At 42.5% G+C, this 71,522-nt stretch overlaps 3 protein-coding genes and 1 pseudogene across 6 annotated transcripts; 1 reads left to right on the forward strand and 3 right to left on the reverse strand.

Moving 5' to 3' along the window:
- Positions 1–5,897: 5,897 nt before the first annotated feature.
- Positions 5,898–24,133, forward strand: LOC147422324 (AT-hook motif nuclear-localized protein 7-like). 4 transcript variants are annotated; one of them, XM_086503573.1, is made up of 6 exons: positions 5,898–6,910; positions 7,220–7,272; positions 7,388–7,519; positions 23,179–23,340; positions 23,479–23,785; positions 23,883–24,133. In XM_086503573.1, the coding sequence occupies exons 1-6, from the start codon at positions 6,427–6,429 to the stop codon at positions 23,939–23,941; spliced, it is 1,197 nt and encodes a 398-aa protein (XP_086359699.1). In that variant the 5' UTR covers positions 5,898–6,426; the 3' UTR covers positions 23,942–24,133. The 4 variants fall into 4 exon arrangements, with proteins under 4 accessions (XP_086359699.1, XP_086359697.1, XP_086359698.1 ...); XM_086503571.1 differs by having other exon boundaries at positions 5,899–6,910; positions 7,205–7,272; positions 7,424–7,519; positions 23,479–24,133; XM_086503572.1 differs by having other exon boundaries at positions 5,900–6,910; positions 7,424–7,519; positions 23,479–24,133.
- Positions 24,134–26,057: 1,924 nt separating this feature from the next.
- On the reverse strand, positions 26,058–29,286 carry LOC147422325 (ras-related protein Rab7). Its single transcript, XM_086502833.1, has 8 exons — positions 29,145–29,286; positions 28,916–29,007; positions 28,809–28,835; positions 28,615–28,714; positions 27,166–27,312; positions 26,565–26,645; positions 26,338–26,483; positions 26,058–26,257 (listed from the first exon to the last, which is right to left on the reverse strand). Exons 2-8 carry the CDS (start codon positions 28,966–28,968, stop codon positions 26,191–26,193), a joined length of 621 nt encoding a protein of 206 aa, XP_086358959.1. The 5' UTR covers positions 28,969–29,007; positions 29,145–29,286; the 3' UTR covers positions 26,058–26,190.
- A 353-nt stretch (positions 29,287–29,639) lies between these two features.
- Positions 29,640–30,258, reverse strand: LOC147422326 (uncharacterized; annotated as a pseudogene).
- Positions 30,259–31,514: 1,256 nt separating this feature from the next.
- LOC147422327 (uncharacterized) lies at positions 31,515–32,339 on the reverse strand. Its single transcript, XM_086503047.1, has 2 exons — positions 32,072–32,339; positions 31,515–31,975 (listed from the first exon to the last, which is right to left on the reverse strand). The coding sequence occupies exons 1-2, from the start codon at positions 32,337–32,339 to the stop codon at positions 31,515–31,517; spliced, it is 729 nt and encodes a 242-aa protein (XP_086359173.1).
- Positions 32,340–71,522: the final 39,183 nt, after the last annotated feature.

Raw genomic sequence — 71,522 nt, forward strand, 5'->3', positions numbered from 1 at the left:
GAAAGCCATGATTGCATGATCAAATTCCAATGAGCGTAGTTATTGCGGTTTAATTTGTTGATGGTGCTCGAGCAAGGGGAGGGGGGGGGGTATTAAAGCTGTAAGATCTAAAAATCTGGTAATCCTTCTCGCACTCCAAGGGGTGGGCACACCAACCAAGTCACAAAATCTCCAAGCTGATCCACTCCTCTACACAAAGAGCTCCACACAAAGTGGGATCCACAAACTCTGCTATCCCTCTCTTGAGATCCAATTTGCTCGCTTTAAATCTCCGCTCAAAGTGCGTGAACCCCTATCACTTCAGCCCAAAAAAAGATTTATCCAATGCCCTTAGCTTGGGCGAACTACACCCTCGACACAACCTGTGAGATCGTTGAAACCACAGCACGAAGGGGGGGGGGGGGGGGGGGTGCGATCTAAAACGCAAGGGGTAGCAGTGGGGGGTTGCCTTGCAAGGGGAGACTATATCATTGATGGCCACTAACACACAAGCTAGTGTTTTAAAACGCAAGCTTTTGATAGGTCACGAACTAGCCAACATGGGGGTGGTGGCGCCATTCTCCACATCGATAAAGGCAATGCAATGTTTTAAGATGCTCGATGATGAGGGGGCATTCGGTGCCACCGACATTGGTGTTTCAAAAGCGCATAGGGACATTGGGGGCGTCGCCTAGGGGCTGACGGACATCGTGTTGGAACAATGTATGGGGAAGGAGCGGTGCTGGCCAAGGGACACAACAACGTTTTAAAATGCACGTACCAGAGGGTGGGGAAGTAGGATGTCGACGACGAGAGATCTTCTTCTTCTCCTATGATAAGCTCCACCTCCAAAGCTCTTCAAACACAGGGTTTAATACCATGTCAAAGTCGATGATGGGAAGCGTAGAGACCAAGGAGAGTGAGCATGAGAGAGAGAGAGAGAGAGAGAGAGAGAGAGTCTCCTGAACCAATCAACCTTGGCAACGAATAATTGAATATATGTAATGGAGGCAAGGGGTTGCATATATACCAACCTCAGTTAATTGTCGTATCCAAGCTTTGACAAATAAGAAAAATAAATAGTTAAAAGCCAAAATAAATAATGGGATCACAGTGGACAGTTCACTTGAGATGCCAAAACTTTAACATGATTCAATCCGACATTACTTTTTTAAAAGGTGTGTGGGTGTGTGTTGCAGTATTAAATTAAATACATATACACAAAAGAACATGACGTTCAAAAGATGACTGGCTTTAGATGACTAGACAAGGATTTGTACAGAAATGACTAAGTCTTTGATTCATTAATGTACAACATAATAAGAATGAGGTACCATTCTAGTGATTTTATACAAAAGTAACAGAATTATTGAGGTCATCTTGTTTGAGTCATCAAGGGTCTTTAGAGTCGGTTTGTAGCACGCTAAACCTTTTTAAGTTAAGATATAACAAATTTGTTAGGCTTGGCTACATATGACACACTTCAAAGAACCTAATAAGTTGTTATCCATGTCAAACTTAAAAATTATTAGACTTACTAGTGTCCTAAATATAAAAGTTTTTTTAAAATCTCAAGAATTTCCCACACATTTTTTTGTTAAGATATATGATCTTAAAAAACATTTTATTGTAAAAAATGTCAAACCTTCCATAAGTTAACATAAAACTTATATGCGAGAAGTGACTTGAGAAGTTTTGTTTTTGGAATTATAACCATCATGTTTTGGCCAAAGTCGAGGCCTTCAAATAGTAAATCCAGCTAACCATAGTAGGATTCAATGGCCAATACAAAATCTAAAGCATTCTTTTAAAGTAGCCTTTTACTTTATCGAAAGAGTTCAATCCCGTCTAATCACCCTTAAGCCATCAACAATTTTGCATACAAAATTTCAAAGTGATGGGAGACATCTTGTTTGACAACTACCACACTAATATATGGACTAGAGTTAAGTCCTTCAAAAAACCATATATGGCAGTAAGAACCATAGTTTAACTCAAACACCAGAATATGTATGCATGTATAAGGTTACCAACAATTTACCAAACACCAGAATATGTATGCATGTATAAAGTTACCAACAAGTTATGGTAGCACCACAACCAAGAACCAAATAGGTAGATTATGTATGTATGAATATGGTTACCAATAGTTAAAAAGACCATATTTAAGCCAGACATCCAAGAACCAGAAGCCAATCAGTAATCTAGTAATCAGCAATAGGCTGAAGGTAAGACATTTTGCAAGTCAAAGCAAACAAGCACCCCATTGATATGAAGTAATCAAAAGTTAATAAAAACTATTGTCCAACTCAAAATGTTATCCCCCAGTTAATGACTAGTAGGTATGTAACGATTCAATGAAGCTAGTCATAACACCAGAGTCTAGTATAACCAAGTGTCCAAAGTACATCAAGCTAGCAGACATAACCACAAGCTCATGACTACAAAGTTCAAATGTTAAAGTTTTTTTTAATATCCAGTCCTTTCCAAACTACCCAAAGTTATCAACTACGCAAGAGAAGATCAAACTACAGAGTTACGTGTTTTAAAATCTGAAAAAGCTACTCCAAAGCACTTCCAACCACTTATTCCAGTTATCAATAAACAGAATCGATGAAAACCAGTTAGCATAGAAGCCAGCCAATACCCATTCAACAAATCAAGGTAATTATGAGTAACAGGGGCATTTATCAAAACCTCAAAGTAGAAAAAGCCAGGTGATTTTGATCATAAATAGCCATTGAAAAACTTGGGATGAAGAGGCCTTGTCTACTACTCCATATCAACAGATTTTAATGCTTCAAAAATCAATGCAGTATCGTCACAAGAAGGTTAATCACCATAGTTAATTACCTTCACTCTTAATCCTCTCTAATCACAACCCATGCCAAAACACCAAGTTTATGGCAATGATACCCAACCAAAAAAGTGAACATTGGAAGCAGTATACAAAACACTCCATCTATCCTTTTTAAATAGAAAGAAAAGAAAGGCAATACATTCCCAAGTTTGAGTGAGGGTAAAGGACCCTCACCTTGGTAATGGCAAAGATTTGAAAAGCATGGCATCCGGGGATTTGTCGGTGTAGAATAGCCATCATAAGGAACGACATGTGTACCAGAAGTGTGTGTGTGAGTGAGGGAATCGGTCATTACAATTGAGATGCGCTCGTAGTGCAAAAGATCAAGGCGACAGAGCGATTGCAGAGTCTCACGACGAGGCGGGTGAAATGAAGAAAAACTTAGTGAGGGTCTTCATGAAAGGGGGAATACCCCATCATGTATGCACCCTTTATGGGTTAAATTGTTAAGGGATTGTTCCAAGTGAGCCTCCCTCACTAGTAAAGTGGCAAAAGTAGTAGTAGGTATTTAGAACACAATCCAAATCACCTTAAAAGGTAGTTACAATGTAAAAGCTCAAGGTGTAACCCCATAAGTTAAAATAAATTAGTAGGATTTAGTCTGAGCATAAAGGCTTATGAGTAGGGTAAAGGTTTATGGTGAGCACCAGAACACAATCTTCGATAGCTCCAATATATATATCATGCGCCAAAATCCTCCATTGAGGAAAAGTACTTATCCCAAGTATTTATCCAATAGACAATAAAGCCATCAGCTTCATCAATAGTTCAAGTAGCAACCTTAGTAAATCGAGTATAAATGTGAGTGTAGCTAGATGTAGCCATCATAGTCAGATGAAGTGACCAAGTTTGTGTGTGTGTGTGTGTGTGTGTGTGTGAGAGAGAGAGAGAGAGAGAGAGAGAGAGAGAGAGAGAGTTTTAATGTTGTAGAAGAATCCTACGAAACCTTATAGGTCTATTCGACAAGGCTTGAACTCATGACTCAATGATTGTTAATCAAGAGGGAACTGATACCCAACAAAGATCTTCATCATGTTATCTTTCTTTGGCTTTCATAGTGGAGTACAACTAAATTCCTCCCACCTCTCTTACAGTTTTGGTGCATAGGAGATTTGCACCCTATCTTGGGGTACCACATAAAGAGATGATTGAGTGAAGATGTTTCTGGATGCACAACATAGCGGTTTTCGGTCCCATGGCTTTTATGAGCTGCTACATGAGAGATCTCTAATGATACATTATATCATTTTGGTTACTAGAGAGGTGAACTGGATGGTTATGCTACATTGCCAAAGGTGGACAGAGCTTTTGGCAGATTTGGGTAGGCTTCTCGAGACTGGTGTGAGCTTTTATACCATCCTCATGCTTGATTGTTGCTATCATTAATGTATCTTGTAGTTGTATGGGCATTTCCCCCATGATGCCATTGTATATCTTTCATGGTATTTACCATATTTTTTGTATATTGAACAATGGTCTAACGCAAGGGTAAAAGCCCCACTTTTGTTGTTGTTGTTGTTGTTGTTGTTGTTGTTGTTGTGTGTGTGTGTGTGTGTGTGTGTGTGTGTGTGTGTGAGAGAGAGAGAGAGAGAGAGAGAGAGAGAGAGAGAGAGGTTATTTTGGCCTCACTTCTGTAATGTGGATGTAGTATGGCTCGAATCCTCTACTGTAGTCTCCGTCGATGCTATAAAGCTCCTCTCCTTAGTCGGGGGTGTCTCGACCTCCCTAACTCCAATGCTCGATCAATGAGAGTACCGCGGGTGTGAGTCTAGGCTGAGCTTTGCAGTGGTGGCTGCTCCTCTATTCGTCTAGTGTATGGCATGAAGAAATCAATAATCTGTCTTTGGGATTGTCTTTCTCCAGATCTCTTCAGTAAGCTATCTCTATGTCTGTGTAACTGTAGCAAATACAATCAAAGACATCTCTGGTCCTGATAGCTCATGATTCTTGAAAAATGTCCAAAAACTTCTCTAAATCGACAATGAAAGCAACAATAATTTGTGTTGATAGTTTCTCAAGTAGGTTACTCTACAAGAGAGGCATCTCGTGAATGTCTGACACATGGGACTCTTCAAAAGGAATCGATGGGTCTATGAGGCATTGGAAATTATGCAACAACCTTGGTCGTTGGATGAATAGGTGAACTATGAGTGAATTGGGGTTACTAGGAGTGGCTTAGCTCATTGTGGTTCACCTAGTTTATTAAAAGAGGCTGGGATTGCTCCATAATCTACGATACTTAAGCTCAAGGTTGAGGGTAAACTTGGGCTCATGCATCCATGGGTGTAGACGAAGATAGAGGCAAAAGCTTTGCTTTCCTACGGCCCCATGAACTCATAGAGAGCGTAGGCAATCTCAACCTTAAAGCCCTTGGATGAGAGCCATTGTGGCCAAAATGAAGGCAATTGCCCACGTTTCACATGTGAAAGGGAACGTCAATGCTTTGTTTACGAGGGGGGAGTCACTAAATATGGGTCCGAAAACCTTTCCTCTAGAGGTTAACCAATCCGTTTTTGCTCTTAGAAGCAGCTCAAAAGCATGCTTGAGTTCTCAAATCGGTGGTTGTGCAAACTTCTCCGAGGGTAGACCTTCTGTGAGAAGAATTACAAGGCTAACATGTATGTGAATCTTGAAAAGCTCGATGTGCTCGTCCTCTTGAAAGAAGGGAGAGTAATGCCATTGGCTCCTATGGAACTCAGCCTCAAAAGGGGAAGGCGAGGCATGAAGATGCATGAGCATTACCATCATCTTATTGGGGATGCGTGTAATCCATGCCACATGATGCATATCCTGAATCATGACGTGGCCCACCCTCCTTTTGAGTGGAATACTTTCTCTTTTTCAAATTTTAGTTTGAATTTGCCATCCAAAAGGAATTTAAATAGAACACTGGTGCCGTGCGAGCTGGCGAGGAAAATTGTGCCGGAAAAAGGGAGAAAATAAGCATAAATTAAGGGCGTCTCATTTTGAATTTTTCTTATCTGGAATTTGGAGGCAATGACCGCTAAATCTAGAGGTGGTGCTAAATTTGGTAGTGCTTGAGGAAGGCTGAAGAGCCGGCGCCGCTAAATTCAGATCTGGTCATCCAACTCCATCGAAGCTGCTGCGTTGCTCGAAGGCGTTTCAAATGATAACTGTTGAGCGGACGAGGACAGTTTGCTTACAAAGTTGGCAGCGTCTCTCCGACTCCACCGCCGCTTCGCACGCGTGCATACTCACACACACGCACATACCCACAATCGTCTTCTACTTGCCGTCCTGCTTCCTACCCCCACGTCGCGCTGATTCGGAGCCGCGCAGTCTCCTCGCCCAATTGAGGTGTTTCGATAACCTCCAGCTGCCTGACACAGAAACTGCTCATCACAAGCTGCAATTCGGCCAATACGGCACCGTTAACTAAGCTCAAACCACGTAGATTTACGTTCTGAGCTGAGGCCCACTTTGTACGCTTCTGAACTCTTTACTTTACGATGACAATTGGCTGGAGATGGAGAGTTTTCCACATAGGCTTCTGGCCATGGGGTCTTTGAGCAGGCACTCTCAAGTTACTTGCTCGAGTGCAGCAATTCTATTCAAACAGCTTATGCATGGAAGGAAGAGACTCCATGTCCCTATCACAGGGTGGCATGGTGCCAGGATTGAACTCGTTCGGCGCAATTTTACAAAGAGGGATTGTGGTTCCACCAGGAAGTAGCTCCTCTGCCATGCCAGCATCACCAATGCCACCTCCTGGTTTGCATGCTCCCTCTCCCATGAGGCCCACATCAGGATTAGCAGCAGGTTCTATCAACAACCCTAGTACAAATCAAATTCTGTACGCATCTGACATGGGCTCTGGTGGAATGGGCCCCCATCCTGTGCCTATAAGCATGCATATGAGTGCAGCACCGGGGCGCACAGAACCTGTCTTCAAAAGGAAAAGAGGAAGGCCACGCAAATATGGACCTGATGGCAGCATGGCTTTGGCTCTGGTTTCCCACTCTGCCATGACTAGCTCTACTTCTCCCATTCCAAAGAGGGGCCGAGGAAGGCCACCAGGTTCTGGAAGGAAGCAGCAGCTAGAGGCTCTAGGTGAACGACGCAATTCTCACCTATACATGTAGAAAATTAGAATTTCAGTAAGGGGGATGGGGTTTTCTGTGTGGGTACGGTGATGAGCAGGTTGTCAGAGATTGGGAAGATTTGACATGACGGGGTAGTTCAGTGCTGTCATGCACATAAGCATTCTTTTGAGGTGATGATGGACTGTGTGCGATTGTGTGGGTTTCAATGTGGTTGTGTCTACATACGGCTTACTACCTATAAGGACACTAAGCAGTTTATGTGCATTACTTATTACTCGTATGTCAAACCGTTCCTTACCAGGGCGATGGCTGGCAGGCACAGCAGGGGTCGGATTTACTCCTCACATCATCACAATTGCGGCAGGAGAGGTGAATTACGTGCAGTGTTAGTGTTATTTTCCTTGGTCCTTCTGAGTGTAATGGAACTTGCAAGTTACGGTGTTCAGAACTCTGCATATAATTCTGCTTTCTTTTTGTTGTACAGGATGTTGCAATGAAAATCATGTCTTTTTCACAGCAGGGACCCAGGGCCATATGCATTTTGTCAGCCAATGGTGCAGTTTCAAATGCTACCCTTCGGCAACCTGCAACCTCGGGAGGGACGGTAACTTATGAAGTGAGTCTTGTTGAACAGTTTCTCAGGTACTGTGCTTAAGTTGGTTTGTCAGAATAAGGGGAAACACAAAACTGTACTATGTTTGCTATGCAGTAGGAGGATATTTGACTAGGAATTTACACAGCCTCAGATTGGCAATCTTGTAGCCAAATGCTGATCAGGCAACTATCACCCATCATTAGCGATGTTGGTATAAATTGAGTTTAATCAACATCCGCTTGGTTCTGAAACCAGGTTCTTCTTGTGTCATCAGTTTGCATGAAAACGAGTCATACAATGCAAGAAACCGTGAGCTTCTTAACAAGATTGTGTGCGAGGAAGTTTGCCCATTTTGAACCCTAACAAGAGTCTATACAATTTTCCTTGTGCAAGGAAGTTTTTTCCAAAGAACCAAAGAAGCCTTTATCTTAGCGTTTGGAGTTGACTATCTAGGAGGCACTTGCGCAACAGTTAGTTGCGCGTGGGGGACCCGAATTTATAGCCTTCTTTTTTTGCCGGTTTTGCATCTAACAGGCGATACAGTCAGCAGCCAGTTTCTGCAAGATTTATTTTTACAATTAATAATTTGTCACTGGTTCATTTGTGTTTATTAGAGCTCTAAATCGATGCGCGCATTTTTTGTTTTTTTTCTACATGTGTGAGTTAAATAGTGTCCTAGCTAGTAGCCATTGTAGTCTGTAGAGAGCCATGAGTTTGTCTTGAGATATATTTTTTTGCAAGGAGGTGCTTGAGCCTTGTCTGGTATTGAGGCTTGTGCTTCATGTCTGGAAGGCTGTGGATTCAAGTCCCCTTCGGAATCTCTTGTGAAAAAAGTGACACCTCCTTTCACTTGTTGTGTTTCTATAGCAAGGCTTTAGCTCTCAAGTGATTTCTTCTCCTTGGGTCATTCTCATAAGAACAGTTGTAACCGTCACAGTTCATCAATGATAGTTCATCAATATTGTACCTGGTGAGTCACTTGGCAAGGCGATAAAAACACTGCAACAATACTAGACTAAACAGATACAACAAACATTTGAACTTGAAAGAGAACTAAACTCAGTAGACAAGAGACATGGAGTAACAGAATTTCAACCAGAAGCATTGGCCCCTCAACTAGGTGCCCCTTGTTACAGGCTTGGACACTCCAAGCGTGAAATCAATAGCAACACACGAACAAAAACTTCAAAATCATTGAACTTTAATAGAGAGAGAGAGATGACATTGCCCTCTGTAGTTCCGTGCCTAGAGGTATTGGCCCCAAAGTCTAGCGCCCTTTTCGGTATTTACTTTTATATTAATGCTTGAGCAAAGTACAAAGTCTGTGGGTCCTCTCTATCAATGCTCGAGGCAAATTTGAGGGGGTAGAGAGGACCTAGTTACAATTTATAGGCCCATGGCCTTCTAAAAGCAGTACATGAAAAGCTTGAGGTTCTAAAAGCATCTCACGCCTAAAAGCTAGCGCTCTAGGCAGCCAGTGTAAATCACGGAAATCCGCACATAGTGCCACGTCAACCAGCCAGTGTGTTTTGCAGGCGTTTGTACAGCCTGCCACGTCAGCACTCTTTACGCATTTAAAATTAATGCCTTGTGTCCCTCGGTCTCCTATCGGAAGGGAGTCCCATAAGGTGCTTTGTTGGAACAACTTGTATCTGTAAGTTTCCATTTAATCTTGTCTAGGTGGACATGCCACGTCATCATTTTGTGACACCCCTTACTTTCTCCATAAGATTGGAGTTGAAGTTTCCAACTTCGAGAGCCACGCTTTCCCACGGAGTCATCCATAGAGTTGCAGTCCATTCAGCCAATTGGCTCTAATGGCACCGTTGGCCTCTCTTTTACAAGCACGGATTAAAAGCAACCCCCCATAACCAACAAAAATCACAGTATTTTACAAGTTCTCAAAGAACCAAAGTCAACCCTTATCTTAACAAATGCTCAAAATTGATAGTCGATGCTTTTCATAACTCGCGTCCATAATCTCTCTAGCATCCTAACTGTGATGTCAACATCCGTACGGTATGGATTGTATCTTTGTGGCATTTCATGGGCTTCTCAATGCAAATCTAGGTTCAACCTTGGCTCGGCTCTACTCTTTCGGTTCGGTGTCAACATGCCAACCCATTACTTTGTGACATACCCACCCCCCTTAAGAGAAGAGTGATTGCCTTCGACTATGCCTTCAAAAAATACATAGACCAAATCTTCGATAGACACTGACTCCATGCAGACATGCCATTGCCCATTTCCAACAAGAGAGTTAATTCAAAGAGCATATATCCGCACATATCCTAATCCACTATGGATTTTAAATAAGAGTCTACCTCCACATATTTCACACTAGACGTTCAAACGCAAACAAATGCAGATATGGCATTGACCATTCCCAACAAGAGAGTTGATTCAAATAGCATACATCCACACATATCCTAATCCACTATGGATTCCAAATAAGAGTCTACCTCCACAAATTTCAGACTAGACGTTCAAACGCAAACAATCCATCTAGTTATCTCTTTCAATCGAGAACCCTTGATGCACTAGAATCACTAGTCATCTCATCCTTTCAAAATTGTTGTTGCACTAGGATTAGCATCTAGCCATCTTATCTAGGCAAGACTCTTGATGCACTAAGGTCACCTAGGCAAGTCTCTTGATGCACTAAGATCACTATCTAGCCATTTAATTGAAAGAAAACGCTTGATAGACTAAACGAATATGCAAATTTTGAAAGAGTAAACATTTTTTGTTGCAGCCATGCATAGAAGGTTCGTGGAAAAATATCGTCGGCCACATAATCTATGATTACTCTAAAAAGACCAGAACTATAAAACTTCCCTTTCCAATCTGGTTGATATGTTTTAGCGAGTGAAGTTGCTTGCCTTTTGTAGCAGATATTGCACCAGACTCATAACCGCTAAATTCCTAATGAGCTCTACACAAAGAAGCTCCTCACTTTGAGTGTAACAGGCTTGCACCCAAGCGACAAATCAATCACAACACATAAACAGAAACTGCAACAACAAAACTTGGAGAGAGAGAGAGAGAGAGAGAGAGAGAGAGAGAGAGAGAGAGACGGTGAAACCGGCCTGTACTTTCAAAAAGGGCGGTAGACTTTACTTCAAACCTTGATTTAGCTTTCACCCATTATTAGTCGTCTATTCTACCTGTACTTTCAAGACACAACACGGGGGAAAGGGATAGAGGCTGCTAGAATGCACCTGTATGAGAAGACCGGCACCAGATTGGCCCCTAACTTAGGCGCCCCTTTCGGTATTTCTTTATTGTTCAAAAGAGGGAATAAACGTTGTGGTTCCCTACAAGATGCCCCGCACAAACTTGGCTGAATTTCAACTGTTCCGGCCCGATTTTGGCAGCATAACTGTACTAGGACCCTTCACAGTCAGTATTCCCACGCATGGAATGACTTTCTTGACGCATACGGGCACTTTGCAAAACCTGGCGAGAATCTGCAGCACGCTGAATTCTCTGTTTTCAGCCCCGAAAATGCGCCAGATCACCTGTACAGCGGTCCCCTCGCGTCCCCGAACCTCCTAGGGGTATTAGGGACCGTTTAGGGCCAAAACCCTAAACGTGCAAAAATACACAGCAGGCTGTAATTTACTGTTTCGGGCTCCGTTTCGTGTGCCGGTCGCATCCGTAGCAAGTCCTCGAGCTCCTGCACCTGTAGGGCTACTTGCCAAAAATCTCCAAACCGGTCGCCCAGTTGACTTCACGGCAGAGTAAGAAAATGTTCTCCTTGTCATTCCGGAGGTAATGACGCAAACACATTTTCAGGTCCCAAAATAACAGTTCCCTAAATTTTAGGAGATGCTGCCGTTGTATCTTTCTAGGTAATCTGACCCTCTTTGTACACTGCAGCCACACCCAGAACTGAAATGTAGCCTCTATAACAAAGGATTCCAGTTTGGCTAGTCAATGACCCCACTTGGCTAACCATAGTCCTTGTCCAACCTTAGTGCTCTCTTGCCCTCAGGCCTGGACTCCCTTTGGACAGTTCCACACTAGCTATGCAATGCAGGGCAGTTAGATTTCCCGAGGGGTGTTTCCAAAAAGTGAAAGTAAATAAATAATAAGAAAGAAATCAACAAAAAGGATAGATAGTAGTCACACGCTGGTGACTTACCCCCCTCTTGAAATCTCAAACGTCCTCGTTTGCATCTATGTCGTACATGCTCACAGTCAACACTGATGTATTCCACACCTGTCAACACATGTACGACACATACATGCTCATTGTCAACCCTGGTGTATTCAACACCTCGTCGACACATGTATTGCCTGCGTGTGAACCCTGTCCCAATGACATAGTGGTAGCTTCGCACTCTACCATTGCTTTGAGTCACTAACTTTCCAATGACAAAATGGTAGCCATACATTTTGCCACTATCTTATAGTACACGTTGGGCCGAGTAACACTTTCGAGCATACCCAAACCGACAGTTTAAGAATGCAGTTACACATGTACCCTTTGATAGAAGCAATTACTGTATCCTTGACAAACTGACAAGAAATACTCACTTCGATAGCACTAACCATACTTTTGGACATTCCATAAGAGCAATTGCCAAACTGACAATCTGTACAGCTCTAACATTCATGTAACAGGTATTTCATTTGAGCTCACTTTAAATACCATGTACATCATTTGTTTCAGAAGCCATTGTCACACTGACAATCCATGTAGCTTTGAAACTCAAGGGGTCAAGGTAGGTTGCAAATCGAAGGCTTCAAGGTAAAGTGATAACACAGTTGGTGACTCTGCAAGTTCACCTTCATTGGTGGATAGTTTCTGAACTTTACCAAGTAACGCCTGGCAACCTTGCCTTTCACTTTTCTTTCTTTATGTGCCAAAATCTGTTCCGGGACCAAGATCTCGTCAAGTTCCTCGACTTTCGGCTGATCTTCATCTTGCATATCTTCTGGCACATCACCCACATAGGGTCTGAGAAGACTCACATGAAACGCATTGTGAATCTTCCAACTGTCAGGCAATTTCAGCCTATATGCAACATCACTGATTATGTCGCACACTTGAAAAGGCCCGTAGTAACGCATGCTTAGCTTTGGAAACAGTCTTTCCTTGCCCTTCATCTTCTTTAACCTTGCCTTTTCAAAGTGTAAAAGCACCCAATCACCAAGTGAAAATACCACGTCACGACGGTGACGATCAGCTGCTTTCTTTTGCTTTGCCCGAGTCTTTTCCAGGCCACTTTGACCTTCTTGTACATTTCATCCATGTTCTGAACACACTTATCTGCTTCAAATATCTTGTCCTTGTATGCAGTATTGGAGGAACTTTCTTGCCACCTTCAACTATCTCAAAAGGTGCCTTGCCAGTTGATGAATGCACTGTATTATTGTATGCATATTCCACCAATGGCAAATACTACTCCCACTTTCTTTTATGCTCTGACACATAGGACTTTAACAGATCTAGGACAGTAGAATTTGCCTCTTGTGACTGCCCATCTGTTTGAGGATGAAATGACGAAGAGAATTTGAGCGTTTTGCCCATATTCTCAAACAAGCCTCTCTAGAACAAACTTGTCATGCGTGGATCACGGTCGCTAACAATCGACTGTGGCATGCCATGATACTTGAAAATATTGCTCATAAACAAGCGTGCCATCTGATCTGGCTTTATCTTCTTCCTGACAGGAATAAAATGAGCCTTTTTGCTGAATCTTCAAATAATGGTCCAAATACCATCAGTTCCTGTCTGCGTTCTCGGAAGATCAAAGATAAAATCCATAGCAATACTTTCCCATGGTTTATCTAGAATAGGTAGTGGTTGCAATAACCCTGGTGCCTTTTGCCTGTCAAACTTGACCTTCTGGCAAATTAGGCATTCTCGCACAAAGGCATCCACATCCCTTCTCAATGTAGGCCAATTGAAGAATGATGCGTTGCTCAATATTGTCAATATACAAGTAAACAATTACCACAAGAATACTCCAAACATCATTTGATATAACATGAACTGAAAATGAAAGTAACAATAAGCGGGTGACAGACTAAACACAAAGCAATAAGCATACAAATATCTGGTAATGTTTGATAGCAAGACTCGAAAACAGAAACTAACGGCATTGAGCAATAAGCATCTAGCTCAATAACAAATTCTACTATCATGAAAAAAAAACCCACGATCTATCCTCAAAAATTACCATTAGATGCCTTGGACGACTCTATGGAAGAGGGCAAGTCCCATCTGTAAGGATGTTGCCCTTGTAGTCGTACTCTGGCTCTGCCACCACCGGCACCTATCCTAGATCGTCCTCCTGTGGAGCAAGAATAAGAGGGACAGCCTCTTTTGCCCGTTTTTGAGGACTAGGAGCAGGAAGCTTCTCTCTACCAATGCACTCTCGCCATGCCGTCTCCGGATCTACATCTCATTCACGATGAGGAATGCTTGCGACCTCATAACACGACTTAGTTTAATATAGTCCCTTACCGGGCGATAGGTTTGATGGAAACAAGTTTCTTGGAGAAAGAATATAGAATGCCTTACATATTGACAACTCCGATGTCCATACTCTCTAGCTCTCTATGCAACAATCGAATAATCTCCTCGTGCTCGTCTCTCACAAGCTGCTCGGTCTGCTCTGTAGTCGAATCGGATGCCATTTTCACTTTAGTTGGATGCCTATTCAAAAGCAAAACGTAAAATGCATGATAAACCATAAACCATTCATCAAGACACAAATGGAGACTTAGAAAACTCTTTAAAGTTTGAAGATTGTTCTAGGGCAAACTTGCTTAGGTATCCCCAATGAGTGGTAAGCTCACACAAGCTTCATGTTCGCTCGTCAATACGTTAGCTTCTTGAGCCTGGCAGTGTTGAGACGATTGTGGATCTTCATATGATGGAGCAAATAAGCACTCCAATTAGGCTCGCATGCACTAGCAGAGCAAGCCTGCGTGTCACATGAGCACAATTGCCATTAGGTAACTTCATAGCAATGTTATTTGATTACTAATTATTGATATGAAATTTGAATAACATCACAATAGATTATGGCACTAGCAATTTACCTGCTAGAGTAGGCATAGTGCAATGTATTAGGTAACTTCATAGCAATGTTATTTGATTACTAATTATTGATATGAAATTTGAATAACATCACAATAGATTATGGCACTAGCAATTTACCTGCTAGAGTAGGCATAGTGCAATGTATTTGAGCTCGAAAAGACCTTGTCTTCCATAACTTTGTCACCATGTGAGAGGAAGCTTCTTTGCCTGAGGCCTCAGAGCCACTGCTCTTGCAAAGGATGGCTCAAGAGAGCTCTTGAAGCTCGTCATCTCTGATTGTTGTACTCGTCCTTTAGGTTTAATAGAGGCCTCTCATTGAAGAGAGCCGGCGTGTTGTCGAAAGGATAAGAGTAATGTGGCCATCCCATGAATGGGTCGACTCATGAACTTCCATTGCCTTTCTACAATAGCCAAGACATCCTCTCAACTGCGGTTTACAAAATTGAAGTTAGATCATACTTCATAAAAAACAAATTGCAACACAATGCCAAACAGTACGTACTGGTTCTGAGTCAATGAAGTAGAGATTGCAACATGGGCCTTCATCTCTTGAAAGAGATGGTGGAGCAAGCCAAGTGTAGGGCCCTCCATGTCTATGACTCGTAGAAGCACATAAAGTGGCTACAGTGCTGGCTCAAGCTCTCCATCTCTCCCAAAAAAGTCTTGTCCAGAACTCGCCGTTGTATATACTTGGTGGCCTCCTCCTGTGCATGTTGTAGATCTCTCTACTTTGGGTCCACGACCATGTGGGTTAGTGAATCCCTCAGCGCGAGGAGTCACTCTAAGACCAAATACATGTATGCAAACCTGGTCTTCAATGACTGCACTATGTCAAGTAAGTTGTGACTCCTAAATATAGCTAGTGCTTAGTGTTTCTTGTGAAAGAATGTGGCGATCTTGGTGACATCTAATACAGTAGGCGCTATCCATGGCAACTTGCCAACATCCTCCATCAACAAGCTAAGGCAATGTTAAGCACATGGAGTCCAAACAATCGTGGAAAACTTTGCCTCCACCATGTCACCAATAGTGCTATAGTTTGAGGCATTGTCGGTCACATCTTGCACGACATTCTGCACACTAACCTCTAGAATAGCCTCTCGAATGTGCCTGTAGATGAAGTCACTTGTAGTATGATCTCGTGCCTTTCTTGCATCCACTGCACGCAAAAAGTATGTCCCAAGGCAAGACAACACAAGGATGTTATTGATGGTCATCTTCGAATGTCACTCCAACCATCTGGAATAATAGCCATCCAAATTGCTACCACCCTGCCTTGAGTGACATGGGTGCTTTATCGATCACTGTCTTCTACTCATCAAGAGCCGCATTCCACATCTTTGTTATATTCCAATTCAAACCAAGAATATGTTTTCCCAACCTGCGCTATTGTTCATTCAATCCTCTTCCACTGCCTAGTCCTCAAAACATTGAAAGAGATGTTGCACTCGATCAAAGTGCAAGCAATTTCCAGCATAGGCATCTTCTGGTGCTCCTTTTCCCAAGATAAAGGTGTTACTCGAGAAGGCAAGGTTGACTGCTTGGGCACTTACGTGTCACTCAAATCATCCTCCTGGACATCACTTACACCGGCCCTCTACCTAGTAGAAGAGGGCTTCCCTCTAACTTGTGTGGATTAACCACCCAAATCTCCCACAAGAGCATCGTGAAACGCATCCTATGTTTGTTGTGTACGTGGCACCTTATCAGTATCACCCATGGCCGGGAAGTGATCAACACTTCTCCTTGATGTCCTTTGGAATCTTCTTGCACCCCCCACAATTGTTGGTTGTGCCAATGCTTGTCAAGTGCTTTATGACTCGAGAAATTGTGCTAGTTAACTTGAAGTTGCAGTACTTGAGTCTTGCACTGCCATCGCCTCCTCCAAGAACCACTTTGCCCTAGAGTGTTGACGATGTGGATAACATTGGTGTGTAGTGCCCAGAGGGGGTTGGTTCGCAAAACCAAGAAAATTTAGGTGAGAATTGACACCCAATATTGCGCATGAGGGAAAAAGAGAGAGAGAGAGAGAGAGAGAGAGAGAGAGAGAGAGAGAGAGAGAGAGAGAGAGAGAGAGAGAGAAGGGGGGGGGGGGGGGGGGGGTGGGATGTACCTCGATGGAATCTATGCACCGGAGCGGTGGAGTGTGCTCTCTGCACGTCAGTTTGTAGGTTCTCTGTGATTGTTCTGCACTCTTCAAAGTTTCAACATTTAGCAGAGCGTTGAAAAGACCACTACCACTTAATGCGAGAAGCCCTAAAGCCCCCAAATTCACATGTGTAAAAGCTAGCTGTGGCGCAACCCAAGCGATTTTATTTTATTTTATTTTAAAAACAACCTATACTAAACGTTCTGTACACGTATGGATTTGTGCAGTATGTTGCGTACGGTATAAAACATTCCAAGGTGGACTCCTATGTATGTACATAATTTTTTTTCATTTTTAAAAAACCTCCCTCACGTGACTTTACTTCTGGGCGTCCAGCCAAGCGCTTGGCCTCGGGTTTTTATGAGCCGCTTACTCTATTGTGTGGCTTTGTAAACATTAGCAGAGAGTCTCTGCTGCTACAGAGCGTGGGTGCTGACTTTGCGCAAACTTCAAAGACTTCACAGAGCTAGTTTAGCGTAAAGAAAACACTGTGCCTCGCGAAGCCAACCCCCTCTATCATTTTCACACCATTGTCCTTGAGATTGTGAAGACTGGAGGGCAATACGGATCAGGTACGCGACGTTGGCAACGTAAATACTGTAGGATGGAGAAGACAAGCACCATGACTCGTGTCGTCAAATACTCTACAGAAATAGGTTGTACTGCCAATTGTAGAGCGTGCAAGGAGGTGCCTACCAAGATAAAGTTTTAACTGATTGCAGATAAATTCCCGGCAACGGCAGGAGGAAAACAGGCTACATAGGATACTCTTTATGATGCCCTTCTTGGAGACCTCGGGGGACACGGACACACAGGATCAAATAGAGGATCAAATGAGAGCAAGTAGTTAGCCTAGTTCACATGCTCATACTAGTAGGAGGAGGGCTCATGTCATGCAGGAGGATGAGAATGTATTTTCTAAGGATGTTAATGATACTGAAGATGTCACAGGGCCTCGGCAGACCACCTTGCCTTCACATGTGTATACTTAGTCTTGGATCCAGGAGCGACAAAAGGTGGCAAAGATGGAGACTCTTATTGAGTGCAACATCTGTATTGAGGATTGACGAGTGGAAAAGGATGGTGAAGACTATTGCTCAAGTCGGTTCCATAGATACGTGGACTAGCTTCGATTACAAGAAAATGCGCACGACACGATGCTTGATGAGCAAAAGACTTTGATTGACAGGGTTTTGGTTCCGGTGAAAGGAGGATAGAAACAATTTGGGCACGATCATTTCAGATTATTTCCATAGCTTAATAGAATTCGCTTTGTAAGTTCTTTTAGTGATAAAAGAATAAGTGTTTGGTAAAGGCCGTGTGCCTTAGCGTGATTTGCCCGTGTCCGTCGACTAGTGTCCGACCGTCCACATTTATCTCCTTATTCTTTATACATACAAAGAATAAGCAGCTCTCACTTATTCTCACACTGTGCTCATACAGTGAGATTTGGGAGCTCCACCCCACATCTCTGTGTCGTGCTCTCTCTCCCTCTCTCGCACTCTCTCCATCTTCGCTGCACACACGCACGTCTACGATCTATTCCTTCACAATTGGTATTAGAGCTACGGCGGTAAACGGCGTGCGCAACGGCTTCCCAGCTAGACGGAAGCGATGGAGCTCGGCTATGGCGGCTTGAGTTTGGCGGCTGTGGAGAGATCAAGAAAGCTTAGAAGCTTTGTGAGTATGCAATGGGAGCTTGTGAGCTCAGTTGAGAGTGATGTATGCTCTTGTGGAAGCTCAGAAAGGGGTTTGGAAGATTGTGTGTAAGTGAAGGTGCTGCCCTAAAAACTCTGTGCACAGTAGCACTGTTTTTAGATTTGTTTTTCCCCTTATAGAATGCAAATCTAAGAATTCTGCTCTATGTGCCCATTTGTTTCGACGTGGTCTACAACTTTGTAGAAGAAACTTTTTGCAAATTCCTCACCGTTTTGCTGATATTCAGCTGAGACTGACTATATACAAAAATTGCAGGTTTCCTGTTTTCTCATAGTGTGCGAGTTTGATGCCCTTTTGGAAGCACGGTAGGTACTCGAAGATAGGTGCATAAATTCTGAGCTGAAGATGCAATTTCAGCCTGTGAAGAGCTTGTGGTTTGAGGGTTTTTTGGTAGATTTGGGCAACGAAGTACGGAGGCGTTTGTACACCATCGAAACGGTCTCTTGAGAGACACGGTTTTTGGAGCACACAGGTAGAGCTTGTTTCACAGGTTTTCACAGGATACTTTGGCAGTGATTTTTGTGCTTGGATTCACGGTCTTTGCGGATAGATTTGCATATGGTGATGGCACATAGTTGATGCTCATTATACATGCACTTTGGCGAGCACTTTTGAGTGCCGGTGAGCTCGTTTGAGAGTACTGTTTTCGCATTGATCAAGTTTTCGAATTGCAACTCTTTTGGTGCTTCCTTATGCGCGGTCACTTTGTCGATGTAAGTTGAGTACGGATTGCCATTGTATGTGAAAATGTGGAGCCATTCTGGCATTTCTACTCATTGGCATTGAGTAATTTAGAGTCCTCTTTCAGAGACTTTAGTGGTCGAGTTGGACTCCCACTTTGACAGGTTTTGTCAGCTTGGACACAAATAAGTATTCTTGTACCTACTCTCACAAGAGTGAGGATTGTATATGCTACAGTTTTCTGGCACATTGTTCATTTATTGACACATTTTAACAATAGTTTTTCACTCACATATGTATGTCATTTGTGGCGCCGTTGAGTGATACGTCCCGACGTGTACATTCTCGGATTGGCAATTTAGGCATTTGTTGTTGTCTCCATTGCGATTTACTTCTAAGTTTTTTGCTCCAGTTACTGAGGAGACTTTGCCGAAATTGTGCCAGATATGTATGCTTATTGCAGAGGCTATTGAGCTTGACCGTTTGCTCACCTTTTTGCTTTAGATAGTGGTTTACTCTCGAGTGGGAGAGTCTTGTGATCTCGAGCATTGTTTGCCATAGTTTTGGCATGGATATGGAGACGCTTCAGATTAGAGGCGGTTCTCGTTCACGGTCGCGACTAACATGTTGGCATTGTGGCCAGGATGGGCATATTAGATGTCATTGCTTCAGGCGTATGAGGCAGCGGAAGAGGCAGATGCATGGTGCTACTATGAGAAGAGATGCTAGAGAGTATTCATGTGACGGGTATGTCACTTTTGAGTTTAGCTTGCCTTAAACTACTTTGTGTCTTGGGATAGCACATTCTCTACGTGTTTTCTACTAGACGAGTATGTAGTTTTTCACGTGACGCCACGTCGATATTTGTTTTGCTCTTTCTCTAGTGGGAGACTTGGTTGTGTGCAGTTTGTTGATGGTTCAACATATGACATAGAAGGGTGTTGGAGATGTATGCATGTCTTTACCTAGCGGTGGATTGCTTACATTACGAGATGTACGTTATGTACCAGAACTCAGCGAGAGTTTCATTTCAGTGCGTCAGTTGTAGAGTAGTGGACATTGAGTACTGCTTGGAGAGCGGTCATTTTAGATGCATAGGGGATCACTGGTGATAGACAGAAGTGCTAGGAGTCGTCTAGTATACCCTTTGCATATTTCTGACACACGAGGCGGTGTCGTCTCTGATATTTGCAGCCATGTTTGGAGCGAGAGACAAGACGTGTCTCTCTTACGGCGATGTGTTGCATGGAGTACATGTTGTGCATTTGTCTTGTGTTGACGTTCAAGCAGACAATGGTATCTTTGGGGATGCACAACTTGGTGAGTCATCATTTGAGGTGACATCAGTTGAGCCAGAGACCGATGCATTGTTCTATGATGCGTCTGATACGTTTGAGGGCAAGTGTCCTTCAGATAGCTGTGTGTGATTTCAGTGGTGCTGATTTTTCGATTTTGCAGTCATTCTCAGTAGATATGTCTCTGCCAGACGATGCTGACATGGTGATGCATAGTCAGGTGGTTCCTGATGAGGATGCATATGGCACTGAGGTTGCTGACAGGGATAGGTCGGCACATAGTGCATCTTTCGTCGGCTTTCGGGTCTCTCATGTCTGACCTTTTGATCTTGAGACCTTAACTTGCTCGGTTGGTGCATTTGCAGTGGGAGGAGTTAGTTGTGCGATGACCGACTCTGGCGTTGTGCATTGTGGAGCCATGCAGGTCGTCACTCGATACCTGCATCAATAGTGTCATCGTGGCTCTAGCCCTAGTGGTATGCATGTTGCATTTACTCTAGAGCAGTTACAGATGCACTTATGTGTTTGGAGTGAGCCAGTGGACATAGGTTGAGAGCCGTCTTCTCTCACCTTTTGTATATACTAGTTGTAGGCTAGTCTTCTCGCCACTTATCGGAACACGGGAGAATGTTAGGTAAAGGTGGTGTGCCTCACCATGCTTTGCCCGTGTCCACCGCCGCCTACATTTATCTCCTTATTCTTTATACATACAAAGAATAAGGAGCTCTCACTTATTCTCACACTGTGCTTATACAGTGAGATTTGGGAGTCTCTCCCTCTCGCACTCTCTGCATCTTGGTTGCACACACGCACGCCTACGATCCATTCCTTCACAACAAGTACAAGTCAAAAGTGGATAAAGACTAAGAACATCTGTTGGTGAAAGTCATGAAAGAAAGATTGAGTAACGTGCTACTTGGTTTGACAAGAGAACAATCTTTTAGACTACTGGATGTGTACTAAGTGGTGAGCCTCTTAGTTTGGATGGAGGGGGATGACTTGGCATGTTAAGAGCTTTTCTTAGTACAGCTTGTTGAGTATGGTGCAGTGTCTGCTACACAAAAGGGAGCCACTCCGTGTCTCTTGACCACAGATCAACAGAATTATGAATAGAAGTTGATGGTTATTGTTTTTTTAGCATAGTAATATGGTAATGATATGAGAAGAACTGCTGCAATATTCAGTCTCGAGAATCATCATTGAATATAGTGCATCAAAGACATTCGTACAAAGGTTAGTGTGGCCTGGATGTGATGCCTAGAAGGTCCAGGGTGGCTAGTGACACATTTGAAGTGCAGCGTGGACCAAGATGCTAATGTGATTGATGTTCGTCATCCAAAATCCAATGTGAATTAGGATGTATGCTTTGTGAGTGCATTGTCTTGTGTGGATGGTCATTGGCAGGTCTGCATGGAGTTAGTGTCCATTGTCTATGGAGCTTTTGTGCTATGTCAGTTTTGCAGGCATAATTGAGGGCTCTTACTCTTTTGTTTTGTTTTTGTTTTTGTTTTTTTTTTTGTTTGGGGGGGGGGGGGATGCCACAAAATGATGATGTGGCAAGTGCCGTGAGACTCGAGAGCAGAATATTGGACCAAAATATCTGCCATAGAGCCCAAAAAATCCTGTGAAAATCAAAGCAAAAATTGCGGTGGAGATCGCAGGGCCAGCACCTCTAGGAGTGGAACTCTGCCACACTCTGTCTTGACTTAGTGTTCTTTTAATTTCATTTTGCTGTTTTCATCAGGTATGGTCTTGTTGCTTTATTTTACCACTTGCAGGTTTCAAGGGGAACATCTAAAGGAGAAGCAAAACCCTCTTGTAATCAAAGCCTTCCTCTCTCAGGGAAGACTCTAATATCTCCTGTTGTCTCCTTGCTGGGAGATCTGTAGTGATTGAGACCATTTACTGTGCCTCGGAAACCTCTATCGGGTGCTGAACTCACTATCTGTAGAAACCTCTGGCTGCAAGGTTGCTGAGACTGGTGACCCAACTGATTTCGTAGCGGTCTTGTAGGTGGCTGTCTCTGTCAAGGTGGCTGTCTTTGTTGCAGCTGCCTCTGTCAAGGTGGCTGTCTTTGTTGCAGCTGCCTCTGTCAAGGTGGCTGTCTGTGTCTATGTCTCTACTGATTGACAGCTCTGACTAGAATACTGCTTGCTGTGACCCTTGTCATCTGTGACATGATGCTGCACTCAACTCTGGTGGGGCCGTAAGGATCGGGTTCTCATCTAACCAACTGCCCTTGTGGCTGAACCTTGGGACAAGTCTTCACAAGGTGTCCCACCATATGACACCTCAACCTTAGGTTTGGTCTACACCTCAACCATAAGTAGGAATGTCTCCTTTCCCACCCAAAAAAAAGTCTCACTTCATGGAAGGAGCTACAGCAACCTTCATAGATGAAACTAGCATGGAATAGGTGTCTGGAGCTTCAACGAATACAATGGTGATTTTGCATACTACGAGTCTTGCCCTCATCTAGTCTTGAGCTGCCTTTTGTAGCCCTCATCTAGTCTTGAGCTTCCTTATGTAGCCCTATTCTGACTAGGGTTTTGTTTATGAGTGAGTTGCTATTTTGTTAAGGAATTGCAGGCACCGCGTATTGTAAGAGAAACAGCGGGTCTTTTTTGGGTAAGAAAATAAAAGAGTTCCTTGTGGAGTCTATACTGTCGCACAAGTGTGCATGACATGGCCCGTGGGTAAATTGTATATAGAGGTCTATAATATAGCAGCTCATCTACAAGTGGCCGCTGAGGAATATTGATTTACTGCTGTGCAGGGGCGGTTTGAGATTCTCTCTCTCTCTGGGTCCTTTCTTCCACAAGAGAACAATGGTATTTGTAGCAGAACAGGTGGGCTTAGTGTCTCTTTAGCTGGTCCAGATGGGCGGGTTGTTGGAGGAGGAGTGGCCGGGCTCTTGATGGCAGCTGGTCCAGTTCAGGTATGACTACATGTACCTCCACATGTAACCATCGGTAGATAATGCATATACGTGTGTATGTTCCGTATGTAATACATCTGTATGTATGTATATGATGCATGTATGTATGTCACTGGCTATTGATGGAAAAACTTTCAGGTAGTTGTGGGCAGCTTCATATCTAACGGCAAAAAGTCGAAGCAAGCAGGTTCCGATGCACGTGTGCCTTGCACATCTCCCGATGCAAACACAGCTCCTCAAAACATAACACTACAGGCTACACGCCCATCGGCCAATGAGTCTGTTTCTAAGTTTGACATTCCTTCAACCACTGCGAGTGCTGCCCAACATCCGCCACCAAGCCATAACATGATGACTGCATTTCACTCCATCGGCTGGTCGGGTTCTCACCAACCCATGTCTGTGAATGCCAGGAGAAATACAGATATCAATATGTCACTCCCAGGTAGTTGACGGCCGTGTTTTCGGGAAACTCAAAATGTTAAAGCTTTAACCCCCGATATCTATCTTAACAACGTTGTATACCTGCTGGAACCCCACAGTTGAAAGATCCGGACCAACTCCATTCAGGATTGTGCATCACTGGACGATGCTATACTGAGGGATCTCAATGATGTTTGTACTTTTACAGAGTTTCTGATGGTCTTCCTTCATTCATCAAACTATCTAATCAAGGCATGTACTAACAATTGTCTTCTTGTAACATGTCCTTTCCTAGCATGTACAGTTCAAAGTCATGGTTGCTCTCCATTTTAAGAAAGAGCAAGTTCAATTTGTACTGAATTGTTTTGTACTTGCAATTGCACACCTTGCCGTCTTAAGTTTTACCAGATTTCTGGGAGACCTTTTAAGGAGTGCTGCTGAGAGGTCTGTTTGCGCATGTCGTGTGCTTTGTTTTGAGAGAGGTAGGATTGATGCGGAGGTTTTTTTAGAAATAGTAAGATCCCTCTCCCCCTCCCCCCCCTAATTAGGCAATGCACAGTGGGAGCCTTTTATTATCCTTGACTCTACGGAGAAGCAAGTACCGATGTGGGACATGGGTGTGACAGAAGATGCATAAAAAAATGTAATTATGAAGTCCAAACAAAAAAATGCATCAAAAGTAAATGATTGCGATTATTTACAGATGAGTAATTTTTTCAACTTTTTGCAAATTTGACATTATAGAGTGAGTGATAAATGTGGTCAATCATGTAGATGATGAAGTTCAAGGTGTTCTTGTGGACAAGTACGATAGATCTTGCCTTGAAAGCATTCTTTTGTGCAAGTTACATTACATGCAGCCTTAACCCGGGAAGTCTGCATAGTGCTCTTTGAATGCTCTTCTGCGATACAATCTGGCCTAGCATTATTGACCAAAGCACCCCTAAATTTTATGGAATATGCCATGTGATAATGTTCCGCACACCTCTTATTTGCCACATACTTCATCCCAAAACCTCAAAGATACCCTTCATCTCGAGGCATTTGTCTTTGAAACTCTTCATAGGAAAAGATTGGTTCACTCAATAGAAGATGATAAGACATGGGAATTTTTGTGGACTCTCAAGGTGAGATTCATTATTGTGCACAAGCCTCTATTTTTGAGCTCAATGCTGAAAATTTATCTCGGACAATATATATTGTCAGAAAGAGTAAACTACGACAAAAACTGGAGCAAATCAATGCAAAATTGATAATAGAAAATTTTAGGATTTTGGAAATTTGAGGGATTTCTTAATAATTTCCAAGGTATTTTCGTAATCATCCACATGTTATCATGACTCACATAGCACCAAGGTAGTTGTTTAGTAAATGGCGGTGCACCAGTCCAACAAGATGAGCAATTTTAAACAAAAAGTCGAAAAGGAAGTTATTCTAAGGGACCATTCACCAAGTAAAAAATGTCTTTAAAACCAAAGTATTTGAAAGAAGCTCTTCATTGAAGAGACCCATTTGTAAACTTAAAAGTAAATTTGTACACCTTTCTCCTTGTTATCTAAGGCATGTACTTTTTATTGAAGAAAACATGCCAAAGAGTAGAACGAACAATCAATAGAGGCTTTTGGTGCAAGTCAAATATGCGCTGCCAATAAGAATCCACCCATATAAAATTCAGTAAATATGTGGACACAAGCTCTCTAGGGTCTCAATTACCACCCCTTTTAAGGTGCCACAAATAACACCCACAACATTAAAAAATTGTTAAAACAACCCACAAATTTAAAAATTGTACTCGAGAACAAAAAAGAGCCAAAACATGGCCAATAATAGTAATAATTCCCCCGAAAAAAATTTAAATAATCATTAACCATCTCGTTCAACCTCAATGCACATGCACTTGCATACAAAAAAAAAACATTTTGCAAGGCGTGCAACTTTATAGAAAATCCAGCAATCAAGACTGGAGTCTAAGAAGACAAAAACCGAAAAGACCTTGTTCCAAACCACTTCACATCTTTGCCCAGGACTGGCAACACCATACCAAAAATGTTCACATTTCTGATGATTGAAGACAGATGTGCCAAAAAGCTGCCCTAGCTTTATTAGAAAATACACATCAACTACCTGCACAATTTTTTCTGACACATCATACAAAACCAATCAATCATCAAGGAGTATCGCAAATATCTTCCAAGAATACCAAACAATTGGCCCAGATGCATGTGCACATCTTAATGCGCAGAGAGAGAGAGAGAGAGAGAGAGAGAGAGAGAGAGAGAGAGAGAATCATCATAGACTTGGAAAACCTTTATACCTACAAAGAATAGGGTTCATACAAACTAGTGGAACCATTGATCCTATCCAACCGCTGCTGGGTAGAATCTGCCCAACGAACATGTCGTCCAAAACAACTTAGAAGCTAAGATTTCAACACGAGCATGATCCAGACCTCTGCGTCCCGCCTGAGGAAATATCGATAGTATCGGGAAGGTAACTGCGGAACAAAGCATGTGAGACTTACAAAGAAATCCTTTACTGCTTGGCAGTTGCATAGAGACGAGCCAGATAACTCACATTTCCTCGTCGGTCTCATTTTTTAAGGCATTCTTCGCAATACATTGAAATGCAGCATCCACATTAAGATCTTCCTTAGCTGATGTCTCAAAGTAAGGAATGTTTCCTTTGCTTGCACACCAGGCTTTGGCTTTCTTTTCAGATACCTGCACAACGAGAAAACTTATTAGTCTAAGCTCCCAAGGTTAGCAGTAAGGTAAGGACGTGAAAACCAAGTTGGAAATTACCACTCGGCTGTTCCCACCATCGATGTCTACTTTATTTCCAAGAACCATAAAGGGAAAATTTTCTTGATCAGAAGGGTTTGCCTGCAAAACAACCAGACAATGAGAAACAAAGTAAAACAAGGCGAAACGTCACAATGACCTACTCTGTGAAAAGAGGGTGAGAAAAGTGTGCGTGTGACCCACTACTCAGTGTTCCTCTTGTAACCCACTACTCAGTGTCCCTCTTTGTACAAATAGGAAGGCAAATGTCAACTATCTCTTACATAAGACAATGCTTAGATAATGCCCCTCTTTCAAAAGGAAAAGGAAGAAAAAAGGTTAGCCATCATTAGCTTGCCATGTAGCACTAATCGACAAGCTTTATCAAGGGCCCACAATTGCTCCCAAGGGTTTCATGCTTTTAAAAGGCCTTATGTAGGCCAAAAAGACACCAAAGAGGCTACGCAAGCAAACAAAACAATATTCTGAAAACCTTAACCTCCTTGTTCAATTTACTAAGGCATACCATAAGTTAAAAGAATTTTTAAAAAAAGAAGTCTCAAGCCTTGAACAGGGATCTTGGCTGATCCAACATGCAAAAATATATAAAGAAAATGAATACCTGGATAAGAAATTCCTCCCGCCAGTTGGACAAGCTGTCAAAAGATTTCATGACATTCACGTCATAAACAAGTACACAGCAGTCTGCACCTCTGTAAAAGGCTACACCAAGACTTTGGAACCTCTCCTGTCCAGCTGTGTCCCAAATCTGCAAAAATAATGAGCTGAGATAAGTACCTAGATCAGATCAGGAACTTTTCCGAATTCACCTGGACATGACATATGTATGTATGTACGTGCGTACGTGCATACGTACGTATATGTAGATGAATCCAGGATAAGCCCAGAATCAATTTTAGATGAAAGTGCAAGGTATAGTCATGGTAGTCATCCACAAGATAATAAGTATGTATGTACGTGCGTACATACGTGTGTATGTATGTATGTATGTAGATGAACCAGGATAAGCCCAGAATCAACTTTCGATGAAATTGCAAGGTATAGTCATGGTAGTCATCCATCAGCTCCATCATGCATAGTATTCACTAGTGACTACATACTACGACATCCCCACTAACATCGTCACGCTAATAAGAACTCAAAAGGTTACCAACAAATTAGACAACATCAGCATCAGTCCCATCATGCATACTGCCAACTAAGCCCCCAAGAACCATTACATCCAGTCAACACCCTGGCAAGTGGCAAACTTTGGTGGCTGTCGGCAAGGGATTATGGTACAAAGTCAACTAGATATACTGCTTGGCCTAAGCGGTAATCAAGCTTTTATCGAGGGGCTTTCCAATTTTGGAAGGCAGATAAAGAGAGAGAGATGTTTATCTATCTTAAGGATGATCAAACCGCCTTCCACCTATATGCAGTTGAAGAAGGCGAATATGGAAGTTGCTTCAACTTCCCTATGGAGGCTGCATACCTACTTGAAGGGGCCCCAACATATGCTTCAAGATAGCTTCACCCTTGTAGAGGCACCGCTAGCTAAAGAGGCTCACTGCTATCTATTTTACACCTTCACTAATTCCCCGACTCCCAGGGTGTAGAGCTCGGCATCAACACATGCTCCCTTGCATATGCATGCACCACATTCAAAAACAGCCAGGCAAACATACTGAATTACAGGCATAGGCACCAAAATTTCAAAGCAGAGCCACCCACATTGTTGAAAACTAGGCCTTCCGAAGATCATCCCTAAAGGCTCATCTAGTGGCAGAATAAGTTAAGCTAAACCATTTTGGAAGTGTCGCCGGTATGTAGTATGGGGAAAATGAAGTGAGGCATGATCTTCACACATCCAAAAACTTGGCCGTTGAATTCCATGTGTGAGGCATTCTATTATATGAAGCACTACATCATCACCGCCTTCATCAGAATCATTCTTGAAAACTGTCCTAGACAAATCTGACTATGGTGGTGATATGTGCTGCACTATTCATACCTAAAAAAGTGACGACCTATACACAAAGGTATAAGCAAGAACCAGATAGTTATATACCTGCATGGTAACTAATCTGTCCTCAACTTGTACCTCCTTTGTAAGGAAATCTGCTCCAATGGTTGCTTTGTATTGATTACTGAATTTCTTATTGACATATCTGTTATGTATCATCAAGGCAGAAACACCAAAAAAGCGATAAAGAATGCAAGATCTTATCTGTATGCTGCAACTACACCACTGGAAAAGGATACTGATTCATCAAAGATGTCTTCCCTACACTGCCAAGAGAAGAAAACATGACGTGAAAAAAAGAGAAAGCCAAGCTGAATTGCCTTGCGAAGCAAGAATCAAAACGTACCCACTATCCCCCAAAATGATGACCTTCAGCAAAGTCCGCTTGCGTGTGGCCATCCTCCTGCTGCTAGTAGGGTTAAATCGAGTGACGCGATGCTGGAAAAGACAAGGGTTAGAGTAGGAGCAGGATGATAAGGCTGCACGACCATCAGATCAAACCTCCAAAAAAATGTTGCCCTAGGGTTCCGTTGATCTGTAAATACAAGAAACATTTGCCAGGAGGCGATGGTCACCTTTCAGGAAGAGCCAGTGAGAGAGCTCGCAAAGGATCAATGGGGAGATGTAGAAATGGAGACTACGCGCTTGCATGCAGATCGGGACCGCGCACAAAAACTGGTTCTCCTGACACCCAAAATACAAACGCCAGCACAAGAGGTGAACTCATGAGCTGGCTCCTGGCTACCGCTTAAAGCATGACTCACCTCTCAAAAGTCCAAACTTCCAAAACTTCTCCACACCTTATAGGCTACTACCTTGCCTATAGACGGGTCTCGCTCGCTCTTATTATGACACAAATTAAATTAATGACACACATGATATTCATAAGTTCATGGTATGCACACACACGCAGCGCAAAGAACGCAACATGGTTTTCATTCCAAATAGGATTGTTGCAAAAAAGAGGCTTCTTGATAAGAGAGTAATCATCAGAAACATAAGGGATAAAACATAAGGAATCCCAACCCCAAAAAGAGATCACCATCAAACCAAACCCATTGTAGAAGGCATCATTTAAGTTGAAAGTGAAGCTTGCGATAGACACGGGTTCGCACCCGGAACACCCAGGGCCCAATGTATCGCACACTTCGTCCAAGTCGACTGCTTTGGAGTATCATCGACAACATACATTCTCACTTTCCAATTCTCTGCTTCAAATCCAAAGGAAGGTAGTGCATTTATGGGCCGTTGATACCCTATCTGTTTAAGAGAGACAGGACCCCGTCCTACTGCCTCATCTAGCTCTAAGGCAACATGATAGTATCCTATGAGTCCTAAATAGCATGTGGACTCATATAGACCTACCAATAGATGGGCTGGATAATAGTGTTTTCTACAAAAAAGAAAGGGTATGTTAAGAAAAATCCAAACCTATTGCAAGACATAAATAATAATAATTCAAAAGCCATACCTTTTGACATCAAAATCTTCTAAGATATGGACAACATCATTTGCAGGTATGGGTCCCCTCCAAAAAAGTGGATCTATGCTTCGTACAACACGATTAGTATGCTTTAATCATTCAAAATTTAAAATGAGGCTCATCTTTTTGTAAAGTTTCAACAAATTACCTCAAATATATTCAGATACCCTATCCATTGTGTATTTGACTGTAGATCGGCTAGCCATCTATAAACAACAACAAAAATTAGGATTAATATAAAACTTCATTTAGCAAAAAGTTAATGATAAAGAGTAATGCATGGATGAAAGATAGTATGATACCTTAAACATTTCTGATCTCTAGCACTTCTTTGTAGACAATGTTTGGGCTGCAAGCCATTGGATTTGCATTTGAATTTGCTATCGATGTTTGCCTACCATCTATCAAAATCTTTATGGCAGTAAGGAACGCACGCGAGACATTGATACATAGAGCTGACCATGAGTAAAAACAGGTGTAGCAAGGTACAAACCTAAGAATTCAAGTGTTTGGCCTTGTGCCTTGTTGATGGTCATTCCGAATGCAAGTCTCACACGAAATTGTTTGCGCTTCATTTCAAAAGGTAATCCTTGAGAACCTCCTATGAAAAATTCAATCCTTGGTATAAACACATTGTCTCCAACATGAGAACCTATGATTACTTCCGCCTCAATGATCCTGTGATAAAAATGCTTACATATCAATCTTGTCCCATTGCATAAACCACGCCTTGGATCCAGGTTGCAAAGGAGCATGATTGGAGCATTCTCTTTCAGGTACAAGCAGTGTGGTGGGAAGCCACCACCAAGATCCAATGAGTTTAAAGAATCTATTGGATATAACCCACCATTACAATCTGATGTACAAAGAGAATCTGCACTCAAGTATTTTTTGTCAAGTCCTCTCATTTTATGCATAGCCAAGTCATTGATTATGGAAACATCCTTATTGTGTGGTGCAAGAATACCTCTATCCCTAAAGAAGCTTGCATGTCTTTGGACATTTTGTAAGTCACCATATATACCGTGAATTAGGCCTTGAACATATTTATCTTTGAGTATCATACTACTTGGAAATGCTACAATATCAAGTAAATCCCCATGACATACATTCCCATTGCCAATGTCTAGTACCCATTTTGCAAAGTCTCTCTCAACCAAGTCATTGGAACAATGAAGTACACGCATATTCTCTATTAGCTTCAGAGTCTTCACATGTTTCCATACATAAGATCGGCACAAAGAGGCATCAACAATATCTGCTCAACTTCCTTTGGGCACAACTAGTAAAATTTGTCTAAAATCACCCCCACGGAGAAACACCTTTCCCCCAAACAATGCATCACTTTGCATAACATCTCTCAATGTCATGTCCAAGGCCTCAAAAGCATAACGATGGACCATGGGAGCCTCATCCCAGATGATCGATGATGCTAATCTCAAAAGCTCTGCAAGTTGACTATTTACTTTGATGTTGCATGTTGATTCAGAATGACTTCTATTGGTATCTTAAATCTCGAATGTGTTGTACATCCATTGCTAAGAAGTAAAGCTGCAATTCCCGAGGATGCACATGCTAAAGTAACATTCTGTTGACCACGTACACGACAAAGTAGTGCATTATAGAGATAAGTCTTCCCAATCCCACCGGGTCCATCCAAGAAAAAAACTATCCCATTTGATGAGTCAACTGCTTGCATGATTTCGTTATAAGCAGCTCTTTGTCCATAATTCAAAGATGCTTCCATATGAATGGCTAGTGTCATTTGTTCGTTTGCATTGAACATCCTCTCTTCTACTGTCAAATCACTCCCACATCCAGATAATACAAAACGGTCTACTTCGGGCATCCCAAAGTAGTCACAAATTCGTTTTCCATATGATTGAAGTAGAGACTCCAAGCTACATAATGCTTGATTCTTAGCTATCTCATGACATACACCCTCATCACTTGTTCATTCATGCAAATCATAAACATAATCCTCAGAAATCTCCAAGGAGAATCGGTGCCACATTGTACCTGGACATAATGGCTCACAAAATACCAAGATCATAACAAATAATTGTCGTAATTGCAAGCCGGTACTTGTACATGATGCCTCTTGTAAACACATAAACCATTCATCATCATTTTGTAGCAAACCCCTGGCACTGCAAGCTTCCTTGAAAGTGGCATAGGTTTGTCCGTTGAAAGTGCGAAGCTCTTCAAATGATTTACAACCCTTGCATATAGTAAGCAGCATACACAAATAATAAAGATCGCCTACATTGGGAACAACATTGTACATTCTCCCGATAGTATCACCTCTTTGCTTATGTGACCACACTTTATCAGTGGGGTTCCAAACCCATTCCGAGGGAAAATATATATATAATAAATCATTGCTTCTGGATATTGTTGATTCTCTACAAACCACTATGTAAGTGTTGTCTTCCTATTATCATCATTATTCACCAAATTGGATATGTCAGTAGAGTCTCCAAAAGCAACCATATTCTGTTGTGGAAGATCCACTTGCAAACGCAATATATCAGGCTTTTCCTCATGCAATGAGAACCCAAAAATTCTCCAAATTGCCTCCGATGCGGATAGATAGCATGCATCTAAATAACTCTTGATTTCATTAAGAACACCTTCTCCATCTTAGAGCACAACCGTGGCCCTATCATGTTCTTTGTACACATACTTATAGAGACACTTCACTGCTGATATGGTTGAGCATATCTCTACATTGATGTGAGCTTTATATCTTAGAGACAACAATGGATTATAGGGAACAATCCATATGTTATCAAGCCTTTCTTGCTTTTGAACCACATATTGATCATAATCTCGCCGCATATACCTTAGATATCCATCACCATCAACAGAAGTAGATTCACAATACTCACGTGGGTATTTGAATCTACATCTTCGATCTACCATGCATGGAGCATTTGGATCCAATGCGCCACACGGACCATGAACATTGCAACGACTCACAACATCATATAAATCAGGAAATAAATTTTTATCTGGAAGTTCAACACAAACCATTCTATCGTAATGCCACATCTCTCTTGGCTTATATTCGGATGCAAGAATCAGTAAGATATGAGCATGGGGAAGACCTCTCTTCTGAAATTCTATCACACAAACATGTCCAACAACCTTTCCAAGATAGCCCTTTTAAGAAGCAAGTCCATCAAATCTTTGAATTTATGATAAAAGACACCTGTAGTCAAGTTAGGACGATCAGAAGCAGCCTGTCCTGGCAATAACGCATCTTCTATTTCCTTCCACCTTGGGTTGCATGTGAAAGTTATGAATAGATCAACCTTTCCTCTCTTACGTACAATTGCCATAGAATCTCGATAGAGTTGCTGCATGTACCGAGGTCCCCCCACAAAAGATGAAGGCAATACAATTCTTCTTCCAACATTAACACCCTGACCCCATGCGCATTGTCATTGGAAGCAAGCATGTCTGCAAGGCCTTGATATACTTCTGAACGAATTGATCTCTGATTGTTTCTAAACCATAATAACCTTGACTCCTCCATAGTACTGTAGGCATCAACAATGTACTGCTGCAACAATCGTCCTCCACTTAAAAGGCATTCTGTGGTGTCACTCCTAATATGCAACCTAAAAGTGTAGTATTGTTTTTGTGTAATAAATTGCTGCTTATTGGGAGTTTGCGGTATATATGGATGCCACCCATCCTCTCCATTAGGAAATAATATAACATATAGTAAAGGCATATATGATCGATGTAGGTTGGAGATCCTTTTAAGCTCCCCATCACGATACTGCAATACAATATCACGATGGCTAATGTTGCTCTCATTTCCTTGCCCTGGCATAATTGCTTCAACCTCAGATCCACGTGGAGCTAAATATTGCCAACCATTTGTACACTTTTCAGTGATGACCATCTTCGTGTTTGGGATTCCTTCATTTTCCATTGTTGTAGCAGCAAACCAAAAGGCATTTGCATATGGGTTAACACGATGCATCATAGCCTACAAACTATGCAAGGAATCTCTATCTAAATCTGGCACATGATGCAATCTATTGTTGAGCTCATTCTCTGTATCAAAAAAGTACAAATGTGCAAAGCGAGGGATTTGATCCACTCTTTCACATGGTGTCATGGGCCCAATATTATGGTAGATGGCAACGTGAACTTTAAAAGTGTACACACCTCTCTCTCACGTAAGTTGCTCATCAACATGAGCACCCAAAGAAGCAAAAGCCAATACATTATTTATGCTCTGATGTGTTTAAGAATTTTTAAGCTCTTGGTAGTAGCACCTCGCATCAATTCTTTGAGCTCCATTGGCGGATCACTCAAAGGAAGTAATTTGACTTTTCTTGATAAGCAACAATACTTACCTACAAATGTGCGTATAGACCTACCTTCAACCTTCCAAGCACATGCACCACAAAAGGAGCACACAAAATTTAAGCCACCCAAGTTGTGGACCAAGCATTTCCCATGGTGGAGGGCAAGCATAGAGTCATGCTTCAAGATTGTTGCATTTGGATAAATGCAACGAATAGGTAGACAATAATGCTCAATTTTAGAGAATCCTCCTTCTTCTGTTGACCCTCCCAATTGTTGGCAACTCCAATAACGGAAGGTACTTCTAAAGGTCTAGTGCTTTGAGCATTTGTAGTACAATTTTCAATATGCATAGCCATTGCATCCATTTGTTGACCGCTATGGCTTAAATGCATGATATTCACACAATCTCCTAAAATACACAATGGAATTCGCTACAAAGATCGTTGAGCCCTATCCCGTGTTGTTTCTCGCCTAGCTTTTCGAGAAATGTTGCACAATTTAGCTCGATGTGTGTGTCCTGGGGACAAAATCCGTGGTGCAGACACCATCTGTGTTAAATAATTTTTTTCAAAGAGTAATCACTTAGGGTGACCGGTTTAACACCAATCAAAAGGTTGTCAATAGTTTTGAGTCTTCTAAATAGGAAGATTTGCATCTATCTAATATGAGCTACCAATCTACTTGTCCCGGACCATAAGTTTGGCATGAATAACTTTTCATTTCATATCTCCTTTCCTACCCCTTTCACTACCTCTCCGTTTGTCTTTCTACCCCTCCCTATATCTTTTATGTTTTCCCTTTTGTTTATTCCCTACCCCTAAACCTTCTTTCCTCCCCTCCTCTCTCTCTCTCTCTCTCTCTCTCTCTCTCACACACACACACACACACACACACACACACACACGCACACACATAGAGCTTTTCATGCATGTGTGTGTGTGTGTGTGTGTGTGTGTGAGTGTGTGTGTGTGTGTGTGAGAGAGAGAGAGAGAGAGAGAGAGAGAGAGAGAGATACTATAATGATAATTTGAAGTTTTGCAACATCATTAGTTCAAAAAACATTACATTTTAGGATAGGATGTAGTAACACCCCCCTGTGCGTTAGGCATGACAACACGACTAAGTCTCCTATTGATGGCATTCAAGCGATTAATTGCAATTTTTAAGGTCTTCATCTCAAACCCTAAATCTGCTGCATGTGCTTTCAGAGCTTCAACTAGCTCCTTGTGTTCTTTGAAGGTCCTAATCTCAAACCCCAAACCTATTACATGTGCTTGCAAGGCTTCAACTTGGTCCTTGTGTTATTTGAAGCACAAAGACAATTGTTGCACAACCTCATTCTGGAAATTTTCCATGAATGTATAGAGTTCATGTTGATTGATTTCCAAACGTGCAGTTTCGTCCTTGATATCCTGCAATGCCAAAATCACCTCCTCTCGAAAGGTGATGTGGTCTTCTTCACCTTGAACTTGTTTGCAAACCTTTTGTAAGTAGTTTTTGCGCTCTTGTTGGACAGCTTCATTGCGTTCACACAAGTCCATGAATGATTTGTAAACGCTTTGAAGGACCCTTGCAATTCAATTGCCCCCCTGATCTGGCCAACTGCTTTGCGGCTCGCACATATTGCGCTATGGAGGTGTAGGCATGATGACTTAATTTACATCATGATCTCCTTGAGAAACATTCCCAGGGTCGGAAGAAGGGTTATCCATCATTGAAAGAGAATAGATGCATGAATTAATTGCAAGTGATCATGAAAATGTATGTTGGTAACAACATGTAAGGTTAAGTAGAAACAGATTATGATGAAGTGGAACAACCTAGGTCTAAAAAGAGAGAGACACTTGTCACTGCTTAGTCATGGAGATGCATATAGCATGGATATATATACAGAGGGAGATAGGTAGATAGATAGCTTGGTCATGCTTTCTTGCAGCAACGTCGATAGCTGTGGGAAAGCCCGTTATGTGGCAAATTATAATTAATCATAACATGGATATATATAGAGAGGGAGATAAAAAGATAGATAGAGGAGGGGGAGGGGGGGGGGGGGGGGGGGGGGGGGGAAACATGTATAAGTGAATTATGAAAATCTAGGTATAAAAAGAGAAAGAGATTTGTCATTTTCTAGAGAGAGGAGAGAAAGAGAGGGAGGGACACACTTGTTATTGCAACGAAGGATGATGTTTGAACTCTTGGCCTTGGCTGGTTTTCAAGTTGAGCTAAGCTGGACGACAATCCTCCATAAAAGGGATGCGTACAGGTAATGCCCTAATTGCTATGTGTACTCACTTTAGAAAATCAAGTAAATTTTTTGAGAGGTTGCTTAGGTGGAAGTAGAGATGTACTGTAGTTGACGCATTGGTGCTCTTTGAACAGGGCCGTTTTTACTGAATTTGACCCCGATGCAGTAGCTCTATTCAATGAGAAGCACATTAACTTTCTGGAAGCTAATAAAAGCCTTGGTCTTCTTGGCGGTAAGGTCAGAGGAGTTGTCAACAATGCTCAGAAAATACTCGAGGTATGTGATCTTCTAGCTAGACTTAAAGTTTGTTTGGAGAGTGAGGTTGTTTGAAGGGTGAAGGGGGCTTCAGACTGATTCTTATGTAAAGCATAATTGTAATCTATCACTGTTATTGAATGCACGTGGAGTTCAGTTCTTGCTGCATGCGGCATGGCGCTCAACCGACATTTGCGGCCTGGGTCGGCCAAGAGCATGCGAGTAGGCACACTGTGTTGCCAGTAGGTTGCATCATGTCACTCAGGAGGCAGGTGGGAAGGGGTTGTTGCTGTCTACGGCATGGCGCTCAGGAGGCATCTGGAGTTTGTATGCATGGCGGGTGGCGGGTCTGAGTTGCGGGAGGCAAGTGGCTTAACGTTACACCTGCTCAGTACACAACCTCATGAGTTGCAGGAGGCATGTGGCTTAACGTTACACCCGCTCAGTACACAGCCTCGCCCCCAATTGCAAAGAGAGAGAGAGAGAGAGAGAGAGAGAGAGAGAGAGAGAGAGAGAGAGAGAGAGAGAGAGAGAGAGAGAGAGAGAGAGAGAGAGAGAGAGAGAGAGAGAGAGAGAGAGAGAGAGAGAGAGAGAGAGACCTGGGCAGCTACGAAGAGGCTCGTTCAATTGGTTGCAATGAAGAGAACCGCTTCAACTAGTTGCACCAATGAAGATTCAATTAGTGCCTAACCGCCTACTGCCAATGGAGAGAACCACCTAGCAACAAAAAACAACATTAGCTGTCTACAAAGGTTGGCGGGAGAGAGCCAAAGTGTAGAGACAGAGTCAGTATCTCACTCACCTTGCAACAACGTCCTTGGGTAGCAGTGGCGAAACGATTCATTCATCGATGCTTTTATATCACGACGGCAAGGTGAGTTGAAGGGTCACCAAACCTTTTCTTGCGGCTCCTCAGATCGCCTCGCTTGAATATTTGAGCCTCACCATTCATCAAGGCTATAGAATAGAATTTGAGCCGAAAGAAGCTTTTGAAGACACGTAGCGGCCTGAATTTGAGGCTTGTTCATAAAGAGTATAGATGGGACTGAATCTTTAACGCAGTAAGAGAGAGGGGGGGGGGGGGGGGGGGGGGGGGGGGGAGGATTTTAGGGCGGGCTCAAACTGCACGTCTCTCTCTCCCTCTCTCTCTCTCTCTGTGTGTGTGTGTGTGTGTGTGTGTGTGTGCATAAGATTTGCTTTTTGCAGTGGCTAGAGCTGCAAGCACGAGGGGCTAGATCAAACGGCTTGCAGGTCATGTGGTCTCTTGATCAAACCTTGTGCGCAGTGCATGCTACAAAGGTGCTTGAAGTTGTGCATCATCCAGGGGTAAGAGGTCGCTCGTATGCATGGTGGGTCCGAAAATGTATGAAGCTTTTTCCAGCAAATCAAATTTCACCATTTCATCTCTACAATCCTATGGCTGGTGCTTGGGCGGATGATAGGAGGTGAAAGTTCATTGATGTAGAAAAAATAGGGTGTGCAATCCCAAGAGAGAGAGGGGGGGTGGGGGGGGGGGAAGGAGACACACACACACACACACACACACACACACACACACACACACACACACACACACACATACACACACACACACATATAGCAGTGTGTGTGAGTGTGTGGAGAGAGAGAGAGAGAGAGAGAGAGAGAGAGAGTTTGAAATAAAATAGCATGTGACTATTCTAACATCTGCTAGCCAAGTTTGAGCAAAGGTGCTCATGTGTACATATGTGGAAGCTAGGAGGCTTCAAGAAATTCAACGAAGTTATCACTTCAACACATGTTTTAGTATTGTGGATCCGAATGATCCTTTCATCCTAAAGACAAACACAATTGGGGATGTAATCAGGGTATCATTGTTATAAATTACCCTATATGCATTTGAAAATAAACAACAACCTCAATGTAATTACTTTGGGTAGTGTTGATGCAGAGGGAATGCCCAAAATGCTCGATCAAACTCGGTGTAACTACTTGGCTTATGAGCGGGAGGTACTAGCAATTGTACATGCTCTTAAAAATAAACAACTTGATCAACCTCAATGTAACTACTTTGAGCGGTGTTATTGCAAAGGGAATGCCCAAAATGCTCGATCAAACTCAGTGTAACTACTTGGCTTATGAGCGGGAGCTACTAGCAATTGTACATGCTCTTAAAATTTGTGACATTAGTTGCATGGGCCCACTTTGAGATCTAGAATGAGCATGAAAGAGAGCAACAATATTTTAGTCAAAGTGAATTAAAGGATAAAGGGAAAAACTAGCTTCGACCTTCGTTTTATGGTTATGCCAGAATACCTATTATTAGGAAATTGAATTCCACAAGCTTCAAGCACACCTTTTACATGGCCTATGTGAGCACGATCATCTTTCACCGAGATTTGGTAGCCTCTATATGGTCAAAGAAACATCTCCTACATTGGAGCAAAGTTCTTGTTTGGAGTGGTTGGCCGGAGTCTCAACAAAAATGAGAGAGAGATCGCATCTTCAATGTCTAGACGTGTCATAATAATCAATATCTAATTCTCCTAAATGATTTTCTCATATTAAACTGATCATTTAATGTGGGGAAGTGCCAAGGGAGAAAAGGCTAGAATATTGGTTAAGCTAGCAGACCGGCCACAGTAGGGATCCAAAGGAGGGAAAATAGGGATCCAAAGGGGGGGCCATCTGCAAAAGAGCCATGTGCAACAATGGGCTAAAAAGACCCTAAGGTTCAGCCCATTAAGACTTCCAAAATGCTAAGGTTCCAAAATTCAAAGGTTGTGTCCAAAGGGTTAAAGCTTAGGGGGAATTGGATGCTTTGTGTGCTCTCCAAAGTCAACACATATCCCTACATGGGAGGGGGCGAGCCCTTCTTCTAGGGGATGAGAGAGAAAGCCACACACGCACACAGGCTCCCTTTACACAAAGGGAATGAGGGACACATGTCAGCTCCCTAGGCCAGATGCCCACAAGGTGTGCTCAGTTTCTATTGGATGACCCTTGAAGTGGACCAATGAGAATTAAGCTATAGTAAATCTAGTTTAATTAATTTAAAAACATTTAATAAAAGAAACCAATGAGAATTAAGTCTCCTAGAAGACTATTGGGCAGTCTCACAAGGGGTCCACAATGAGCATTTAGGAGCCCAATGGCTTGCCTGATTCCTATTGGCCAGGAGGCAAAGGGGTCCAATGAGAGTTTAGTTTAATTATTTAATTACCTAAAGCTCTCACAAAAGGGGAAAGGGGGCTCGCCCAAGAGAGAGAGGGGGGTGATTTTTGCAAGGCATTATCACACACACACACACTCACACAATCTCATGTGTGAAGAAAGAGAAGACTATCTCTTCCCAAGCTTTAATGGAGAGCTCATCACCTACTCCAAGCTTGTGAGATAGAAGCCTACATCAACACACTCTTGGCATGTGGATGCAAATCCAACCAAGAGACAAGCTTCAATGCATGCTCATCTCCTCTATCAAGCTAATTACTAAGCTAAGCTATGCTAATATGAGTGATTATGTGAGGAGATGTACATCTTTCTCGTAAGATACTCCTTCTTCCTCTCAATCTACTCTCATACCCTGCTAGCTCTCACCATCTTCGAAGGTGTGTGAGGTCTTGGGTCTGAGAACGGGGATAATTCAAGTTGTGTTTGCTATGTGTTTTGCTTAGTGCATGAAGCTTTCATCTTCATTGCACTAGCTAGTCTTGAAGGAACACAAAGAATTGTATTGTGCAATGTCTCTCTTGATGGGAGAAACCATAATACAAAGCCTTTTGGAGGGGGGACCGGCTCCATGCAAATCCGGTCGTCAATTGTTGTCATTAGCTTAATTTCTCTCTCTTTTGAAAGTATTGTCGATGCTATCTAACTAGGTGTTATGCTTTTTGTTGCTCTCTCCACCCAAGCACTCTTGTAATTCTCATTAGGAATCTATTCTAATGAAATGCCCACTATGTTCATGCTCATTTCGGCTACACACAAGTTATTAGGCCATTAAATGTTACATTGGTATCAGAGCACAAGGTTTCTCTTTTCTTGCTCAAGAAGGGAGGTCCTCAAGCTAGCTACAAATGGTTGGTATTATTAATTGCCTGTGAGTAAGTAGAATAAGGATTTTTCAGCCTTGTAGTGCGCCTGCCTTTGTGCAGTTAATGGGGCATCACCGTCGAGAGCTATGGTCTTAATAGTGGAGTCCTACGGGGCTTGCCTATGGCTTAACCACTATTGAGCTATTAGAAGCTTGACAGGAGCCGGTGCTGTTTTGGTGTCGAAAGACTCTCTCTTCTATTCCTTGCAATTAATGGTATTCGAGCCGCGGGTACAGTAGCTTGAGTGCTTTTTCTAAAGGGGTAAAGAGGAGTAGCAACTAGGGCTTGAAGTGCCAAAGTACACCTAAAAAGTTTACACCTAAAAGTTGTTAGAATGGCTGACAATAGTAAAGAGAGTGAAATTAATGTTGATAACTTTGATTTTGCTCATGAGCAAGCTACTAATGATGCTTCAATGCTTGTTAACTATCTTGTTTCTAGGCTTCAACAAGCCATGGGCAATCCATCTCTCTAAAGTGAAGTGCAACGGCAGCTCCGTGCTCACGGGATTCTCTAAGCTCATCACCATGACGAGAGAACACCTAGGAAGCCTCCTTGTGAGACTACCAAAAGAGGTCTCTCTCCGATTCGGGAAGAAGAAGAGAATCCATATGAAGGGCTCAAGAATTTACTTCTTGATGATGCATCTCCTTCCCAAAGGAGAACTCAAGAGCCTCCACCGAAGGAACGAGAAAGAAGCGAGTCTCCCGCCACCTCGACCGAGATGGCTCCACGAAGACGGCGGGCTAAACGCTCTCCATCACCACCAAAGCGGAGAAGACCATCGTATTCTTCTCCTCACCACAATTCAAAGAGGGATGATAAAAAGCAAGAGAAGAAAAAGGCGAGAAAGAGGTCACCCTCTTCTCCACCTTCTTCAAATTTTTCACCTTCTGAAGAAAGTGATGGTGCAACCTTTGAACCATCAAAAAGAAGAGGCCATAGGAAATCCAATGCCGCATGGAAGAGGTCGTCCAAGCGGAAGAAATTCAAAGAGGGAGGGAAGAACATCTCTTTCCTTACTTATGATGGCACCTTTGGTGCTACGGACAAAGTCTTGGCCTTTATCCAGCAATTCGATGCGGCGTTTGGAGATGACGGCTTCACGGAGTCCTCTAAGCTACGCCATGTAGCTATGCACTTTCAAAAATCCGCCAAACAATGGTGGTCTAGCCTACGAGCCAACGGTGAAGCTCCACGAACATGGAAAGCTTTAAGACCTTCCATTATGAAGCAGTTTTTGGCCACCGATGCAAAATACAAAGTACTCACCGAATGGCGAAGCTTAAAGCTCTCCCCCAATGAATCCATCCACAAATATGTAGAAAAGTTTTGGGACCTACAACTCAAAGCCACTGTCTTCAAAAAGTTGGATTTTGGAGAGAAAAAGCAACAATTTTGTGCGGGCTTAACCGAAGAAATGGCGGAGTATGTCAACTCCCAAAGGCCACGTACCATATCGGCGGTAATACACCATACTATGGTGGCCTCTAGAATCAATTTCCAAACGGGGGCTAAAAGAAATAATAAGCCCCCGGAAAACAAGGGTTCCAATGAGCCTAAGGGGAAGGAAAATGTCCAAAAGTCTCCTAAGGGCAACTCCAACAAAGCTAAAGAGAAGGGAGTTTACAAAGGTAAGAATAACCTCTCTCCTGAAGAGCTTGAGCGTTATCGTAAGGATAACCGGTGTTTCAAGTGCGGTGAACAAGGGCATGCGTACCGCGCTTGTCCCCAAAAGAACAACCGCCAAGATCCTCCTAGAGCTTCCTTGGTTGAAATCCAAGAGGAGGAGACTCACCAAACTCACCACAAAGGATCTCCTCTATGCCATGCTTGGAGAAAGGTAAGAGAACATGATGATTTTATTCTCTTTGACCCTGGTTCTACTCACAATTTTATATCTATGGAGTTAGCCACCAAGCTAGGCATACAATCCTACGAGATGGGAGATGTCCTACCCGCAGACAGTGCCTTCAAGGGGCAAGAATCTTCAGTAACTCCCTTAATTGGGAAATTGAGGCTTCATGTCCAAGGCTTTGTGGACAAAGAGGACTTCTTTATCTCTCCTCTCAAGGATGAGGATGTAATCCTAGGGGCACCATGGTTTGACCGCCTGGCTGCCGATGTTAAATTTCCTGAAAGGAGAATCTCCTTTAAGTTCAGGGAAAAAGACATGTATATAGATGCTAAGGAAATGGGTAACACTATCCCCATTGTACATACACCAGCTTTCAACAAGTCAATAAAGAGCTCTATTTCCGTGTACATGATTTTTGTTAAAGACTCTCAAAATGAACCTAATGCTTTAGCAAAAGAAAATAAAAGCAACCAAAAGGAATTAGAGTTATCCAATTTTCTCAAGGGGTTTCAAGATGTTTTTATTGACGACATCCCTTGTGAGCTACCTCCTAAACGAGGTAATGATGACCATGCAATCGAACTTCTTCCAGGAAGTTCACCGCTAACAAACCTCCTTATAGAGTTTCTCAAGCTCAACAAGAGGAGATTATGCGGCAAGTGCATGAGTTAGTTGAGAAGGGTATGGTTAGGCCAAGCTCATCTCCATTTTGCTCACCTGTGCTATTAGTGCAAAAGAAAGACGGCACATATCGTATGTGTGTCGACTATAGAGCACTAAATAGGATCACTATCAAGAATAGGTTTCCCATTCCACGGGTAGAAGACCTATTTGATAAGCTACAAGGATCGACCTACTTCAGTAGGATTGACCTAAAAAGTGGCTATCATCAAATAAGGATAGTTGATCAAGACATTGTAAAGACCGCATTTCGCACCACATTTGGTCTTTACGAATACATTGTCATGCCTTTTGGCTTGACCAATGCACCAACCACATTCAACTGCTTGATGGAGAAGCTGTTCAGGCCTCATCGAACCTTCACTGGAGTGTTCTTTGATGATATTATCATCTACTCTAATTCATTGGAGGAACACAAGCAACACCTCCAGGTAATATTTCAAGTTTTAAGAGAGAATAAAATTTATGTTAATCGAAAGAAAAGTGAATTTTTCTTGCAAGAGATTCAGTATTTAGGTCATATTATCTCTCAAGATGGCATCCAAATGGATCCATCTAAGTTAGAGGTAATAAAAGGATGGCCTAAACCAAGGAATCTTCATGAACTAAGAAGCTTTATAGGTATGTGTGCATACTATAGACGCTTCATAGAAAAGTTCTCACAAATTGCGGGACCATTACATGACCTAACAAAGAAAAGCGTTAGGTATACATGGTATGCTAAGGAGAACAATGCTTTTGAAAAGCTTAAAGAAAAGCTTATCTCTCAACCTGTGCTTACACTACCGGATCTCTCAAAACCATTTGAGGTTCAATGTGATGCTTGTGGTGATTGCCTTGGAGCTATTTTACTCCAAGAAGGGCATGCCATAGGCTATGAGAGTCGAAGGCTCGACCCTGCTGAGCAAGCTCTAGGCATATATGAAAAGGAACTCCTTCAGTTCTACATGCCTTAGACTCATGGAAGCACTATTTATGGGGGACTCCTTTCATTCTGCGAACGGATCACCAAAGTCTTAAGTACTTCATGACGCAGACCAAGCTCTCCGACAAACAAATGAGGTGGGAAAATTTCCTTTCGCAATTTCATTTTCATATTGCTCACATTGCTAGCAAGCATAATCAAGTAGCTGATGCACTCTCAAGACGGTCGAGAGTGAATGCGGTTTCCATAGCAACTCACAATGATCTATCTTCAATGATAGATGAGTACGCTATTGATCCCGATTTTAGAGATGTGATTGCATTAGGGAAGAAAGAAGAACCATTTACCTTACAAGATGGTTATCTTCTCTATGGCAATAGACTATGCGTTACTAACTCACTACGTGAGAAAGTAATGTATGAATCTCATGCTCCACCTTATGCCGGGCATAGAGGGATTCAGTCTACCTTAAAGGGAATTGAAACATATTTCTATTGGCCTACCATGAAAGTGAACATACAAGAATATGTTTCTAAATGTGTGGTATGCCAAAAGACAAAATTTGATAGAGGGAAGCAACTTGGATTGCTTCAACCCTTGCCAATCCCTAATTCACCATGGGAGAGCATATCCATGGATTTTATCTTTGGATTGCCTAAGTCTATCCATGGGAATACGGGAATATGGACGATAGTAGACAGGTTCAGTAAACAAGCTCATTTTATACCTGTCAAAAAGACTATCAAAGCCCATCAAATGGCAACCCTCTTCATTTCACAAATTTTCAAGTACCATGGCTTGCCAATGTCCATAGTGTCGGATAGAGATCCTAGAATGACCAGTAATTTCTGGAAGGGTCTCTTTGAGAATTCAGGGACAAGGCTAAACTTCTCTTCGGCCTATCATCCACAAACGGATGGCCAAAGTGAAATAGCTAACCTAACCATTCTTGATCTACTAAAAGCCTATGTAACGGAAGTAGATCAAAGATCCCAATGGGAGAAGTACTTACCCTTAGTGGAGTATGCTTTCAATAAGACTGTACATACTTCCACGGGAAAAGCACCTTTCGAGGTAATTGAGGGAAGATCAAAAAGTCCCTTGCTACTTAAGGTACATGGGAAGATCTTCGCTGCAGATGAGTATAGTCGAGACCTACAAGAATCTTTTCAAAAGATTAAGGATGCTATCTCTATCTCACAGCAAAGGCAAAAGGCTGCTGCTGACAAGCACAGAAGAGCCCAAGCCTTTAAAGAAAACGATTGGGTCTTGTTAAAGTTTCCCAAGGCTCGATTAAGGCACACGACGGGCAAGAATCCTACGGGCCACCAAAAGTACTATGCTAAACTAGCAAAAAGGTACTATGGTCCCTTTCAGATTCTTAGGCCAATCAATGAGATGGCCTATCAACTCAAGTTGTCCAATCATTGGCTCATACACAATGCTTTCCATGTGAGCCTATTAAAGCCTTACAAAGGAGAGCCACCTCAAGAACCAACTATTGAAGACCCACCGGAGATCGAGGACCAAGAGGAGGTGCTGCAGCCCGAGTCCATTCTCCGACATGAAGACAAGGTGCTAAGAGGCGGTAAGACTATCCGACGATATCTTATTAAGTTTAAGAATTATCCTTTTGAAGATGCTAGATGGATGCAAGGCATACAATTAAAGGATAACCTAAACCTTGTCAATGCTTACAATGCTTCCCAATGAGTAAGCAAATGTACAAAATGTTAAAAATGAACAAAGTTTTTGTCTTATAAGACTTTCTTTTTCTTTATTGTGCACAAAAATGAAGTAGTATGCATACTTAGATCAATTTTGCGGAGACGACGTCTCCCAAACACCAAGTAGAGCTTGTCACTCTATTATGGAAGACTGATAGGACTAATGTGCAGACATGCTTGCGGCAGCCTAAGGCTCTCAAGCACCAAATGGACTAGTCATCCATTGTGGAATGATGTCGTAGGGTAACATAGGGATCCTCTACCCGCTAAGAAAAGGACTCATGAATATGCTTTATCTTCTCTACACCATAGTCGAGGACGACTATGATTTCAAGAGAGAGGTAATGTCATGATAATCAATATCTAATTCTCCTAAATGATTTTCTCATATTAAACCGATCATTTAATGTGGGGAAGTGCCAAGGGAGAAAAGGCTAGAATATTGGTTAAGCTAGCAGACCGGCCACAGTAGGGATCCAAAGGAGAGAAAATAGGGATCCAAAGGGGGGGCCATCTGCAAAAGAGCCATGTGCAACAATGGGCTAAAAAGAACCTAAGGTTCAGTCCATTAAGACTTCCAAAATGCTAAGGTTCCAAAATTCAAAGGTTGTGTCCAAAGGGTTAAAGCTTAGGGGGAATTGGATGCTTTGTGTGCTCTCCAAAGTCAACACATATCCCTACATGGGAGGGGGCGAGTCCTTCTTCTAGGGGATGAGAGAGAAAGCCACACACACACACAGGCTCCCTTTACACAAAGGGAATGAGGGACACATGTCAGCTCCCTAGGCCAGATTCCCACAAGGTGTGCTCAGTTTCTATTGGATGACCCTTGAAGTGGACCAATGAGAATTAAGCTAGAGTAAATCTAGTTTAATTAATTTAAAAACATTTAATAAAAGAAACCAATGAGAATTAAGTCTCCTAGAAGACTATTGGGCAGTCTCACAAGGGGTCCACAATGAGCATTTAGGAGCCCAATGGCTTGCCTGATTCCTATTGGCCAGGAGGCAAAGGGGTCCAATGAGAGTTTAGTTTAATTATTTAATTACCTAAAGCTCTCACAAAAGGGGAAAGGGGGCTCGCCCAAGAGAGAGAGGGGGGTGATTTTTGCAAGGCATTATCACACACACACACTCACACAATCTCATGTGTGAAGAAAGAGAAGACTATCTCTTCCCAAGCTTTAATGGAGAGCTCATCACCTACTCCAAGCTTGTGAGATAGAAGCCTACATCAACACACTCTTGGCATGTAGATGCAAATCCAACCAAGAGCCAAGCTTCAATGCATGCTCATCTCCTCTACCAAGCTAATTACTAAGCTAAGCTATGCTAATATGAGTGATTATGTGAGGAGATGTACATCTTTCTCGTACTATACTCCTTCTTCCTCTCAATCTACTCTCATACCCTGCTAGCTCTCACCATCTTCGAAGGTGTGTGAGGTCTTGGGTCTGAGAACGGGGATAATTCAAGTTGTGTTTGCTATGTGTTTTGCTTAGTGCATGAAGCTTTCATCTTCATTGCACTAGCTAGTCTTGAAGGAACACAAAGAATTGTATTGTGCAATGTCTCTCTTGATGGGAGAAACCATAATACAAAGCCTTTTGGAGGGGGGACCGACTCCATGCAAATCCGGTCGTCAAGTGTTGTCATTAGCTTAATTTCTCTCTCTTTTGAAAGTATTGTCGATGCTATCTAACTAGGTGTTATGCTTTTTGTTTCTCTCTCCACCCAAGCACTCTTGTAATTCTCATTAGGAATCTATTCTAATGAAATGCCCACTATGTTCATGCTCATTCCGCTACACACAAGTTATTAGGCCATTAAATGTTACAAGACGAGTCTATTTAGTGCAATGTTGAGAGGGAGAGTTCACAAGAGGACCATTGGCATCACGTTAGTGGTTCTGTGAGAGAGTGTTGATGGGGAGACGTTTGCCTACTAAATCTTAGATGATGGGTGCCTTCTCTACAAGGGGACAGTTTGTATCCCTTCTATTCGTGACTTGAGGCACCACATTCTTGTTAAAAGTCAATGTAGTTCATCCATTATTCCAAAGCCTTCGTACTGCTAAAGATTGAGCTTTATTGGGTTGTGATGCAATGCAAAAAGTGTCACGTCAATAAAATGGACAGCTCAAGGTGGGTGATTTGATATACCCACACCTCCACCTTGCTCATAAGAAATTGGAAATCATCCCTTCAACTTCAACATAGGATGGCTTAAAATCATTCCCATCAACTACACAATAGGATGGCTTAAAATGAATCATTGCTCTAAAGCCTGTCCAACCATTGATTATATTAATACAAACACAAACACTCCTCGTTGTTCAATGCTTCAAAGGCTAGAGTAGATAGACATGGAGGAGATTGGGTAGAAATCTCAATGACACATGCTTCAAAATCCTGAAGCCTTCTTTCAAAGATTGGACCATCGAGCTTGAGCTTTGCTACCCGTAGCGCTCACTCAAACTGTAATGGAAATGGCCTATGAACTTTGAGAATAGTGGAATTAAGAGAATTAGAGTGAGCATTTTTGTGAGACTACTTTGAGAACATAGAGGGTGAACTTAATTAGCGGTAGCAACATAACCATATATTTAATTAACTTGGCATGAGCAATACTTTTGCAAGAGAGAGAGAGAGTTAGAGAACTTGACAACAATTGAGGACCGGATTTATGTGGAGCCGGTCCCCCCTCCAATAGGCTTTTGTATTATAGATTCTCCCATCAAGAGAGACTTGGTACAATACAATCTTTATATTCCTTGTGACCTAGGTGATGCAATGAAGATGGAAAGCTTCATGCATCATGAGCATAACACAATCTTTGTAAAAGCATTAACCATCCCCGGCCTTAGTCCCAAGGCCTCAACACTTTCAAAAGTGGAGAGAGCTAGCGGGGAATGAGGGTAGGGAAGAGGAAGAAGAAATTTTCATAGGAGAAAGAAATAGTTTCTCACTTATCATCACTCTTCTTGCTTAGCATAGCATAATAGCATAATTAATGAAGATGAAAAAGATTGCAAGATTAAGCATTGAAGCATGGCTCTTGGTTGGATTTGCATTCCATAGCCAAGAGTGTTGGTGTAGGCTCTCATATTCTCAACAAGCTTGGACAAGGAGATGGAGCCCTTGCACTTTGCACTTCACACAATGAGAGAGAGAGAGAGAGAGAGAGAGAGAGAGAGAGAGAGAGAGAGAGAGAGAGAGAGAGAGAGAGTTTGTGTGTGTGTGGGGGGGAGAGTATACCCTGCAAGCAGGTCCCTAGCTTCCTTGGTCGACCCCCCCTTGTAGCTCATGCTAGAAGATGATTGGACCCCTACAAGCCTAGCCAATCACATGCAAGGTGCATATCAAGCAACCATGCTAGCCTTGGGACAAGTGTCCCCCTTTCCCCTGTGAGAGAGAGGACTTGATAAATAAATAAATTAGCTAAATTATCATTGGACCCCTTGAGAGGCCAACCAATAGGCTTTAGGCACACCATGAGGGCAACATCAGGAGGAACTTGACAAGTGTCCTAGTTACTTCTTTAGAAAATGCTTGACTTGTGTGAGGGTGTGTGTGTTCTCTCTCTAGCTCCTACAATGAGGGCTCCCCCCCCCAGTAGGGATCATGTTGACTTTTGGGAACACCCTGAACCCTTCAAGCTTGGGGAAGGTTCTCACTTCAAGCTCAACTCTATCAAGCCTGCAGAAGATTCACACATCAAGCTTAGTCCTAGCACCTCAAGCACCTTAGTCATCAAGCACGACAAGCACCTCAAGCTTGGGCCGGGTTCCTACCTCAAGCACAACCCTAGCTTGCCTAAGATCAAAGGGCTTTTTTAACACTAACCTTTGGAGATCTTTAATGAAGCTAACCCTAAATTATTTAAGCTCCATTAGGTAGCATTGCTCTTTGACATACCATCTCTCATTTGGATCCCTTTAACCTTGGCCAATGTTGAGACAGACCCATAAGCACATGTCTATATTCTAACCCTTGTTCCCGTTTATTCTCCCACATTAAATGATCAATTTAATATGAGATAATCATTTGGGTTGGTTAGATATTAGATTTTATGACATTACCTCTCTCTTGAAATCATAGTCCTCCTTGACTATGAGGTAGAAGAGATAAAGCCTTAGTCATTAGTCGTTGTTTCTTAGTGGGTAGAGGATCCCTTTTTACCCTACGACATCATCTTAAGATAGATGACTAATCCATTTGGTGCTTGGGAGACGTAGCTGCTGCAAGCATGTCTGCTCTTTAGTCCATTTCATTCTCCCAAAGTAGAGTGACAAATTCTACTTGGTGTTTGAGAGATGTCGTTATCACAAACATGATTCTAAGCATGCATACTATTTTAATTTGTGCACAATGAAAAGAGAATTAGTCTTATAAGACAAAAACATTGGTCATTTAAAAGAAACATATACATTTGCTTACTCCAATGTAGCATTGTAAGCATTGACAAGGTTCATACTATCCTTAACCTGTATTCCTTGCATCCATCTAGCATCTTCAAAAGGATAATTTTTGAACTTAATAAGATACCGTTAGATAATCTTACCATGTCATAGTACCTTGTCTTCATGCCGAAGGATGGCTTCCGGTTGTAGCACCTCTTCTTGGTCTTCGATTTTTGAAGGGTCTTCAATAGTTGGTTCACTTGGTAGATCTCCTTTGTAGGGCTTAAGTAGGCTTGCATGAAAATCATTGTGTATGAGCCAATGGTTGGGCAGCTTGAGTTGCTAAACCATCTCATTGATTGGCTTCAAGATTTGCAAAGGACCATGGTATCTTTTTGCTAGTTTAGCATAATACTTTTGATGGTCTGTAGGATTTTTGCACGTCGTTTGCCTCAATCGAGCCTTGGGAAACTTAAGTAAGACCCAATCATTTTCTTTAAATGTTAAGGCTCTTCTGTGCTTGTCAGCACAACAGCTTTTTGCCTTTTTTGAGAGATAGATATAGCCTCCTTAACTTTTGAAGAGATTCTTGTAGGTCACGACTACACTCATTGGCAGCAAAGATCTTCCCATGTACTTTAAGTAGCAAGGAACTTTTAGGTCTTCCCTCTATGATTTCAAAAGATGCTTTTCTTGTAGAAGTATGGAAAATATCATTGTACGCATACTCTACAAGGGGTAAGTACTTCTCCCATTGTGAGCGTTGATCTACTTCTGTAGCATAAGTCTTTAACAGATCGAGTATCATAAGATTGGCTATCTCACTTTGGCCATCCATTTGTGGGTGATAGGCTGAAGAGAAATTCAATCTTGTACCTAGATTTTTGAAGAGACCTTTCCAAAAATTACTGGTCATTCTAGGATCTCTATCTAACACGATGGATGTTGGTACTCCATGGTGTTTGAAAAACTGAGATATGAAGAGGGTTGCCATTTGGTGTGCCTTAATAGTCTTTTTTATATGAATAAAGTATGCTTTCTTGCTAAACCTGTCAACTATTGTCCATATTCCCGTATTCCCATGGATAGACTTGCGTAGTCCAAAGATAAAATCCATGGATATACTCTCCCATGGTGAATTAGGAATTGGCAATGGTTGGAGTAATTCAGGTTGCTTCCCTCTATCATACTTAGTCTTTTGGCATACCACAAATTTTGAAACATACTCTTGTATGTCCACTTTCATGGTAGGCTAATAGAAGTACGTCTCTACTCCTTGAATAGTAGGTTGAATGCCTCTATGTCCCGCATAGGGAGGAGCATGAGATTTATACATGACTTTCTCATAAAGGGAGTGGGTAACACATAGCCTATTGCCATGGATAAGATAACCATCCTGCAGGTGAATGGTTCTTCTTTCTTCCCCAATGCAAGGACTGAAATTATGTCTTTAAAGTAAGGTTCAGTAGCATACTCATCTATCATAGAATATAGATCATTGTGAGTTGCTATAGACACCGCATTAACTCTTGGTCACCGTGAAAGTGCATCAACGACTTGATTGTGCTTACCAGCAATGAGAGCAATATGAAAATAAAATAGCGAAATAAAATTTTCCCACCTCATTTGTTTGTCGGAAAGCTTGGTTTGCGTCATGAAGTACTTGAGACTTTGGTGGTCTGTTTGCAAAATAAATGGAGTCCCCAAAAGATAGTGCTTCCACGTGTCTAGGGCATGTAGAATAGCTAAAAGCTTTTTTTCGTATATGTCCAAGACCCGGTTATCGGCCTTGAGCCTTTGGCTCTCATATGCTATGGAATGCCCTTTTTGAAGCAAAACTGCTCCAAGGAAATCACCACAAGCATCACATTGGACCTCAAAGGGCTTTGAGAGATCCAAAAGCATAAGGATGGATTGGGAGGTAAGCTTCTCTTTGAGCTTGTCAAAAGCATTTTGCTCTTTAGCAGTCCATTATGAAGCATCTATAGTATGCACACATACCAATAAAGCTTCTTAGCTCATGTAGATTCCTTGGATTAGGCCATGCTTTTGTTACCTCCAGCTTTGATGGATCCATACGGATACCATCAATATGACCTAAGTATTGAATCTCTTGAAGGAAACATTCTCTCTTCTTTTCATTGATAACAAGCTTATTCTCCCTCAAAGCTTGAAAAATCACCTGGAGATGTTGCTTGTGCTCCTCCAAAGACTTGGAGTAGATGATGATATCATCAAGGAACACTCTAGTGAATTTGCAGTATAGGGTCTAAAGATTTTCTCCATTAAACAATTGAACGTGGCCGGTGCATTAGTCAAGCTAAAAGGCATGACTAGATATTCATAAAGACCAAAGGTTGTATAGAACACGGTCTTTAGGATATCATTCACTATCCTTATTTGATGGTAGCCACTTTTAAGGTCAATCCTACTGAAGTAGGTAGAGCCTTGTAGCTTATCAAACAGATCTTCTACCCGCGGTAGGGGAAATCTATTTTTGATAATGATGCTCGATAGTCCACACACATGCGGTATGTACCATCTTTCTTTTGCACTAAAAGGACTGGAGAACAAAAGGGAGAGGAGCGGCCTCACCATCACTTTGTCTACCAATTGTTGTACTAGCCTTATGATCTCCTTTTGTTTGAGCTTGGGAAACTCGATAAGGAGGCTTGTTAGGCGGTGAGCTTCCTGGTAGGAGCTCTATTCGATGGCCATCATCCCCTCGTTTTGGAGATAAGCCCATAAGGATATCATCGATGAACACATCTTGGAATCCATTTAGAAAATTAGACAAGTCTAACTCTTCTTGATTCCTACCATTTACATTTGATGAAACATTAGGACCTTTTAGGGACTCTTTGACAAAAATCATGTACACAAAAACTGAGCTTTTCATCGATTTATCAAAAGCAGGAGAATTTACAAGTGGTATAGTACGATCGGACTTACTAGCATCTATATACGTGCTCTTTTCCCTGTAAGTGAAGTAGATTCTCCTTTCAGGGAACTTCATGTTGGCAGCCATGCGGTTGAACCATGGTGCCCCTAGGATACCATTCTCATGTTGGAGATGAGAGATAAAAAAGTCTTCTTTGTCGACGTAGCTTTGGACATGAAGCCTCAACTTCCTAATTAAGGGAGTAACGCAGGCTTGTTGTCCCTTGAAAGCTCCATCAACAGTTACAATATCTCCATCTCAAAAGCTTAAATGCCCAACTTAGTGGCCAACTCTGTTGATATGAAGTTGTGAGTAAAGCCAGGGTCAAACAAGATGAAGGCATCATGATCCCTTACCTTTTCCCAAGCATAGAAGAGAGGTGATCCTTTGCATTGAGCATCCTCTCTTGGAGCTTCGATCGTGGAAGCTCTAGGAGTCTCATTGTGCGCATTTCTCTTGGGGCAAGAACGATAGCCATGTCCTTCCACACTTAAACATTTGTGGTCTTACGAAAAGCTTCAAGCTCTTCAGGAGAGAGTTTATTTTTACCTTTGTTAACTCCCTTCTCCTTGGACTGATTGTTGTTGTTGTTGGAATTGCCTTGGGAAGAGTTTTGGGCATTGTTTTTCCCCTTTCCATCACTTTTGTCTTTGTTTTCCATGGGCTTGGCATTCCTTAAAGCCCCTTGTTGGAAATTGATGTGGGAAGCAACTATAGTGTGGTGGATTACTTCAGTGATAGAACCAGGCCATTGAGAGTTGACGTACTCGGCCATCTCTTCAGGTAATCCCACACAAAATTGTTGCTTTTGCTCGGCAAAGTCTATCTTTTGAAAGACAGTAGCCTTGAGATGTAAATCTCAAAACTTGTATGTGTATTTGTGGATAGACTCGTTGGAGAGCAGCTTCAAGCTCCGCCATTCGGTAAGCACTTTTTCCTTTGCATCACTTGCAAGGAATTGCTTCATGATGGAAACTCGTAGAGTTTTCCATGTCTTTGGGGCCTCGCCATTACCACAAAGGCTAGCCCACCATTGACGAGTAGACTTTTGGAAGCGCGTAGCTACATGACGTAACTTAGAGGATTCTTTGAAGCCCTCATCTCCAAAGGCAGCATCAATTTGTTGGATGAAGGCCAATACTGTCGGTGCCATCATAGGTAAGAAAAGAGATACTCTTTCCTCCCTCTTTGAACTTCTTGAGATTTTGGGACCTTCGCCATGCAGGATAAGATTTGCGATGTCCTCTCCTCTTGTATTCTCTAGAAGAATAGCTATTGCTTTAGTTGAAAGAAGAGGAAGGTGAAGAAGAAGGAGAAGAGGGTGACCTCTTTCTTCCTTTGTTTTCTCTCTTCCCTTTTGGAGTGACAAGGAGAAGGAATATGGGTTGATCGTTTCCTCTTGGGAGGAGTTGGCGACTGTCTAGACCGTCGTCTTCGTGGATCCACATCTTTAGAGGAACTTAGGGATTCACTTCTTTCTTGTTCTTTGGATTACTCCTCTCTTATGGGAGAGAGACTTCTTTTGGGAGTCTCATCAAGAGGCCTCCTAAGCTCTCTCTCCTCTTGGAGAGGAAGGGAAATCCCATAAGCACGAAGTTGTTGAGTAACTTCGGCTTGCAAAGTAGGGTTGCCCATAGCCTGCTGCAACCTAGAAACAAGATAATTAACAAACAAGGGGGCATCTTCATTAGCACCTTTATGTGCAAAATCAAATTTATCAATGTTCATTCTACTCTCTTGGTTATTGTCAACCATGCTAATTAAACTTATGTATAGAATTACTTTGTGCTTTGATACCCTCAAAAACCTTAGTCGCTACTCTTTTTTACCTTTGAAAATTAGTTCTCAAGTAGCCACACCCATGGTTTAGACACTGTTGATTGCAAAGACTACTGGAGAGGGTCTAACATTGCTCAATTGATTATGATTCCTGTTGAGCTTGCTTGTTAAGGCGGTTACGCCACTAGCAGAAGCTAAATAGCGAGAACTCAACCAACAACAGAATTTGTCAGACGAGGACGGAGCTTGACCCGCAAGCGCATGGAAACAACTAGGTGGGTGTCAAATCACCTACTCGACCTTCTAATGACAATCACTACTAAGGAAATCAAATCTAAGTTTTAAAATACGCAAGTGACTGAAATACGTACTACGAACGAATGATATACGAAACAGGATCTAGAATCATTGAATCGATCTCAAACTCAAGGGGAAGTCTATACACTAGGTAAGAACAACACCCTAAAGACTTGAACTGCAAAATCAACCTATAACCACTCCGTGCGGTAAACGCGTATGAAGACAGGCCGAAAAATACAGGTGACCGAAACTTGACCCCGATGGTACTAATGTGTAGCTCTACTCGTTGTGGTTATATAGATATGCTGCACGCTCTATTCCGACACACGAGTTGGAAGAAAACTCACACCGAAGCTCGTAGGAACTTACCGCACATAGAAGCCGATAGCGCGCACTCTTGGTATCAGTGCGTAGCTCTCGCCGTTGCTAACACAATGGCAGTGTCGCTTCTCCAATGGCGGCTCCGTAGCTCGCGTAGCAAGTAGATAAGACTCTCTCTCTCTCTCTCTCTCTCTCTCTCTCTCAGACACAGTCACGGCGCTCAAAAACTCACTTTGATTAAAAACTCTCTTTAGGTTACAAAACTTTGGCTTATATACCTCAGCCTTGGAGGTGATAACATCTCTAACTAATTACATCGGCAAGTGAAATTACTTCGGAATTACAAGCTGGAAACTCAATTGAGTCTCGTTACTTAATGAATGGCTCCAATCAAAATCAATGTCGGAAAGACATTTATTACAATCAATGGTTACAAAAATGATGAGTGTGAGCAAAAATGTGGGTGTGATCCTCTGCCGGCTCTGCTGGCTCAACACTCCCCCCCTCCGCGTTCATGTCGTCTCTGACATGACTTTTATGCTTGGTCAATAAAGTCCTGTCGTCTTGAGTATCTGCAAATGTGATTCGTATCGTAGGTTGCCGATGGTCAAGGTTGGGCCGAATATTTTGCTTTCGTGGGTGAAAAAGCCGGTGTAGAAAGCTTCTTCGAATGTTTGCATGTGGAAGCTAGGCAAAAACATAATCCTCTGGTATAGGAGGTGCAACACTTTTGGAGAAGGCTGCAATGAAAGATCATACATCATATCAGTCACTGTGTCGGCCGTCGATAGTAGACTCGAGGTCGTGGCTTTATCTGGCGCGAACACTTCAATGCAAGCTAAGAGAGTCCTGCAAATTTTCTTGAGCATCTGACACGAAAGGTCAGGAGAGCCAGTAAAGAGCTTGATGGTGCCCGTTAGGGTTTTCACCATGTAGGCTTTACCTATTCTCTCTCCTGCCTTTGGTCCTGGCATCCTGGGGTAATTAAGCCAATTTGGCTTCTTTTCTGCAATCCTGCCATGCTCTTTCCAGCTTCTGACTCTTGGCACCGGGCAGAAGGTTGCATTCTCCCGAATCTCCTTTGGTGCCTCCACCAAGTAGATGAGGTAGGCTGGGTATTTGTTCAGCCAACCTTTCCTCCATCTAGGTTGTGAATCTACTATCTTCTTTGACTGTTCCTCCTTTGTGATGTCGCCTTCGTAAAGAGCGACATACTGCTCCTTCTCTATTCTCTTTTTCATTTTTATCACTTCAAACTTCATCAAAGGGAAAGGCAGGCTGAGTTGCATCCACTCTTCATGGAGCACTTTTGTGTCTAATCCCTGAAGTCTAATGGAGATGAGGAGTCTCCTCTCCCATTCTATTTCCGCCTTGGCACTCTCTTCTGCTGACTTTTCTATTTGGTCATGGAGCCTTTGTTCTTCTTCTTCAGAGATTCCTGAAGTCGAGGCCACCTCGTGAACTGGGGTTGGATCTTCAATTGTGGTTGCCTCTCCAGTTTCTGGTAGCTCTATGGCTGCTCCACCTGATTCTTCTTGTGGTGTCTCTGTCTCTCTTCTTTGTTGCTCTTGTAGATCTTGGAGCTGTTTGCGGAGGGTCTCATTCTCTGTTCTTAGTGTTTGATTTTCTAAAGCGAGCCTCTCCTCTGCTGCCAAAGATCCCTCCGCAATGTGCAACCTTTGCACTTGCTCTAATCTTAGCTCTCTTTGTAGGCTTCGGACCTGGTCTTCCAGAGCTGGTACAAGAGCTCCCTCTTGTTCGGTTCGTGCTTTGCTAGCTCTAGGGGTAGTCCTGAGTCTAGTGATTGTTCTTTCTTGGAGCTCGACTCTTTCCCTTAGCTCAATGAGCTCATCTTTAGCCGCCTCCAAGTCGTCTTCCATCCGCTCCCTTGCTTCCTGTGCACTTGTTACTTCTCTTGAAGCCTCGGCTAGCTGGAGTATCAAGCCGTCTCTCTCATTTTCCGCGTCCTAGAGTGATGCTTTATGACTTTCAGTTTCAGTCATAGCATTCTCTAATTTCCTCTGCAACTCGGCTTCCCTTTGTTTGGCTGTCTCAATCTCCACTTCCTTTGCCTTGGATCTTTCTTTGATCTTGTTGAGTAGTTCATGCACCATGTGCATGTCTTTTTCATCTTCATCTGTCAACTCTAAAGCTTTTTCTGCCACCACCTCCACTGGCTTCGGCTCTTCTAGTACGTTCTGCTCGTCCAGTTTCTCTTCACTCTCTTTTGTACTCTTTATTTTTTCCTCTGTCCCTCTCGGATCATCTTGTTTTTGTAGGGGGATCCCATAGACTGCCTCAAGGGCCTCTTCTTCAGTGTACCCTATCGCTACCAGATCCTCAGAATCGTTTTTCTTTTGCTGAATTGGATCTATCTCCTTTTCCTTGGTCCCGGCCTCCGGCTTTTCCATAGCAGCCGTGTCCATCTCTACTGTGGTCTCTTCCACAATGATTTCCGTCTTCTTCGGGCTTGGTACATCAGTAATGGAGGGCTGATTGTTCATCTTGGCTTTCCCTTTGTTTTCTTGCCCGTCTTTCTCTTGAGGTTCAGTAGACTCATCTACTTTCTTCTTCCCCTTGTCGTCCTTTTTCAGCTCAGCTTTTAAAAGCTGTACTTCCTCTTCAGTGTATGGCTCGACAGGTTGCTGCTCCAGTATAGCCTCTGACTCCTCATAAGCTCTAATATATTGATCATATTGATCAACATGTGGCCTGGCTGAGCTAGTTCCGACTTTAGTGGGGTCTGGCACCCACTTTTCTTCAAAGTCCCCCTTTAGAGCTCTTTCCGCTCTAAACTGCTCCACCAGTCTTTCCATTCTTGCCGCTTTCTGACTTTTGGTTTGCTTGGGAGCAACCTTCTTCTTTGCTTTCTTCATAAGCGGCTCATCCACATCCTCTTCAGGTTCTGAAACTATTTCTAGTTTTCTGCGTGCTCTTGTGGACGCCCTCTTGGATATTTCAGGCTGTTCTTCCTCCTTATCGGCTTCTCTAAGCCACTCATTCTGGGAGGGAACCTTTGGCCATTGATCTCTGGCTCCAATAGCTTCATAAGCTATTCTTGTCAGAACTTCAGCTCCTCCTATATACTTTGGCTTCTCGTTGTGCATGGCAATTACTTGCTCGTGGATGTGTTGAGCGTAATTCACCTCTTTTGGCATATTGCTCTTCAATGCCCATGTGATGGTAGTTGCAATGGCATGGGGTGGTGTCGTATACTTTTGCGGTCTTTTACTGCAAATATGGAGAAACTGGTTGTACAGTCGGCAAAGGGTTGCCGCTCTTTGGTCTGCCATATCTCCATAGGTTGCATTCTGTTTCTTGGACCCATAAACCTCTATAGCCTCCCTTCTTTCCTTGACAGAGCTCCCTTTGTTGTGCAGCTTCAATGCATCTGCAATGAGCTGTGGATTGATCTGTACCTCTACTTTCTCTCCATCTATTGCTGTCAATGTGGCTTTCCCATCCTTCTGAATGGAGGTTGCCAACTCATACACTCTTCTTGTATCTACACCTGATGGTCTCGAGGTGAAGAATCTATGCAAGTCTGCCCTTTCCAGGTACCTGCTGATGTTCTCTGACCTGCTATAATCCACCAATTCTTGTGGGATCATCGGTATATCCACCGCTTGCCCTTGAGGATCTTTGAAAGTCCCTTGGTAGATCTTTATTCCCTCTTGTTCCCCGCCGGGCCCTTGAAGACAGAAGTCCCCTCCGCCGCGCGCGGGTATAAATCCCCGCCGGGCCCCCCTCCCCGACGCGCCCAGATTCTGGGGCGTCACATTTGGTATCAGAGCTCCAGAAACGAGCTCTTGGAAGACGAGCCGAAGACCGACGTGCCCGACGCGCACGATCCTCACGACGACTCCAACCGCAATGGCCCGGGTCGTCAAAATCTTGGTGAAGAGAGCTCCAGAAAGCAACCACACACCCTCCGCCCCGTGACGCGTTCCCTGAACACCGGGCCGTCACCCGTGACCCGCGCCGACCCCGATCCGAGCCGGGCACCTCCATGAGAAAAAGGAACGATGCGAGCCAGACAGGGCTCTCCGTGACGCGTCCAAACACCGGGCCGTCACCCGTGACCCGCGCCGGCCCCGATCCGAGCCGGGCACCTCCAGGACACAAAAAGCAAAGATTCGAGCCAGACAGGGCTCCCTACATGAAGAAAAGGCAGATGCGAGCCAGACAGGGCTCTTTATGACAAAAACAGAGAAACTCCAAAAACGCGACGAACCAAGCCAACGGTGTTCGTCGCGCCCCGGCCACTTAGGTGGCCCATGCTGAGCTGAAGACCCATTCAAGTCTACAAAGAGACCACAGGGCCCCGAGCTATGCCCTCCAAATGACGTCCAAACAGGGACCAACTCGCAAGTGCTGCATTGCGACGGAACGCTCTTTCAGATTCGGCTTTCAAGAAGCCTCCGCGCGGGCCAACGCAGCAGGTGGCTCCGCGCACACTGGGTTACCTATTCGGGGAACGCTCAAGTACGGGGAATTCTACTTGGGTGTTCAAAGCATACTTTTTCAGCCTTCTGCCAAAACCCCAAAAATACACACACCCCCATGTACTAGTGAAGGACTGTCCCTACTCAAATCTTGGTTTGGACTTGAGTATGTTGGATTTGGGCTAAAATAGGCTTTGGATGAAGGATTTTCCCTCAATTGGGCTAATGGGGTGATCCACTTGACCAAATGGTTCCAAACTTCATATGTAGCATGTATTAGATATATATGATGGATGTATGATGTCAAATGAGCAGTTTTGGCTCTGTAAGTGCAAATAGACATCATACGCGTATGATGTCTTTTGTGTCAAAATTGTGCTTTTTGGTTCCAGATAGCTTGTAGATGTGTTAATCAACAATCTTATAAAGTTTCATTGAGTTTGGAGTTATTTTGACAAAATTAGGACCAAAAATCAATTTTATGGCCTAATTTGCGTCTTTTTGGTTTTCCTTGGGTTTTCTAACTCCAATTCTCATGATACTTGGTTCATAGGATGTGATTAACATGTGGAATGAGGCTATGAACTCAAATGTTGAAATGGATGTGAAATTCATGCTGTGAGACATCATACGTGTATGATGTCTTTTCTTGAAATGTTGGTCTTTTTGTGCAAAGAATGCTTTGTGCTAGTGCCCTAAGCCCTGCTAACTAGTTTTCAACTTAAAAAGTCATCAGTTTAGCTAAAAAGCCCCCTTATAGGCATTTCAGTCTCTGAAGTCGTCTTTTTGCCTTGGAGTTGAATTTCTTCAACTTTTTTTCTCGAGAGTTGCATTTCCAGCTCATTGGATATGCTGTGAAGCCACCTATTTGGTTGAACTTGACTTTGGCTCCCCGTTCTCCATCTTTCTCCATTTGGTTGCCCGAAAGCGTCTTTTTCACCATCGGTAAGTGAATCAGCTTTCTTTTGGGTTTTGCTTGCAAACATAAGTCATCCATGTATATTTGAAGCTGCTTGTGAAGTTTCATGTCATTTGGTCGTCAATTTTAGCCGTTATGCCAAAATGACGCTTTGTGTGTCCGCAGCCAAATCGGTTGTTCCGACCTACTTTTGGTGATCCAAACCTGGAGATACTCCATGGTTGCATTGTCCTTGATGTGGTTGAACTTCCTGTGAAGTTTCGTGTCGTTTCGACAACTTTTTCCTGTTTGCCTCTTGCAGGCTCTGTTGACCTAGGGTTTTTCAAGTCGTTCTTTCTCGAGCTTTGAGTGTTAGAAACCCATCTTCTATACTAGGGTAACCCACCTCTAAGTTCTTGCAAGGTTTGGTTAGGCGGTTGTGCCACTACCTAGCGTTCTTCCCTATTCCCCGTCTGCTCTTGTTTCTTGGTTTTGGTCAGTTTTCGCGACAAAAGTTAATGATAAACATCAAAAGCTTATGGCAACGAGTCTACCTCTCATGTCTGGTGTCCTCTGAGCTCTCGTAGCAGTCGTAGAAGACCGTAGAAGGTTGGATGCTCCTGTGTGCTCTTTGCTCTCTCCAAGAAGGTAATAATGGAAATGAGCTTGAAAGTGAAGTGAAAAATACTTAACTTCAGACTTCCCGGATCACTTGTTACCAAATTTGACATGTGCTCCTATCTCGTCGTGAAATGCACTTTAGGATTTGAAATTTCTCAATTTGGACTCCGTTTGACCTGTTTCTGAGAAATCTGTCCACTTTGCCAAAATTCTGTCATTTCGAGCTTTCCGCAACTTTTTCAGAATTGTACCCAATTTTTACCATGGGTTGCCCTTGTCATTAGGACCATCACCGTCTATTCTTTTCTTTTTTCCGATCTCATTTCACCTGCTTTTTTATTTTTATTTTACTTTTATTAAGAAAATCATAAAAAATAAAGGAAAATAACAAATTGAAGCCAAAAAATTCCAAACATACACAATAAATAGCTGGTAACTCTGTGTATATGAATATACACTTATTTGTGATTTCTGGACTTGGATTACCACTTTTTTCCACTTTTTAGCTCCAAAAACACTCTTATTTAGTGATATTTACACGTCTAGAGACCCAAATTCATTATTTGATCTCTTCTTGTTGCAAAACAAGATATATAAGGACATAAATATTATCAATATCCGCAATCAAACATAAAAATTACAAAATCATGTAAGACACTGCCCTTGTAATATAATTTTTGTTTTTCTTTGTTTTTGGCGCTTGTAGCTGCTTTGTAACTCCTGTATACCTGTATACCTCCCCCCCTCCTAGTCTGAGTCCTCCCAGACGACTATGAAGTGTCTGTGGGCGAAGCATTGTAGTTGTTTTGGTCATAAGTTCCCAATGCAATTGCAGAGCGATGATACAACAGTCTTTCCAATAAAGCTGCTCTTTGTTTGATTGAAGGATTGGTGGTCGGGTTTTGGGTTGGTGATACTTCGGTAGTAGAATCAGTAGATGGATTCATCTTTACCTTGTTGTTCTTTTGCACAATCCAAATCTGCTTCCGCTTCGCTTGTGCTTGCCACAAACTCTTTGCGACCCAAACCTGCTTTGTCCTTTGTGTTGATTTCCTCGCCTTGAAATACCTAGGAGTTTCCGTTGATTGTACTGAAGGGAGTTCCTGTTTACAAATCTTTGGGATCCAAATTTGCTTGCTATAGCTTTGTGCCGTCATGAACTTCTTTGGAGTCCAGATCTGTTTCACTGTCCTTGATTGTCTGGAATCACTCTGTTGTCTGGTATTGAAGACTCTGTTTTTCACCTTTGTGTTCTCTGGCACAACCTTTTTTGGTCTCCATACCAACTTTGACTCCGTTTTTTCCCAAGGTTGAGCTGTTATATTATTGCTTGTCTTCCTTATCCACTGTTGAGAATTCCTCGTCGAAGAGTAATCGGGTTGTATAGAAACTTTTGGTTGCCATTGCTTCTTCTTTTTCTCTGGTTGTTGTTTACCTTTGTCTTTGGATTTGTCCTTTGGAGTTGGCTCTTCTCCTTTGGTGAACTTAACTGATTGACTTTCACCTTCGTATTTGATAAGCACTGATTTAGAACTCCAGTCAATCATTGCATTGTATTGCTTCTGCCATGGTTGTCCTAGCAATAATGGTTGTTGTGTAGCTTGGTCTTCAACCACGTAAAACATATGAGGATACACATACTGGTTAATATGTATATGTAAAACTGTGCATCCGACAGTTTTGATGGAATTCTCAGAGTAACTCTTTAACTCTTGCTTGGCAGTTTGTAGTTTAGTGTCATTTGTCAATTGTCTATACAAACTGAGTGAAAGTAGGTTAGTTTGAGCTCCTGAATCCAATAGTGCTCTGGCTTTGATTTGGTTGGTTCCTACTTTGCATTCAATGATGGGTTCTTCTTTGTCATTATCCATTTCTGTTATACTGACTGCGTTTATTCGTATTGCTCCTTCATTGCGCTGTTTCTGACGTAGTAGTCTTCTTTTCTCCATTCTTTCCTTCGCCTTGGCTTGCGCTTCCTCCAAAATCATTTTCTTTTTCTAGACACGTAGCTTTTCTTGATGTATTTTGAGAAGCATGTCTTGGGTTAGCGGCAAAAGATACTTTTTCACTCTGCATCCACTAATCCAATTGGGCATTTCTTCTCCATCTAATGTAGCAAGCTTGACGGCTCCACTTGGTGATAGATCTTTAATCACCAGTGGGCCCATCCCTCGCTTTTTAATCTTCTTAGCATGCTGTTTCAGAGTGTAAAATAGGACATAGTCCCCAACCTTAAACTCTTTAGTCCGCACATGCTTATCAAAAAATTCTTTTTGTCGCCTTTTTTGAGCGTAGATAGAAGCTACTGCTTTTAGGCGAAGCTCGTCTAGCTTTTCCAGGTCATCTATTCTATCAGAAAGCTCGTGCCCTGTCCACTCTAGATCCTTAGCCACCCTTAAGGTTGAAATCAAGAATTCTATTGGTAAGATAGCATTTAGCCCAAAAACCATGTTGTATGGGGTCGTTCCTATTGATGTTTTATATGCTACCCTATATGCCCATCATGTTGAATGTAACTTCTGGTCCCAGTCAGTTCTCGACTCAGATACAATCTTCATGAGGACCGTGCATATGGTTTTGTTTGTTGCTTCAGCTTGTCCGTTTGCTTGTGGATGATACGGGGCTGATTTCCTATGGATTACCATGAATTCATCTAGAAGGATCTCTATCACTTCATTTATAAAATGTGTGCCTCGATCACTCACAATTTCTATTGGCAATCCATATCGTACAAAGACGTATTCATATAGAAATTGTGCCGTGGTCCTGGCATCTGCTTTTTGAGTTGCCTTTGCTTCGACCCACTTTGTTAGATAGTCTGTAGCCACAACGATGTATTGTGCATGAGTCTTATATGCAGGAGGTGAAATGGGTCCGACATAATCAATCCCCCATTTTGCAAAAGCTCTTGCCCCCATCATTGGTCTAAGCGGCATATCATCTCTTTTAAGTGGTACTTTGGTCCGCTGACAGTCATCGCACCGTTTAACGTATTCCTCAGCGTCCATATGTAATGTTGGCCACCATATTCCTGCGGCTAAGACAAGTTTTGCTGTCTTATCACCTGAGAAATGGCCTCCACCTACTCCTCCATGAGCTTGCTCTAGGATTATCACATACTCAGACTCTGATGCGCAAATCCTAAGCTGGTTGTCTTTACCTCTCTTATAGAGTTGATCTCCTATTAAAGCGTAATCTCTAGCTTCTGTCTCTACAGATTTCTGACGAGCTTTTGACGTTCCTTCTGGGAAAGTTCTATTTGTGAGATATTCAACAATATACTGACTCCATTCCGGAGCGATCGTTATCTGATATAATGTCGAATACTCTGCTGGCGGTTTCGATGAACATATAATACATACAGTGACATATTCATGTACGCTTTCTTTCATTCCTGGACAATAGACTCCCAATTGTAACAAATTCCTATATGTGTTCCTTCTTGAACAATGAAATGCACATTCCTGAACATGTGCTTCGCACAGATATATATTATATTCCTCAGGATTGATGCATAGTCGTAAAATATGATCATTTCCCAATTGATACAACCTTCCTGCAATCAATTGAAGATTCTTGGATTGCTGAATAGCAATATGTTTCTGGTTGTATTTCTTCTATCAAACTCTCCTCCATAGGTTAATAGGTTAACGACATTTTGAGACCACTTCGGTATCATTTCTATGTTGAACAAGTACGCGTCTGGCATGTCGTCATCTACTCCTATAGGGTCTTCTCCATTCGTCAATCGCGAAAGATGATCAGCTCTAAGATGTGTTTTTCCTTTCTTTACTACTACCGTGAAGTCGAATTCCAGTAAGATAATGAACCATCTCACTATTCTCCCGGTATTGCATGGTTTATTCACTAGGTAGAGCAAGGCTTGGTGATCCGTAAAAAACACAAACTTGTTGGCTAGAAGATAATGCCGAAATTTCTTCACAGCATATATCATTCCTAACCCTTCTCGCTCTGTTGTGGTGTAATTCTTCTCTGCATTGTTGAGCTGTCGACTGGCGTAACAGATAGGAAAATCCATGTTTCCTTCTTCTGGCTGAGCCAGAATGCATCCTATTGCATATGCCGAAGCATCTATATGCACATGGAATATCTTCTCCCAATCTGGTGATTTCAAGACTGGAGCAGTAATGAGTGCCTCTTTCAATTTCTTGAATGATTCCTCACACTCCTCTGTCCATTCAAAGTTCACTATTAGCCTGTAAAGTGGTTGGCCTATTATAGCGTACATGTAAATGAATCGTCTATAATATCCGCAATGTCCCATAAAGCTCTGTACTTGTTTCGCATTGGTTGGTCTAGGCATATCCACTATAACTTTATTTCTCTAAATCCGTGGATATTCCGTTTTGTGAGACAATATGTCCCAGAATTCTGCCCTGTCGGACCATAAACACACATTTCTCAGGATTGAGACAAATGCGATATGTCCTACATTTCTCAAATACTTTTCTTAGGTGTTCTAGATGCTCATCCCTCAGTAGAGAATGTACACATAAGTCATCCATGTATATTTCTAGAAACAACCTTAAGTATTCTTTGAAAGCATGCGTCATCAGCCTCTGGAAGGTTGCGAGAGCATTGGTTAGACCAAAAGGCATAACCCGATAAGCATAAATTTCCCACTCAGTTGCAAAAGCTGTTTTATGTTGATCTTCTGGTGCTATGGCTAGCTGGTTATATCCTGAAAAACCATCAAGAAAGGAGTAGGCTGTTTTCCCTGATACACGCTCTAGAACATGATCAGTTATCGGCAGGGGATAATTGTCCCTGATTGTTGTAGCATTCACTTTCTTTAAGTTGACACACACTCGGAGTTTTCCATTCTTCTTTGGTACTACCACAATTGGAGATACCCAATCGGTGTGTTCAATATCGTATATGAATTCAAATTCCATTAGCTTATCTATCTCTTCTTTGATTCGCTTAGCAAACGTATCATTATATGTGTATGGTCTCTGTCTGCTAGGCTTTGCGTCTTGTTTCAGTGGGATTGTGTGTTGGCATATCGATGGGTCAACTCCCTTTAAGTCCTTATAAGACCATGCAAACACATCCCTATACTCTCTGAGAAGACTCAAAAGTCTCTCTTCCTCGCCTGGAGACAAATCTGTGGCTATGTACACCGGTCTAGGTGGCTCACCTGGAGCTGCTAAATCAACTTTTTTTGTATCCTCCGGTCCGTCATAAGATTCGTTCTCCTTTCTCTCTCGAATAGGTGGGGTTAATACCACCTTCCTATCCTCTATTGTGAATTTCTATAGTGAGAGGGAACATCCATGTTTTCCTTGATTTTGGCGTTTTCGTCCTCTCCACTCTCAATTTCTCTCGTCCAAACTTCTTTCAGAGTTTTCTTGAGCTCTCTGTACTTGTTTCTACGTTCTAGCTTGGACTCCGTGTGTTTTCTGTTGCGCTTGTTCTTTTCTGATTTTTCAGTTTCAGTTTTTGTTCCATTCCTTTGAACTCGATTTCTTGAGCCTCTTTTGTTTTTTCGTAAGCTCTTTTGATCATTGCCTCTCATTCTTCCAGAAACCTTGTCCTTAACACAATCTTCCGCCTTTACTAGCATTAGGAATTGATTTTTTCCTCTTATTCTAGGCATTGGATTGGTTCTAACCCCCTTTGTTTTTTTCTTTGCTCTATAGCGTTTCTGGCGTTGTTTAGTTTGGTTCGGAAAATCATAAAATCGGACATCCGTTATAGTTTCTTCGTTTCCGCTTAAATTGTCCGTTGACTCGTTGTCTGCTTCATTTCCCCACTCTGGATGATCGGGAATGTCGTGAAACACCTCTTCTTCATTTTCCTTTTCCAGGGTATCGTTCTTTTCAGTTTCTTTTTTGAGTACCGTTCTCAACATGAAGTACGGAACCACGTCGTACCCGTCCTTGTCGCAAAATTTCGTTGTGGGACCATCCGGAATTGCACAAACATCTAGGTTTGCTAGAATGTGTGTCCATTCTAATGGTTCAAGCGTGTCCTCTGGAAAGGGTTCTCCTATATAAGTTTCGTCTTCGATAGCCCTTTCTAAAACACATTCTTCTCGTTTCAGACTTCCACATTTCGAAGCTCCACACATTCATAACTCCTTGGGTTTACCTAACCAAGCTGGAAATTCGGATCCTGCCAAAGTAGCTGAATCAAACTCCTCCACGGGTGTTCGGTTCACATCTTTGTAGCTATGGTCTTTCAGGTTCACACATGTAGTGGTTTCCATATTTCTCAGGTATATGTGATCGTAGCCCCAATCCTGGACCATTTTCAAATGTCTCATGAATGGTCTTCCCAGTATGATATCATAGTTATTCTCCTTGCCAAAATCGACAATAGCAAAAGTATGTTCGTATTCAATGCCGCAAGAAGTCACTTCAACTTTCTCTAATAACCCCATAGGTTTCTCCATGTGTCCATCTGCTAATTGGAGTTTCAACCTAGTCTTCCTTATTGCTGGTTTCCCCCATTTTTTCCAGATTTCTTTTGTAGCAATGGCTACCCCAGCTCCGCTGTCTAGTATTGCCATCGTCTTCACTCCTTGGAATTCAACTGGTAAGGTTGTATTCCCCTCTTCACCTTCGTAATACTCTCCGACCTTGTTTAAGGGTACAGGCTTAGCGTTCTTTTGTGGTTTGCTCAGCTCTTGTATACCCTCTTGCAGTCTCGATGTTGGGTCTTTTATCCCAAATTTCTCCAAGAATTTTCCTACAGTGGTCCACATATGTGGTCTTAGCCTCAAAAGCTCAGCTAGAGTGATAGTGCATGTTACTGGTGTTGACAAGATCTCTATCAATCCTTGCGAGTCCATGACTTTTTCTGATGAGATTCTTCGTGAGGGAAGTGCTCTAATCTCGGATTTTGCTTCATACTCTCCTAAGTATGAAGGTAAGGTATTCAGTGAATGAGGTTTGCTCTCCATTGTTCTAACAGAGCCCCCATCTCCCCAGTAAGATTGCAGATCCAAGTCCACTTGAGATCTTGCCTCAAATTCCACTATGGGAGGATTCCTGATGTCCTTTTCCCAATTTGTCTGATTAGCTTGGCAACTTAGCTCGTTTGCAAAGTTTGCCTCTCTCACTTGTTTCCAAAATTCATTGTAATCCTCATCTCTTCCGTAAGACCTCTGTATGACTGGATGAAAACTCTCTATCTCCTGATCGATTGTGTTCAATACTATGCGGTCATCCTTGTGTGTATTTTCAGGCTTTTGTGCACTGGGAGTCTTTTCATCTACCCGTGAAACGATAGTCTCTTGCTGAATTGGGTTTTCCGTTCCACAATTCATTGTTTCTTTTGGTGGTTCTAATAAGGCTTGTGCAGTCTCGATCATTCTCTGGCACATTTCAAGTCTCTGCTTTTCCAATTCCGCGTTTGGGTATGTCATCCACCTCTGTTCTTGTGTTTGGTTGTTCTTTAACCTAGCTTCGTAAGCTCTCATCAGTGCGTCCAATGGTTCGTGTACTTTGTCGACTAGCACTGATCCCCCTAAGCTTAAGCTCATTGTTTCTTTGATACTATTTTGTTTCGTTCTTTCCGGGCTCATCTCTCGTTTCCCGTTTTGACTCTCAAGTTTTTCTAATCTATCCTTAGTTCGCTTTAGTTCCTTAGCTAGAATAGCGTCTTCACGTTCTTCTCAACTTCATGCGTGCTTTTCTAGCTTTCCATGTGTTTCTCTGACTCCGCGGTCCTTGACTAACCACTTCAGTCGCTAACTTTCCATTCTCAGGTTCTCTAGTGGTTTTCTTAGCTTGAGCTCTAGTAACAACTTGCATTGGTATCAGAGTTTCATTTTCAGACCCACTGTTGGTAGGAATAGTTTCTAGCATATTCAATGTCGTCTTTTGCACTTTGTTTGGATTCTTTGAACAATCCTCAATGAAGTGAGTAACCCCACACTCACTACAATAAGCGTTAATTCTAATGATTTCAGTATGTGGACAAACATTCATCAGATGGTCACCTCCACACTTGTAACAGGGTCCTAGTGCTGGTCTTGGTCCCATTTGATTCGTCCTTTGTGGATAGGATGGTCTTTGTCCTATTAACCCTCCATGAGCTATGAACATCAATGTTCTTGCGTCCAAATTGTATCTCTCTTCATCAGAAGCACTTGTAACTGTTGGTGTTCCAACATTCCCCATCATGCCCCATGGTTCTGGTTGTTTGGGTTCTTCTGGTGGGTAATACACAGTTGGAGACATGTGTGCACCAGATTCTTCATAATAGGCTTGAACAGGCACTAAGGCTTGTTCTTCCTGATTCTCTAAGGTTGGTGCATATCTAATGCTTACTGGTCTTGCTCCTGGTAAAGGTGGTTGTTGTCCCAATACCGGTTGCGGTCTTTCTATCCCCATAGGTCCTGGTACATTTCCCGTTGGGTATCGAGTACTTGAGGTGGTGCTAATTGAGCAGGAGGTGCATACTGACGCTCCCTTACATACCCTTTGTTGTAATAGCACTCCTCTGTTGGATGATTTGTCCATTTTTGCTCAATAGCACACCATTTCAGCGGTTTTGGCAATGGTTTTTGGTATGGTGCCATCCTTTTTAGAGCCTCTTCTATCATTTGCTCTACATTTGGCATGGTTGTTGTTTGAACATTCTTTTTAGTGGTAGTCTCGCTTGCTATGGAGGAGGAGCTACTGGATGCAAAATCTGTATCCGCTGACACCTCTCCATAAACCGTACAGTTATCCACTAAGTACAATGCCTCTCTCGTTACTTGCTTGAAGCTTGTACAAGCTTTCAAGTGCAAGTCCTTCTTGAGAGTGTCGTTTCTCAGTCCCTCAATAAAGAGAACAGATAATCTATCATCTTGTGGTCGTTCACGTACTGGACATCTCTCAATGTATTGTTTGAAGCGAAGTGAAGCTTCCTTCACTTTTTCGTGTTCTCTCTGTTTAAAAGCATATATTTGTGAGACCGTATTGTGCTTAATCCCTCGTTTTGAGAATTCCTCAGCAAACTCTCTTAGCAAATGGTAAATGTCATGGAATCCCCCTATGTTCAGTGGTTGAAACCATGTCAATGCCGTGCCTTCTAGAGTAAGACCAAATCCCCCGTATTGTGTATGGAAATCTGTTATCTGCTCAGCTCTTAAGACTTGCTTAAAGAGTGACACATGTGCATACGGATCTCCTGAACCACCATACTTCTTTGGCATACACTTCGCTACTTGAGATGGTCTCATACGTCTATGGCCTGCTACCAATCTCATTGCTCCTGTGTCCCGGCTAAAGCTTTCTCTAGCATCATGGACCTCATGGGTTACCCTTGTCGGTTCCCCTGCTCTGAATCTACTACTAGGAGGTAATTGTGATGGTTCCGCTTCGAACCTTGGACCTGGAGTGGTATACGTGGGGATTGGAACTGCACTACCTCGATTCGTATCCATTGACTCTCTGGAATGTAATGATCCCATTGGTCCAGGTTTCGAGTACTGAGGTTGACTGAAAGAGTCAGCAACCTGAGTTCTTTGTCCTCCTGTCGTCATTGGGTTTTGCACTCCATTTGTTGGTGCTGGTCTTTGTGAGCTAGAAGTAACATAATACTGATGTAGTGGTCCCCCAAAGTATGTATATCCTTCTAATTCTTTCTTGCCCATTGTTGAGTATTGCCTCCCATACTTGTCGTAAGCGGCAATTTTCACTTCCGATCCC

Source organism: Adiantum capillus-veneris, chromosome 27, assembly GCF_014529385.1.
Source record: "Adiantum capillus-veneris isolate H3 chromosome 27, ASM1452938v2, whole genome shotgun sequence".
NCBI classification, from domain to species: domain Eukaryota; kingdom Viridiplantae; phylum Streptophyta; class Polypodiopsida; order Polypodiales; family Pteridaceae; genus Adiantum; species Adiantum capillus-veneris.

Excerpts from the sequence above, each read along its gene's own strand:
- LOC147422324 (XM_086503573.1), top strand. The coding sequence starts at position 6,427 with ATGGAAGGAAGAGACTCCATGTCCCTATCACAGGGTGGCATGGTGCCA. Across the intron at positions 7,520-23,178 it reads GAGGGACGGTAACTTATGAA|GGGCGGTTTGAGATTCTCTC; the intron begins GTGAGTCTTGTT and ends ACTGCTGTGCAG. Across the intron at positions 23,341-23,478 it reads TGGCAGCTGGTCCAGTTCAG|GTAGTTGTGGGCAGCTTCAT; the intron begins GTATGACTACAT and ends AAAAACTTTCAG.
- LOC147422325 (XM_086502833.1), bottom strand. The coding sequence starts at position 28,968 with ATGGCCACACGCAAGCGGACTTTGCTGAAGGTCATCATTTTGGGGGAT. Across the intron at positions 26,484-26,564 it reads ATGGTGGGAACAGCCGAGTG|GTATCTGAAAAGAAAGCCAA; the intron begins GTAATTTCCAAC and ends CTCGTTGTGCAG. Across the intron at positions 26,258-26,337 it reads AATGAGACCGACGAGGAAAT|TTACCTTCCCGATACTATCG; the intron begins GTGAGTTATCTG and ends TTTGTTCCGCAG.
- LOC147422327 (XM_086503047.1), bottom strand. The coding sequence starts at position 32,339 with ATGTACAATGTTGTTCCCAATGTAGGCGATCTTTATTATTTGTGTATG. Across the intron at positions 31,976-32,071 it reads TTGTGAGCCATTATGTCCAG|CTAAGAATCAAGCATTATGT; the intron begins GTACAATGTGGC and ends GTCATGAGATAG.